This window comes from Aplidium turbinatum, chromosome 1 (assembly GCF_918807975.1).
Source record: "Aplidium turbinatum chromosome 1, kaAplTurb1.1, whole genome shotgun sequence".
Lineage (NCBI taxonomy): Eukaryota > Metazoa > Chordata > Ascidiacea > Aplousobranchia > Polyclinidae > Aplidium > Aplidium turbinatum.
The window spans coordinates 49034797-49106885 of record NC_137472.1 but is presented as its reverse complement, the minus strand read 5'-3'; the positions used below and the strand labels follow the sequence as shown (position 1 = coordinate 49106885).

General features: G+C 38.2%; 3 protein-coding genes across 3 annotated transcripts; 1 reads left to right on the top strand and 2 right to left on the bottom strand.

Annotated features, from left to right (window-relative positions):
• Positions 1–1380: 1380 nt before the first annotated feature.
• Positions 1381–15979, top strand: LOC145781963 (MOB kinase activator 3A-like). The gene is made up of 6 exons (XM_082593680.1): positions 1381–1558; positions 1855–1988; positions 8341–8503; positions 9540–9643; positions 11177–11275; positions 12873–15979. Exons 1-6 carry the CDS (start codon positions 1429–1431, stop codon positions 12900–12902), a joined length of 660 nt encoding a protein of 219 aa, XP_082449806.1. The 5' UTR covers positions 1381–1428; the 3' UTR covers positions 12903–15979.
• Positions 15980–20924: 4945 nt separating this feature from the next.
• LOC145770941 (phospholipid phosphatase 1-like) lies at positions 20925–36634 on the bottom strand. The gene is made up of 7 exons (XM_082582685.1): positions 36495–36634; positions 34991–35148; positions 32515–32611; positions 31182–31398; positions 28792–28849; positions 27276–27452; positions 20925–24849 (listed from the first exon to the last, which is right to left on the bottom strand). Exons 1-7 carry the CDS (start codon positions 36556–36558, stop codon positions 24688–24690), a joined length of 933 nt encoding a protein of 310 aa, XP_082438811.1. The 5' UTR covers positions 36559–36634; the 3' UTR covers positions 20925–24687.
• Positions 36635–45946: 9312 nt separating this feature from the next.
• LOC145770690 (guanine nucleotide-binding protein G(q) subunit alpha-like) lies at positions 45947–59991 on the bottom strand. Its single transcript, XM_082582389.1, has 7 exons — positions 59534–59991; positions 58814–58998; positions 58257–58417; positions 57462–57593; positions 52248–52377; positions 49243–49396; positions 45947–47740 (listed from the first exon to the last, which is right to left on the bottom strand). The coding sequence occupies exons 1-7, from the start codon at positions 59655–59657 to the stop codon at positions 47544–47546; spliced, it is 1083 nt and encodes a 360-aa protein (XP_082438515.1). The 5' UTR covers positions 59658–59991; the 3' UTR covers positions 45947–47543.
• Positions 59992–72089: the final 12098 nt, after the last annotated feature.

The following is a 72089-nucleotide window of genomic DNA, read 5'->3' as shown; positions in this document are numbered from 1 at the left end:
TCCTTCAGTCCGACTTTTTTAAATTCATCCTTCACTTGTTGTTTCCACGTTCTTCTTGGACGACCGCGTTTCCTCTTCCCATCCACCTTTAGATCTAGTGCCTTTCTAAGAAAACTTCCTTCCTCCCTCCTTATCACATGTCCATACCATCTTACTCCATTTGCCCTTGCCAGTTGGTCTATGGTCTCTCTCATCTCTAGCATATCCAACAATTCTTCAGTCCTTTTTTCCCTTCTCGTTTTCACCCCACACATTGCTCTCACCATTGACCTTTCCGTTCTTCTCAGGATTGCCAGTTCACTCTCTCTCAATATCCATGTCTCGCTACCATATAGCATTGCAGGCCGCACACAGCTCTGATATACTTTCCCTTTCATCCTTAGTGAGAATTTTCTGCCATACAACATTTCCCCACATTCCCTGAACTTTGCCCAGCCCAATCTTGCCCTTGTTGTCACCGCTGCTTCACATCCACCACTTCCATTTATCCGATCACCCAGATAACAGAAGTCTGTCACTGTTTCGATGCCATGGCAGAACTCATCATCATGGCCTTCCACTTCATTCCTTCCTTTATTGCATTTCCCACAAACAAAACACTTCGCCAATCTTGTTGCGGCTCTCTTGCATGAGTTTTTTGTCTGAATCCATTGCTAAGTTTTTGCATGCAACCACACAACCATTGTTGTTAGGAGACCAGTTGTGTAGATTACTATGCAAGTGAAGACTTGCTGACTGCATTGGAACCTCATAACTTCAGCTTTTCCTATTCAAATAATGCAAATAGTCAGACCTGAAAGGCAAAAACTTCCTAAAAATCTTCTTAACCCCACTCTACTAATTTCCGGGTTGACAATCACTGCTTGGAAGCATTTTATGGAAAGTTGTTTATATTGGTGCATAATGCCCCGGCAAGGTTCATAATACCCCAGGCCATTTTTTCATGAAAAACTGTAATAATTCAAATTTTAGAGAAGTTAGTGAATTGTGCTTGTGATATGTTATAGATAATGTTAAAGACTATGCAACCTGAAAATTTCATAATTCTACATCAATTAGGGGGCAAATGAGAGCATCCCGAATTTTTGTGGTTCATATTGCCCCGGTCTCCCCCCAGAGCTTAATTGACATCTAGTCTAAACATCATAATTTTGTAAAAACACATTTAGAGTTGACAAAAAGATAAAGATTAACAAATAAATGTCTGCTCACAATACTTTTCCAAGACAATGCTTATGTACATGGAAACTTTGAAAAAAAATCAACAGTTGTAAATTAGGCTCAACTTAATAGTAGAATTAATGACGTAAAACTCTTTCTTTCTGCTTTGTCAGTTGTTTTATTAATCATTTGTATTTGCAGTCATTGTAAAGAGTGGATTGTTATATTGCAACTAAGTTGTTATCTAAAGATATAGTATTTTCCAAGATGTCGAAAGGTCATCTAAACTTGAAGAGTGTTTTCAATAAGGAAAGAACTTTTCGTCCTAAAAAACATTTTGAACCTGGTACAACTAAATTCGATCTCCACAAGAAAGCACAGGCCAGTTTACGATCAGGTACTTTATCTATTTTATGCTTCATTTTGTTGGTCATGTTCATGTTTATGCAAAACTTATTTATGGAGAAATAATTAAGTAGGCCTACCGTATGTAGGCCTAAGCATCTGATTTAATAAATTTATGACCTCTCAGAACTACATGTATTCTGTAGCTTTAGGACTGTTTCTTTTTGCAGCCTAGTGCAGGTAGATTGCCAGGTAAATCACTTCTTGTACATGTTCTATATTGAGTAATGCACTGTAGTTTACCGGTTTGATGATAGCATAATTATATTTTTGTATGTGTTGTATAAGGTTTGGATTTGAAGGCAATTGTTGTACTTCCCCCTGGCGAGGATTTAAATGACTGGGTTGCTGTCCATGTTGTTGACTTCTTCAACAGAATTAATCTCATCTATGGAACAGTTTCAGACTTTTGTACCAAAGAGGTAAGTTTTTAACAAGAATGTAAGGTTCTTAAATTATAGATTTAGTTGGAGTTGTTTCAATTTTGACTCAAAACTCCAGGCATTGCCACAAATTTGACAATACTGATCGACTGCATTGGCCATAATCAACTTTGTGTACAACAATAACTGCCTCAGTCTAAAAAGTATATCTGGTCGGTTGCACGACCAAGTGGTCAGAATGTCTGCTGGATGCTCAAAAGGACGTCGGTTTAACATCACTCCAGAACTCCCGGCCATGTCTATACAAGACACTGTAGCGTGCCAAAATAATTGGAGCAGCTGACTAGATGACGATATGTCCTTTACTGCTTTCTGTTCTGTTGTATCTGAGATTGCAGTTTAATTTACAAAACGCACTATACCACCGTATGCTCAAAATAGCAATGAGGTTATTCCAAACTGAACCAACGTCTAAACTATGTGAAGACAAAGTGACAATGCCAAATTCGTGCTCCCCTAAAAACATAAATTATGGCAAGGTAATTAGCATAGGTTATCTCAAGGTGTTTGGAAACATTTAGCTGCTGGATTAGAGTTGGATAATAGTGTAATGTTTTGTTTTTGATGACGTGAGCACCACGGCTGGTTCACATCTTACCTTGAACTTTTTTTTTTGAATTTTATGATAAATTTTTTGCCCATATTTTTATGTTCACACTGTACCTTTTTGCAAACAATAAATGCCTCTTTTTTGACTTCTTGACTGGTTGAGACGTGGTGTAATGTAAAATGTTTAGTTATCTTAACTTTGAATATCTGAAGCTTCAACAGTACAATACTTTTGTTTTCACTGTTGGAATTTACACATTAGTGACGTCATACACTTCCGAGTTACTCATTGATCAGGTTTTGTCAATTTGTTTGTTTATTTGTTACATTGACAAGTTGAGTTAATAGGCGGTGTCATGCGGTCATTAATTTTCATTTGCAAATAGTTGAGCAATAGTTGAGCAAGCTATACAATCTTGTACTGTATTTAAAATATATTACTTTTTCCAGCTTGATGAGTCACAGCTTTGTAGATAGTAGTTTTTTTAACAAGCCCAATAGCCCATACCACAGCATGAACAATTGAACATAGGTGGTATCACATTTTAAGAGGAAGGAGTTAATGGACCAGGCTACATTCCAACTCCTGTAACTGTGGCCTCCACGAAATATACCATGGCGGCCGACCTAGCCAGCAAATTAATTCGTTTTTATATTGATTTAACATTGGCATATGCTGAATCAATGTATAAACGACTGATATGCTATTTTTTTTGTAGTTCAATTGTTTAAACCAAAATCTAGTTAGCGGGTATTTCCTTTGAATCAGGAAAACTACATAATATTACACGCTAATGCCTATTGTGTCTATAAATACTGTACTTGCGTGTGATGAAGCTATTCTTCTATCTTGTACTGTAAGATATTCTATTGACTTTCTTAACAGTAGAAATTCAATTGGCAACTTCGTCTAGTGGTCTTGGTCTTATTTAGACACTGGTGTAGTTTTATTAATATTGGTCAGTTGCGCCTTTTACCCAGACAGTAAAATCCAACGTTTTTGCATTGATTTAACATCTGCAGATGTTGAATCAATATAAAAATGACGGATTTTTGCTGTCTGGGTTGTTTGACAGACATATTTTTGAATTCTACTTACATGCCATCCCATCGTTGGTATAATGGTATAGCGCTGGAAGTTTGGATTCTTTCCGCTTCGGCTTTTGTTCTATGATTGTTGCGCTGTTATTTTATTAATGTTCATAAATTTCTGAATCACTAACTAATCAATGATAAAAGAACGCATGTAATCTGTCTCCCCCAAAATTGTGATGAATGTTTTTGTCGTAAGTCCCGGTTGTTCTTATTCTAAAATACGAAAAATACGCTCAGGGTTATTGCCGTTATGTTAAACTGTGCCAAAACATAGATTAAGTTATACGCTAATACGATTAAGTTATACGCTTATACGCTATACGTTAATTAAGTTATACTCACTCGGCAAAAAGTATATAAAAAGTACGCAAGAGGAAAACGCGATAAACAAGTACCATTTGTGAATGAATGCGAGAATTTTTTATGACGGAAATATTTTGATGTACCAATCCAGCAAGTAAATCGGCCCCTTACAGCAAATTCAGTCATTTTTACATTGATTCAACATCTGCAGACGTCGAGTCAGTGTAGAAATGACAGATTTTGCTGTCTGGGTTCGACATTCATTCAAGCATAATATCTCTGATTAAAAAAGTAGTAACAATTTGTTGACCAATGTAGTTAAGTAAATGGACTTAACAAAGCAAGAATTTAACTTTATTTTAGCTGTTATCGTTAGTTTTGTTTTAAAACGTCATTATCCCTATATTGTTGTCGGAATGGCCCGTTTCGGCGAGTCCGATTCGGCGAGTCCGATTCGACTAGTCCGATTCGGCGAGTTCCCTTTTCGGCGAGAGCCTTTTTCGGCGAGTGCCCTATTCGGCGAGTTTTTGAAATTTTTAAGAGGAAATTATCGGGTACCGTAGCCTAATTACAATTGCCGTTTTTACATCGTTTTAACGTCGCTAAACGTTGAAATTGTGCAGAAAGGAATAAAAATAAAATGTTTGAACTATTAAATTAAAATTCGTCATGTCAGTTCAGTTATTTATATTTTTGACCATCATATCAAAAACAATACACGTCAACATAGCAAAGGTAGTAAACATAGCAACATATTCAAGTTCATTTTCACAGCAACCGATTCACTGCCGCGACAATTCTCTGCAGAGGTTTCGACTTCCGAAAGCGACAGCGAGGCTGTTTGCAAGCGCATTAAGTTAAACGCACGCTGCGTCAACGTAGCAAATTATGTTGTTTTTGGGTGCATTCAACATCTGATGACATTGAATCGACGCAAAATGGTAGATTTTTGCTATGTCACAGGCAGCAAAATCAGTCATTTTTACATTGATTCAACGTCTGCAGACGTTAAATCAACGTAAAAATTACAGATTTTTTTGTCTGGGGTGGGATTGTAGCATCGCTACTCGTTCTAGTGATTATTTACTGCGAAGCTGTTGCGGTTTGCATTTAAAAATGTTTTCCTGCTGCCGATCGCTAGTTCATCTATTGTTTTATGTATCAATGCCGCATAAAAAGTTGCTCCCACGCGGAAATATGCGTGGGGGCCTGGTCCCCACGGCTTAGTCGCCTATGGTTAAAATGATTAGTTTGGATCAACAAATGTGTGACCTACACTCCTACAGCTTAGATTGAAAGGAAATTATCGGGTAGGCTACCGTAGCCTAGTTATCCCGACCAGCAAAAATTTGTTCCAAGAACCCAGTTAGCCTAACAGTTCATTTTTACATTGTAGTAACAGAATGAAAAGGCTAACCAAGTGTGTGGCCTATCGTTTTAACGTCGCTAAACGTTGAAATCGTGTAGACAAGGGTGCTTTTGCTGACTAGGATACGTTGAAACTGAGAAACATTCACAGAAGCCCTACAATACGTTGCATTTTTAAGATAATGTATTCAGACGTTGAATCAATGTACAAATGAAATGTTATGCTAAATGGGTTCTTGGAACAAAGCGTAGGGCTTCTGTGAATGTTTCTCAGTTTCAAAGTATCCTAGTCAGCAAAAGCTCCCTTTTCTACACGATTTCAACGTTTAGCGACGTTAACACGATAGGCCACACATTTGTTTAGCCTTTTCATTCTGTTACTACAATGTAAAAATGAACTGTGTTCTTGGAACAAATTTTTGCTGGTCGGGATAACTAGGCTACGGTACCCGATAACTTCCTTTCAAACCAAGCTGTAGGCCACACATTTGTTGGTCCAAACTAATCATTTTAACTATTCAAAAGTACTAACTTATAGACATAAACATGATCTTTTTTTTCTTTTTTTTTGTAACATTTTTTTGTTTTATTTTCCCTTCATATCTTAAATTTTTCTGAAAGTGTTGCGACCGTGCCAAATTTCTTTCAACTCAATAACTTACTTCGGTCACAAGCACGTTTTAACGTTCGCGTTTTGTCGCTTCTACCTTTTTCTCGACCTTTGCTATGTTGACGTGTATTGTTTTTCATATGATGGTCAGAAATAAAAACAACTAAACTGACATGAAGAATTTTAATTTAATAGTTCAAACATTTTATTTTTATTCCTTTCTGCACGATTTCAACGTTTAGCGACGTTAAAACGATGTAAAAACGGCAATTATAATTAGGCTACGGTACCCGATAATTTCCTTTCAAAAATTTCAAAAACTCGCCGAATAGGGCACTCGCCGAAAAGGGAACTCGCCGAATCGGACTAGTCGAATCGGACTCGCCGAATCGGACTCGCCGAATAGTAGCAGACCCTATTGTTGTAACTTAAAGTCCTGATAAAACTGCACTAGCCATAAGATCTGTTTACAAACTAACTAACAAGGCCTAAAAATATCTAATTTTGGATTGGTAAGTAAACAAATCAACTATTGATTGGTTACTTTCATCACAGACAAGATTGCAGAATGTTCTTATGAAAGATACTGTAGCACAAGATCTGTTTACAAACTAACTAACAAGGCCTAAAAATATCTAATTTTGGATTGGTAAGTAAACAAATCAACTATTGATTGGTTACTTTCATCACAGACAAGATTGCAGAATGTTCTTATGAAAGATACTGTAGCACAGTCGTTCCTAATCATTACGTTTCATGTTAGCACGTGCTTGATTCTGATAGATTTACCAACCGATCACATTTTGCACCTTTATCGCACTTGCAAGTGAATATTTTCAACCAGAATATTGGGCTAAAGCCAATTTAAAGCACCCCTGATGTCTTTCAACTTAAACGTCATGGCATGGATTCTCCCCAGCTTGAGGGCACAAGTCATTCACCTTTTTACATTGAATCAACGTCCAACAGTCACACCAATTGAATCAATGCAGAAAGGAATGATTTTAATTTGACCAACTGGATTGCAATTCACTTCTTCACCTGGCAACTGCCTCGGCTAGACGTTAAAGACGTCATCACTTCACAACAAACGTATACGTCATATTTGTAATTTGATTGAATAAGAACAGATTGAAACAGTAACGTAACATTGGATTACAACGTAGTTGTGTATTTGTTTCTTATGTGCCCTTTAACACTACAGTTCGTACCGTTCTTGTGGACTCGTTTCTTGTTGATCATTTTACCTCTCAAACTACTACAAACGCATAGTGGGAGAAAAGTTGGTCAGTACATACAAGTCCTTAAATGAAGAGTGTTGTTGTTTGACAAACATTTACGTCGGTTAAGTGTTGCGTCAGTTAACTTGCGAGCAAAAACATGTCAAATTCTATCCAAATTAAGTCATTGACTTGTGCAACTTGTTATTGAACAATAGCTGTTATTTTTTACTGTGATGCCAACTTATTGTGCTATACCAATTATAATAATTCATGTTTGCTGTCAATCACGTCTCAGTCTTTGTTTCATGAATTTTTAAACGTCTAGTCTCGTTTTAATAGATTAATGCTTGGATTTTGTGATGTTTAACTCGCCTCTGTATAATTGTCTTCCGTATTACGTCATGCCAAGCGATTATGAATCAGTGGATGTATATACAGGAAGTTGTGCGTTGCAAAACCAGTGCACAAGCGCGTGTCTTACTGTATCTGACGTTGCATGAAAGGTAGGAAAAAGTATACAGGGTTGAAATGGTATCGAAATGGCATCTCACTGCAATAGAGTCAACAACTTCTGATGACCATTTTGTGTCACGCCACGTTTTCAACATTTCAGTGTTACCCTTCGAATCGAAGACGGTTCAACACCCCTAAGTTGCGTTTCACGCTTTATTTCAGCAAACATAAGTTATCAACAACACTTAAGATGCAACTTAGCTGCGTTTGTTGATTCCACATAATGCGATGCCTAGAATCACACTACTTTGCAGAGTGCACAGGCCGCACTTCCTGATCCTGATGGAGCCACTGAAGCTTTTTCATTTAACATGCCAGTATTTTAAACACTTATAAAAAGTTAAAAATGCCAGATATAAAAGAGGTGATTCTTTTTCCACTTTTAGTTGTTTAAAAGAGTTTGTCTTTTGTCCCAACCTCAAGACCGTGGAATTTTTTCTCATATTATCATTTTTGCTTCTCTCTTTGTAGAAATATGTTAGAAACGTAGACGTGTAGCTTCCCACAACTTTGCGTTTTCATAAAAATTCTTAGAAACTAGATTAACCACCAAATGAATACTGGTGATTTCAATATCGATGTTTATGGGATAAACGCTGTGTTTGTTTTTTCAAATCTTAGCTCTTGAGTTTGACTACTTAATCACTGTGCAATATTTGTTCACTTTCAGACATGCCCCATTATGTCCGGTGGACCGAAATACGAATACCGCTGGCAAGACAATGACAAATACAAAAAGCCGACCATATTATCTGCTTCTGACTACATCAGCGAGTTAATGCAGTGGATTGAACAGTTGGTCAACGATGAATCGATTTTTCCGACCAAAGTTGGTATGTTCTGAGAAATATCTGTGGAGAGATAGAAAAATTTGAAATTATGCGAACATTCGTCTTCATGTCACTCATAGTAGATATTTTAGGCAGTTTGATGTATTTTTTGCATCATACAAATACGATCACTTGTATTTATAACTAAAAAGACAAGATGTCTTTCCTTGACGTAATTTCTAACTTTAGCTCTGAAAATTTAGATGTTTCAGTAGAACATGCAAGAAAGGTAGTTTTGTGACGTCAAAAGCACCGAAATTGTCAATTATAAACTATTTTTAATTTCGAAATTCTTTCATGTAGTGATTGACTGTTTTCTTAAACAACACTTCAACTTCTAATGGTAGTAAAAACAGAGAGAGACTGTTCACCAGGCATTTTATAATAAAAGTAATTTGCGTTCTTCTGGTGACTATTTACTAGGTTACCTCCTGATGTTAAAGATGATAACTAGCTTTTGTATTTCCGACGTTTCGTCAGTCAGCACGACTGACTTTATCAAGGTGGCTAAAACAGGTTAACACAACCTGTTCAGCAACGCAACTTCAACTTCCTTATTCTTTTACGGAATATTGGATAAGAATTGTTTTACAGTATGGTTGATACACAGGTGCCAGTCACTTGCAAATTACACAGGTGATTGGTGAAATCCTTCCCGTGATGCACTGAGCGTATTTGTGCCAACGTAACGATATGCGAAGCAACTTCCTCTAGTCACAGAGTTCCAGCGGCTTTTGTTGGTGTTTTGAATATTATTATTGAATTTATTAAAATCTTTCTCTGCTGCACAACGCATCACGTCATTGTTTTGCTTCCCGCCAATAATTAATCACCACGTTTCCACTTATTTTAATTATTTTTAATTGAAAAGTTCTGTCTAACTATGTAAATATGTTTTGGCGTCTCCAGCCCCTCACAATTTCATTTCTGCTTATTCAAAAAATTTTGTTAGTTGTAAGTTGGGTCATTATTTTCCTTGTAAATTTAAGGGCTATTAAAAACATCTAATAAGTCTTCAATTTGTTTGCAAATCTTCCAGGAACTCCATTTCCCAAATCCTTTCAGGCCAGTTGCAAGAAGATCCTCACTCGGCTTCACAGAGTCTTTGTCCACGTCTACATCCACCACTTCGACAGAGTTCACGTAAGAGCAAATTCAAAGAAATCATGAGTTTTTGTACATTTTTGATAATTGGTCCTAAGCCAACATCCATTCCTTGGTTGCAAGAAGTATAGTTGCGAACTACTAAGCTTTTATTTTTCTACATTTTGGTTTTGACGTTGTGTGGATATTCACTGACGGAGAACAAGTTTAAAAAATAAGAGTTGACACGTTTACTTTGTTGCAACCATGATCACCTGGAGTTTTACAACTTCATTCATCACAAATATGCTTTTCTTGAACGGACGAATACAAGTAATCTACTTGAATAAAGAAAGGCCAACTCGAAGATTTATCTTTAAGTGGTAAAATACTCGGAAAACGGCCTAGAGGAGCTCAAAGATTTCCCTTTCTACATAATTTTTAACCATACAACAAACACCTTATTAAGCTTTGGCAAGGCACACGAGATCGATTCAACTGAAACATCATTGTTCATCGAGAGCTGAATCAGCTATGATACCGACAGAGAGACTGAGAGAGGAGAATTGAATAAGCGTTATTTGGATAAATTGTGTTATCGTCGTGTGCAGCGCCCAGGAGCATTGTACTGTAGATGTGGCGCTATACAAGTGTTGTTATTACCATAAGCAGCTTGACCTTTGGTCCCTCACAATGTCTTTGTATGTAGGTTTTTACTCATTGTGCAGAAGAGTATGTAAGCTTTTCATAATGCTGAACATTCAATTCTTGAAATGATCGCGCTTTTGTCGCACTTGATGTTACGCGTATCTTTATTGTTTTACATTCTATCAGCTGCATTTACATGCAGCATATTGATAAGAGCACTTGATTTTTCTCTATTTTACTTCTGTCGACTTGACTGAGCCGACATGGCGACTGTCTGCAGCTGATGGAGTATTTTAATGGTAGACAGACACCTTAAAGACACGACAATTTTTTCTATAAACCAGCTGACTGCAGTCCTTGTGGCTCTTTTATCACTCAGAGCATTGCTTCTTGCTTTGAACTTTGTTTCGTAATTAAAGAGAGAAAAAAGTAATGGCAGCAGTGGGAATCGAACCCATGTCATCAAAATTCCAAAAGACCAAACCATTATGACAGTCTGCGTACACCGAATTGCTCGTTTAATTTACTTCAGATCAGAAAGTTTTGAGAAAGACCCTCACAGCATCACGTGGTTACTGTGGCGGCCTGCAGATTATAAATACGCCGACTTCTTAGTTGTTTTCTCCATAGCCAGCAAAACTGGCCTGCTTTACATCGGTTCAACGTTCAGCGATGTTGGAGGAATATCAAAACGGCAGCTTTTACTGGCGCTTGTATGTGTTGGGAATTAATGCCATATGCAATGCATTAGCGTGGTTGATCCCAGACAGCAAAGCAATCATTTTTTACTTTGATTCAACGTCTGCATCCGTGATACTAATGTAAAGAATGACTGATTTGCTGTCTGGTATAGGCCTACATTTAGATGACGGGTTTTGTGTTACATCTAAATTCTAATTAAGATAGCTGGCAGTTATGTCCGTAATGTTTCTCTTTTAAACACAGAGCATGGGAGCAGAAGCTCACATCAATGCCTGCTACAAGCATTTCTTCTACTTCGTCAAATCTTTCAACCTTGTTGATAAGAGAGAGCTCGAGCCACTGGTAGGTGTAAAGCTGTTTTATCCTTGCTGAGATTCGTCTCCACGTCAAGCGCTAAACAAGATATTTAGACTTCGAGGACTCTATTCAGTAGAATCCAGCGAGAAAAATCCCTGCTGTGAACTGCCGCTATTTTTAACACCACTTCAACCTATCCGAATTGGTGTAGCCGTGTGTGCTGCCAGAAATACGGTGACCCGCCAATGACGTCATCGATTCGAGGATGACTTCTTTCAGCAGTTTTCATCGCTGTTGTTTACGTTGGCTTGGTTGAACAGGGCTTATTAAATTGATGAAGTACTCTATCTGTTAACGAATAAATAATTTACATAAATTTTACTGAATGTTCAACGCCGGATATTGTGACATAGTAGTTGACATTATGAAAACTGTGCGTCATTATAGATAATTTCTATCGTGAACAAATGTGTTTTTTGCACAGTATTGCGATTTCATAACGTAAGATAGTTTTGTTTGGTAAGGGAAGTTGACATTGACAACTTGTCTCATTTAAGTTTTAATCACAAAAAATGCTACATCATTTTCTGTAGATTATTGATTGCTTTAGGCGACGTGTGTAATGATGTATCGTTTACACTTGATTACAATTAAAACTTCAGAAATTGGGCACTTTGGCAAATTTGCAACATATGTGGTTTGTGAGCTTTTCTAACCACACTTTCAGATTAGATGTTGAATTTTGTGTTTTGTTTATGGCCCAAATATCTTATCCCAGATCCTAACTCCCAAATTCAAGCATTTCCTATTTTGACAATGTTGTTTTTCGTTTCCTGCTCAGAACAAAATAAAAGTGTCTCGATTTCGAAACAAGTTCTTTTTTAAGAAACCAAAACCAAGAAAGTGGTTTCTTTTTTAAAATACCGTTGTAGGTTACCGGCTTATTTAAATTTGGTCCGCTTGTAATTGTTACATTCATTCGAGAAATACGAAAACCGGCTTTACCGAAATCCAAAGCTTATGCTCTAACGTATTTTCTCAAAATTAGGTGAAAAGCGTTGCATTGAAAGCTTTTTTGATGTACATTCGATGATATCACTTTGTCTTTTTTTTCTGGTGTAGTTGTTGATTAACTCTTTTGCTACAAACTGTTGGTGCGCACCGTATTTGAGCGCATGACAACTGGTGGTACTATGGGCTATTGATTTTATTCTTTTTTTAATCACTTTTCGAAATAGCAAAGAAACAACATGTAGTCGAGTATAAGAGAGTCACTCGATGTATTTAAATGGAACTGGATATTGTCTTATGATATACCAATAACTAAATCGAATAAAATTCTAACTATCGTTGCTTGCAACTGCTGTGCAGGAAAATTTTAACCAAAGTCATCAATGCGCACGGTAGCGGCAAAAGTCCTCTTTTTGATTTATAAGCCTATCCGCATAATCGAATGGCGTAATAGACGAGCGTAATAATAATAAGCTACGACTGCTGTGTCTTTGTGTTAAATGCCCTTTTCGTGTGTTTTCCTATTACCTACCTATTGTTTGCGAATTGCTTCACTATACCAATGACATCTTGCGCATGACTAGCTTCATTGTTGTATTCCGTTCACGAGAAATTCATCTTTTCCTTGCAGAAAGAGATGCAAGCCACCATATGTTCCTAGACCGAATCCACAGTACTGCGTATGCTTCTCGTTGGTAGATTACTTCAGCGCGCCCTTTGATTGAACATTCTCTGAGACATTTATGGAACTACTGCGGTCCAGCATCTGCTTCCAGATGGTCTTCATTGTGACATCAAACCAGAGCATCCAAAGGCATGGTGATTTGAGATATCAGCTCTGTGGTTTCGTTTTATTTTACGACGAAACTTGACGCGAGAATGGTTGAATTGTCATCATTACGTAATATTGAAAAAGCGTTCATGTGAAAATATGGCAACAAAGAACAACTGCGTTTTTGTGTCAATTATATTTTTGCACTAAAAATACACATAGTCATAACGATCCTGCACTGACGCGTCAACTGGCGCAGAAAGCATTCGGGTTTGTTGTTACTAAGAACAGCGCCAGTCGGCTAATCAGTCATTTTTGCATTGGTTTAACACCTGTCAATGTGGAACCAAAATAAAAAAAGGACTGATTTGCTAGCTGATGCTTGTAATCGTCGATTATGATACAAAGCACCTGATCCTGAACCACCTACAACTTCACGTGCTTAGGTCAGTCCGGTTGGCTCTTGCGTTTGTCGAATGGAGAATCAACATCATGTCAGGCCATTCAATTGTGCTCGAATGTCTCCTTCATTTTGTTTGTCGTGTCTGATCACAAATTTTTCGTCATTTATAATTATATGATATTATGGTGATAAGCTGAAGTAAGAATACTATAACTTTTGACTGGTGATTTTTGTTCGTTTAGTTTATTGTTCGTTATGCTTGTTTACGCTGGATCGACACGACTAGTTTCGTTTCGTAATCACCAGGCAATCACTGTACAACTCATGTTCATCTTCGGCTTTGTTGCTTTATTGTTATTTAGCTTGACTCGCTTACGCGAGGCATCACGACCTTATGCTACTCTCTGCTGCTGCAACACTGCTACAACACATTGCTGCAACACATTAGTTTTTAAGACTGTGGAGAAGCATTATTTAGACATTGAAACGATGTAAATATGGCGCCGGCTGGGTTGTGCAATGTCATGAGACGCATCAGTGCGGTCTACCACATCGTAGCCTCCATACGGTGACACTCCACCTGTAAATAGTTTTATTGTCGATTGTAACATTTTTGCCGTCTCCAAATGATCATGTTTATCCGTCAAACCGAAATGGCGAAGTAGACAAACTATATTTTTTTATGTCAAAAAATTGCTTCGTGGAAAGCGTACTGTGATTTGAAAACACGAATCGCTTTCACACCAGCCAATCTCAAAAGCAGCTGTTTGCAATCGATAAATTTGCGTTTTGTGAGAGCAACGCGACACACGATTGCTTCGCTCTTTTACTACGTCATTTTTAAACCTGTTCCCTGCGACTCGGTTCTTGCTTTGTATGATGACGTTATTGACGTCATGCACTCAGCTTAAGAAAGCGCCATCGTTTGCATATTTCTTGGTATTGCGGAATTTGAAGATTTTTTCGATATCCGAACGCTCAAATATTTCTTTGTACTAGTTTAAAAGAAAAACAATGTTTTTATGTTTTTTTTTTTTAATTTTTGGTGAATCTTGGACAACCTCACGGTAGGATAGGTGTTGTTCTACTGCCACTAGCAATGTTGTGATGCAAGCCATATTTGTTCCATCATGGCCACCTGGAGATGCGGCCTGATTTGTTACATTTGGCAGATTTTGATTACATCTACTGCTAGTGTTTGTCTGACATTTTTTGAAATGTTTTTACTTTTTGCGGTTTCCTAATGACATTAAACTTTTTTGTTGCTTTGGGGAAGCAGTAGCAAATGAGAAAAAGTAAGTTGAAAAACGCTAAATCAGACTGTTATTGAAAAATTAACAGTCTGACTAAAATCTTCGAAATCAAAATTTCTTTGTTTTTTAACATGTGAGAATGTTAAAACCTATTGTGTCATCTGGGGAAAAGAGTAAAGAAAGCGTAAAAATCTAATTTTTAGAAAAATTTATTTAAACGTTCGCCCAAAGTTAGAAAAACCTGGAAATTTCTGCAAAATGTGACAAATCAGGCCATATCTTTAGGAGGCCATGGTTCCATTAAGTGACACCGGAATGATATTTCGCTTAATTATTTCGATTTTTGCGTGCACGCTTTACTTAAGCAAGACAACCGATTTACTTTGTTACTCAATAGATTTGTTTAGTGTCAAAAAGATGCGTTTCGTTAAGTTTGTCGTGTTTCATGGTTTGAAATTTACCACGTTTGGGGTTCGCGGTTTTTCATCAAGATGCGTTGCAAACACAGTTGCTGTCATCATAATGTTCTGCCTAACTTTTATATCTTCCCAACTAGAAAATCAGCCTTTTTACATTGATTGAACCATGACTGATTCGCTCGCTCTTTTGGGCTCCCTTGTACTGTATTACATTTCATAAATTTTTTGTTGTTTCAATTTAATTACGAGACAACACACTCTATTTAATTTTATCACTTCACCTGCCCAATCATGTTTTTAAAATTAGTTCTTTTTCGTTTTATTTTGTCATACATGCTGCTGTGTTCTTGCTATGCGCTATGTTCTCACCTATTATGTCACTGGCTGACGATGATTGGTCAATACAATGTTCTTGCACTCCATGCTGAGCTTTATCTTATCAACAAGGTCAACACTGCAGCTACGTTATTTTGACGTAGCACAGTTTATCTAATCCAACAAAAATAATTCTAATTACATTGATTCGACGTATGAAGATGGTAGGTAAATCCTTACGTCTAGTGTGAAAAGAACTAACTTTGTTGACTGGGAAGTAGGCTACTAGCCTTGCATATTTTCATACATAAAGTAGGATTGCTTTTCAGTATGTGGTTTTAAATTGTTTGCATGTCGGCTTCAGTTCCACCTCAAGGCAATGGGATGAATAATTTTGGATTTGCATCAAAACTCCAAGACTTTCGTCATCTATACTCGTCGAAATAACTCCAGTACCAGGTGTAATCACATTTACAGCAGTCACTTTTTTATTGTCACTGGAAGTTTAATTTGAAGTGACCTGTTTTAGCTGCTTTAGAATTTCTTTTTCCATTAAATGTTTTCATATTCAGCGTGGATCGCTCTCCAACAAGTTAGGCAGCGCGTGCCAAGTTATTACATAAAAACAAGCAAGTCTAAGAAAACAATTCCAAAATACGCAAGTCAATAGAAGATGGTGGCTTTCCGCTGAATTACAAACGATCTCTAAAAAAGGTCCCCACCACTAACATGCGTGATATTTACCGATGTGAACTGTTGTAAAGGAATTCTCACAAATAAAGGAATTACTCACTGTCAGTGTAGGATTTCTCTTCGCCATACCTTGTCATTACAATTTTTCGTTTCAAAAAACCTTTAAATTTTTCCAAACCGTGCTGGCATATGCTTCTTTGAATGCAGCAGCACAACCGTGACGTTGTGACTTGGGACGGTACATTACGGGACGCGCAACTCCGTTGTTCCTTCAACATTAGAAGGGTCAATTGCTAATTTGACATTTTTTTTACGCTTTACTGCTGGCTTGCTTTCAACTAAAAACCTTAAATTACTTTAAAACCAACTTCACTCTTCTTATATAACCCATAAGAAGTAAAATGTTTTGTAAATTACAAAAAAACGTAACCCTTCTAGTGTTGCGGATAAGCCAAAAGCGGATGAAGTTTCGCATCGCTATGATTTACCATCCCCAGTTGTGACGTTTGGCTTCGATCACCGCAAGCCCGCGCGAGAAATTAACGAGAAAAAGTTGGGAAAAGACGCAACATTGACTCAGTCTAGAGCAAAACACTCTCAATTTCAGTCTCAAAATCAAGCGACCCGCAAAGATATAAAATAGGCAAGCTCAAAAGCATACAAGGACAAATTTTGAGGAAAATCGTAAGGCTGGCCACACTGAAGTTAGCTGTCCGTCCCGATAGCTCAGTTGGTTAACGCGTGACTTTGTGAACGAAGAGCTTCAAGATCAAGCCGCGCTGGTTCGACTCTCGGGGTGTGCGCTTGCGAATCCACTCTCCATTTAGTGGCACCTAATGGATGAAATAATTCCCCGGCAACAACACTTCAACAATCGGAAAAATTCACTCCGTCGATCTCGTCAACTGGCTCTGCGTCAAAAGCCTCTAGTCTACAAGTATGCCAAACTACCAGGAATAATCTATCAAGGCTTCGTCAGTTTAAGGATAAAGATTCAAAACCAACAATGTCGCTTATTAGGCAGTGTCAACGCTCCAGTGCGACTTGCGGATGTAGGTATCTATGCTCCCACGACACCGCCTCAGCATTATAACATTCCGGATAGCAAGAGTTTTATCGTTTCAACCTCTAGCGACATTAAATTATTGCAGATAGAGGCCTTTGTTCTTTAAACTTGGGCTTCAAACTGCTACAGAATTTAAAATCTAACCAAATATGATTAGCGACATGTATGTTTTGGTTAGCTTAAGTGTCGGCTTCCTAAGTCCATAGGCCTAGAGGTCACAAGGCGATATCACACTACAAGTTGGTTTGCGGTAGCCTACTGTATTTTTCAAATTATGAGCCCAAAATTATGGCAAAACACGTGTCGATTACTGGTGATTCTTGCTACAATCAGCTGCCGACAAATTCGTACAGTTGTTATTTCTAAACGTCAAATCCTTGACAACCTCTTTCTCACTCTTGTTCGACTGCGTAAAATTGTTTGTTCACTACAGAGCGACATATACAAAATTAATTACAAAAGTTTCTTGCCTTATTAGCCTACAATTAGGGCTGGATTCTAGTAAGTAATTACTTACCTGACCTTTACTTGTCACTTCCTTAAAGTAATTCTCAATTACTTGAAATTTTGAAGTGGGCCTACAATAAAATAAAAAGCTGCAAAATAAAAGCAAATATTTTTATGATGCCCTTTTCGTGTCTTGTCACTTTTTGCCTCAAATGAGGGTTTAAGGAAATTAAATAACTGAGCACACCTAGGAGAAGTAGACATGGATTTGAAGCGTTTAAATGAACAGGTCAAAGTTCCTCGTGACTGGAAAAAGGGCCTTGACATAATTGAAGTACGAGCAAAAGCCCTTTGGCAAAGAGATGTCACAATTTTGAAAAGTGAGAAGATGTTTGAATAGCCTACATCTTTAAATTCATGCAAGAAAATGGGTCCATATCAATAGAATTGCTCGCAAAATTAACAAAGAGGATTCAAGGAAGGTGAATTCTGTGGGATTACCATATACTTGAGCAGGGACGTTGAGAGGATATTTTGGAGCAGGTAGGCTGCTAATGAAATTTTTGAGCTCCAAATCAAGACACTTTTAAAGAAAGGCGCACCATATCCTATGAATACACAATGACTTCTTCTAGTTCCCGAGCCCTTAAAGTGCCTCTGACAGGAAAATAAATTCGCTAAATTTACCTAAGATACCAAAGAGATCACACTATCAAACTTCCCTGACCAGCAAATCGTAAAAAATATCAACAGGCTACTAAGTTACACGCTTGCAAACTTTCGTTCACATTTGGCGAATCTGGCACTCATTCAATTGCGAAAATAAAAACGGCAACACCGCTGTGACGTCACCATGGGTGGGAAGGATTTTTCTGTGGTGAATTGGTAAGGTATGGTACGACTACTGCAAAACGTCAATGTGTGAGGCTCTATTGGTCTAAAGCATGTGCAAAATGAGAATTACCGAAATGAAAAAGTCAACTTATTATTACTATCATTATCAGGTTTAGATCAAATAGGTTGAGTTTATTTTTATTAAACAGCATCTCAATTCAACTGAAATTGCAGTTTTTCTAAACTCTTGTAGGGCTACAATTTTGATAATTTTTTATTTGTCCTAATCTGGCTATAGCCATTTGCAGTGTAGGCCTAACAGCAGTATCTCACAAACAGTACCCTTAATTTATGGTTGAGGTATTGCCTGCAAATTGCTGTTTATGTGACAGTGTCAGTGACAAAGACGTGTGCTATCTTTTCATGCTTTCAAACAAAACAAGGTGCTGAGAAGAAAATAGTCAAAGTTTTCTTCAAGTGTTCGAAAGTGGGATGGACCATACAAAACTGGTCGTATATGTTCTCTTCATTTCACTGGAGATGATTTTGTTAACACCACCAACCCGATTTGGATCTAACCAGCAATGAGTGGCGTGCTGGGAACTCTAGGTGGTGCGTTTGCCATAGGTACAGTAGTTTGCCACTAGTGCGAGTCTGTGTCCAAGCCCAATGAATGTGTATGTTGCCATGAAGTGCCACAGACAAAAGAACTTTTGAAGAAAGACGCATCTAGCTGTGTTACTAATTTGAACGATTTTGAGGCACACTTACATCCTGCAGTTTTGAAGACTTTTTTTTATTAGGAGCAGGAAGAACTGGAGAAAAAGCAATAAACCAAAAGGAGAAAACGGAGACCTATCAAAAGAGTAAGGATGCTACATTAGGCTAAAATACCCCAAACGCTAAAGAATGCACACTAAAAGAAGTGATTTTATTTCCTTGCAGGCAGTAGGCTATCGGTAATTAGTCGCTTACAGGCATGTATTGGAGTGGATACTACAAGGTGATGCTCTCGAAAGCAACAATCGGATTGTGCTGCCGTCATGCATTGTTTGGCGAATCCGAAACAATTTTCAAGTCCAGATGGCCGTTAAATCGAATTTCAATGGCCAACTGAAGGCACATTATGAGAGAGAGAGAGAACTTTTATTTATTTATGAATAGTGATGAATAATTATGAATTAAATATGAATGATGATTCGTACGATTTCTTCATTTTTCACTTCAAGTATATTTTATGTTTTGTAGGAGCGTATTCAGTACAGTTTTATTAAACCGGAACTGCAAAAAACAATAAATCTTCGAAAAAAGCAACCGCTTGTACCAACTCCGACTAAACTGTGATCCACCAATTACATCTAGAAAGCATTTGTTTTATCCGTCGCTAACGACGCCCATCCAGGATGACGTAATACTACCTAAGTCGTCCCAGAGCAGTGAAACATGGAGTTTCGCCTGTGGTGGCGCTGCGGAGCAGTCGTTTTGTATATATTGTGCCCTAACCAGCCGAGCTTCGAGGTTAAGATTAAAAAGTTCGCTAAGCATAATTCTGCGCTAGGAAATGCTTAGAAAAGTTACTATACTTGGGTCCAACATGTCAGGGGCACTTTAAATTCATCTCCGGTCTAAAAGTAACCCCCGTCAACGCTACTGTACTTGGGAGTGCAGTCATTAAAAGATCTTTTTTGCACTCAATTCAGTTACAAAAGAAAAAAGAGTAGCTATTGGCAGAGGTGGGAATCGAATCAACGCCATCGAAATAACTATTCCCTTGCCCAAACCCATTAGGTCACGCTGTTGGTAGTGATACATTTATTATTCACTTAATTTACTTTATAAAAGAAATCTTTCAAGAACGCTCAGAAAATCACGTGCTGAGTCATATGACTGAAATCAGCTGATTCGTGGCCTATGTTAAAGTGTTTACCTGTAGATTACTTGGATCATAATGATCAGATGGTGGATTCTTCTTACTTGATTTGCCGTATTTAAAAAAAAAAGATCTGCATCAGACTTTTTCCTAAGAGGGGCATTGAAGCTGATGAAAGTGACCATGATGTCAACAAGGAACAGACAGAGAAAAATCCAAAGCAGAAATATTGGATGAACTTTTGTCTACAGGTTACAAATATCCTTGTCTTTCCGTCCAAGAAAACGTCTTGGCTGACATAAAAAAGGAGATCGCTTTTTACGAAGCCCCCGAAGAGTAACCCAAAGTCCTTAAAAATCTAAAATCTTGCCTTGCCTGACAGATTTAGTGGTGCGATACGGATGAGCCCAGCCTCATGGGCGAAACACGGTGTCTATCGCTGTCAATTCTTGCTACAATCGGCTGCCGAGAAACATATAGTTGATTGAATGGTCTAAATGGTTAGCGTGGAAGCTACACCGTTATGGTTAGCGAATCGCAACTACTTGCTGTACTTATGAGTACTTCAGCCTTGTGCTGATAGCCAGAAAGAACGCTTCCTTCTTCAGAATTTTGAATCTTTATTGCTTAAGTAAAAAAAATCCGTTACTTGAATCCAGCCCTTCTTACAACAATGCTTAGTGAGGTAGGCACTTTAACATCACCCACTCGTCGAAGAGTGCCTGCTTTTCAATGTGAAATTGCTTTGTGTTTTAGTCACAATTTTCCTTATAAACTCCATTGATTGCAGTCATTAAGATCCTTCTTGCACTCAGTTCAGTTGCAGAAGAAAAAATAGTATCAGTAGAGGGTGGGAATCGAACCCACGAAATCGAAATTACTACTCCTCTGCCCTAACCATTAGGCAACGCTGGTTGTAGCGAAGCATTCAGTTAAATTTCTTTGTATCAAAATTTTGCGATCAGAATATCACGTGTCGAGTCACATGACTGAAATCAGCTGAATCGCGAGTACGCTTTTCGAAGAGTGGGTAATGTTAAAGTGCCTACCGCTTAGTGATGGCACGATGCTTAACACATACACGCAGGATAGAAACTTTGATGCGTTTTTAACATTACAAGAGCATAAAAACTTCATAAGTTGCCACGAGAAGACACAATGCGTCCGAAAGTAAATAACTAAAACGGGGTTTCCTGGCTACGTAAGCAAAAGAAGGGGCTCCCCCGGTTTATCCCAAGGACAGTTGCACCGAAATCACTGAGAAAAAAACATCACAAGACATACACTCTTCATGCTGATTCATTCTATATTGGACATATAGATTTCATGACGCATGGACAATGAAAGATATGAACTGCGCTAACACGTGTTTATAAACCGACGACTGCCAGCTTGCAGGCAACGCAGTAGAACAGGTGTAAACACCAATATATTTCGCTTACATGCAAAACTCTACGTAAAAAACAAATTTAAGCATTAAAATTGTGCGAATTAGCATAACATGTGTAATGACAGTCTGTATACCACCACTTATCAAGAACAGTAAAAATTCGTAGCTATGGGATAAAACCATTTACGTTTAACTGCATAAAATGCTTATTTTTTGTACATGATATGGAGTAAAAACAAAACTTGTCTACACTAACGGATATTATGAACGTATTATTATAATGTATAGCCTATGTGCAATAGGGAATTGAAATATACTGTATAATAAAAACTGCTTTCATAAAGGCACCGGGTGTTAAGATGATACAAAGAAACTTCACAATGAGACCACACGTAGCAATAGTTTTCTATTTTACGATGCGGTTCAAAGCCTCCATGAGTGACTGGCCTAAACACTTTTGGTCGTTTTTCGAAGTTGTGTGACTGCCTTATTGGTTAATCTCTTTAGGGGATAATTTTTCAGTCCTTGTACGTTATGACAAAGATCGGATTCAAACCATTAGATGCAGTCACACATTCAGAAGTTGCTAATCAAGGTCTGATGGGGATTTAGCTCTAAATTGCTCTACTGGTTGGTACAACACATAATTGTACACATTCCAGAGATCAAATGCAGCAGTTGTAAATGAAGTAGCAAGCAGAGCCAAAACATTTACAACAAGCACTAACGAAAATTTCCAGCACAGAAGCTTTTCTGTGTTAGTTTTTGCTTTAAATATACATATGACTGTGCGAGCCGATAATAATAACTGGAAACTGATGTATAATAGTTTTAGTTATCAACTCAATGGTAAATGTAGTTTATATCTCTTTCAAAAGATAGTTAGGAGAAATCAAAGTGGAATCACAACAACTCAACCTACGAAAAATTCCTGGTTTCACTTTCACAAACGGTAAAACCATTCATTTGTTTGCACTTGCTGCGCAACTGTCAAAAAATATTTCAGTTCATGTAACAGCAGCACAAAGGCTGTATTAATCACCTGTTACTCAGACCAGTAACTTACACTAGCGACTCTGCTGTCAAGGGTAAGTAAGTTGTTTGTTGTAAGGTTGTCACGGTTGTAAGGTCAGCATCCAGATCAATTTGAACAATCGTACAATGTCATGACCTGCCATTAGATTTCGCCAAAGCGCTACTGTTGTTTTTAAACAAATTTTCTTTTGCTTCGACTTTTGTTACCTAAGTTGGGTAATTTTAAAAAACAAAGCACCGTGTATCAATCTGATCAGTTTAAAAATAATTGGGTTGGAAGAGTGACTTAACCAGTAGAATTCACCTAATTCGTCACCTCCAGGGGATAAAAAGGGAGTGTTGAATTAGGCGAATTGACGAATTATACAAACAGGTCAAACTATAACGACTCCCGCAGGGATCGACAAAAACGTGATAAATTCTACTGTAGTTTGTTTTACATTATTAAATTCGAATTGCTATTGCATCAGTAAGGCAATCGATCAAATGCATACAGATTTCAAAGTCATATAAAGCGTAAGTCAGTACCTGAAAAGTATATTAAGCATTGCAAATATCGAACAGGCACCGTGAGAATCAAATTAGTGACCTTGGCATTTTAGTGACTAGATAAACTACATACATTACAGGATCACTGCAGATTTTTCCGTGCCAGCACTTAAATATTTTATAGCCTACAAACAAACTAAACTAGCTAAACTACCTTCGTAATATATGGAAGGGTGGAAACAGTTTTGGGTGCTCGCATACATTGGAATATCTTGTAATAACACTCTGGAATGTGACAACACTTTTTCACCAACATTCCAATGTCAGAGCGAGTGCAAGGCGATTTCAACAAAGTAAACACAAAGGTATCCTAACATGTGATCACAAACGAAGAATTTACAAATTGATGAAAACGTGAAAACTTCAACTTCAAATTGAGCATAAAACACGAACAAGATCAGCAAAAAACAGTATAATAATGATGCAGTTGCTCCACGGTGTACGTTGCATTCAGGCATAGATTGCTTGAGATGGGCTCGTTGTGTCAACAGTAAAAATTTTAATCAAAGTGAAAAGCACGATAAAATATAAAGAAAAAAACAAAATGACAAATGTGGTTCACTTTCGTTGAAATTTGTAATCGAAAAGTTAGCAAATTAGATGTATCCCTATGTAATACAGGACCAATCAAATTTTATACGATAAAAGCACGGACTACATATGACCTACAAAATACTTTTTTGTTATTCACAATAAAAGTGTATTTCATAAAAGCAATAAAAGTTATGTTTTGTGTTATAAAACAATTTATCAAAAGTAGTTGCTTTGCTTTTGCTGGCCAACTGCGCTCCCTGCACGATACGACGCGTAGCCAAGCGTGGATCTGCTTGGTCGTATTTCAGTCACAGAGAACTGTTGAGGCAGAGTTTCGGGAAAAGCAAACGCGGATGAATACAGAAAACCCCTTTCAATCGGCACACAAAGATCGTGAGGAATTTTTCTAATATGAGAAGTTAATTACTGAAATAGCAAAAAATCAAACATTTTGCATAAGCGTACCTTAAATTGCTCATGAAAACATGACAAAATAGGTAAAAACTGCTGTTTTAGACATTTACCACTAGAAGAGGCCATGCAGCAGTATTAGCTATGACAAGCAAGCAAGTGTGAAACGAACAATGCCAATCCGAAAATATTCCCTGCATGGCAGCTAGCACAGATGCAAGCATTGTCCAAATACGCGACAACAATTCCATGACACTGGCATTAACGGCACGTTATAATGCAGTTTAGCAACGTAAGCGACTGGAGTCAGTAACACACAGTCACACAGACACAGCGCAACATATCCTTGGCATTGACCGAAAACATGTTGACACATTTAACGTTGCCAAACAGCGGCCAATAATCATATATTTTTCTTACATGTAACCTTGAAATATCTGTATCTTACGCAGCAGCTAGGCAGCGGTGACGTTGCTGAGCTGACTGAAAGAGACGTCGATTGCGCCATTGCTGTGGCCAGTGAAGTTTTCTGGACGATTGCGTTCCGGGGATTGTGAATTGGACTCAATGTCAGCGAGTTTGGGCGGACTACGACGTGATCGCATGTATGCGTAAGACTGCAAACAAAATCACATCAACTTGTTAACTCATGGTATAATAATGAATTTGAATCAAGGGCACTATTTGTGGGATCGCCGCTGGGATATCAATACCCTTACAATTTCGTAAAGCATGGTTTATTGTTGTACCAGCATACAAGAGTTCAGATACACTGCATTGTATGAAGAACATCTTACAGAAGATTAATTTGGCAAAAGTTGAAGACGAAACAACCATAAAATTGATTTTTTTGCTATGAAAAACTAAAAATAGTTTCGCCTAGTACTCAACGAGCTACGAGCACAAAGCAAAGGACATTGTTTTGGCTCAGCGCAACATCGAATAGCGGGTTTAAAGTCTGTACAGGTGTGCAAGCCACAACAGGCTTCGGCCAGTAACGGTTGAACTACATTTCTGAACTCAGTTTCTTAAGGTTCATGCAAATTCTACATATAAGAATTACTGAATTAGTGAAGCGTTTAAACCTTTTTTTTTTTAAAAAAAGTCACCGCTGCGTGGAACTAAGATGGCACCGACAAAGGGTCATTGATTACCGAACTCGTTACATTTACTACCGACAACGTGGTATGCAACATCCAACACATAGCTAAAGACAGGATGGGAGTTTGGGTGGGTGTCAACATTACAGGAGCGTAACTTCATGAGATGCAAATGAGGGAACACAAACTTCCTAAACCTTCTGCCTGAAGGTAAATAACCACAAGGGTCTGCTGGTCTACATTTTCATAAAAAAAATACTGAGTCTGGCAGAAAAACTTAACCCATATATGAAATTCAATGGTATATAATCGAATAAAACTACAACCGAAATGCTCATCAAAAGAAATTACTATCGAATTATACTCATTGAATGAAACTCCTGTGCGACCATTCGAAATTGTTACCGTAGCAAAGCTATTACAGTTAGACAGGTGGCTGAAAAACTTTGCAGTTCATGATGAATGATGATTTGCCATTTTGGTTTTAGTTTTTATGAATAACCCGTAAGTAACTTTTAGTGTAAGTTCAGCGTAGTGACGTAAGATGTGAACTCTACCAACAAATTTTATTTAGATTTAATAGTTGATAAGAACCTTTGTATTGTTCGAATGCAGAGATAGATGTTTCTCGAAAAGTATTGATTTAATAAACATTCATTATGACAATTTGTGTGAAGGATTCAGTGCTTTCTTTGAGTTTCTACAACAAACTTCCTATCTATTTGTAAAGGTGTGTGCGTGCCTCGAAGCATGGCCACTCACATGAGATAGCATACAGTAATTTAACCATCCATCACTTATATCGATCAAGATGACCTATAGTAACCTTGCTGTCATCGTCTATGAATCACGTGTTATGTGATTCGCCTCACCTACCACAGCCAATGTAAGATATTTTATAAGTCGATTTGAGGGTACCTTGACGCACGATATCAAGTGAAATAAGGGAATTATTTACGGGCTGTTGAAGTCTTGACAACTTATGGGCTACTGGAGTTTTGACAACTTTCGCGACGATTCAACGTCTTGAGATAGCAGAACGGTTTGCACTGAAATCATCCGACGATACTTAAGTCTATTGTTAACTTGAAATGGAAATCGCAGAACAAGAGGACATTGAACGGAAAATTAGTGAAGGGTAGTCAGACGTTGATTTAATGTAAAAAATGACTGACTAGCTGAGTTGTTCATTGTAGCGTGACTGAACACATAATACCGTTTGGCACAAATAGACAAACACAAAGTTTGTAGTATGGCATATGAGCCGGAGTTAGGCTTCAGCATCTTTCAAACAGGTAAATTAAACAAAGTGGTTCACTGGTCAATTTGGCTAAGGATGCAGAGCTTTGAACGCCCGGATATAGAAAAAATGTCAATTTGTTTTGGTCCTCCAAGGCACAATTTAGCCAAAAAATTGTTCATTTTACATTAATTCGGACATCTAAGTACGTTGAATCAATGTAAAAACAACAAATAAAAAAAATGCAAAACCTTCTCGGATATGATACCTATGTATCAACCATATACACTAGTTTCAACACTCAACAGTATAAATCGTCTTTAAAGTGTATACAAATGTTTAAACGACGAATAAAGCCGCTTGTAATTGTTTGACCCTCTACAAACATCATGTGACGGTCAACCGCACAAACTGGTTTTAGCGTAGCTTAGTAGCTACACCATTGTGGACTAAGTGTACAGTAGTTGTAAAAGATCAAACAAAGCCTACGATGCACATTGCACAACAACCATTTTTAGACTTCCTGAAAAACTTCAGCCACAGCGGCGACATTAAGAGAGAAAAGAGAAAACACATTTCGAGTTTGCACTGATTTCAGATCATATCATTCACTCAAGTATATCAAATGCAAAACAAGTTAGCAATCGGACTAGAAACGTGCAAAAAGTAATCATTAAACAAGTTCAGTGAAACCACAACTTACAATAAAAACAGCTACCGATGATCCCAGCACAATACCAGCAGCCACATCCGAGTATCTGTGCTTGAAGTCGTGTAGTCTGGTACCGCAAATCCAAAGTGCACACACCATCAAACCTGTTTGCACGATGTGTCTGAACAACCTCGTATGTCTTGATCTCATCAGATACTCAATATATATCTGTGAAGGCATCAGAACGGTATTAGACATAAATTATTAGATGATTGAAGGAGGAGACTGAAAGGTCGAAACGGTGTGCACTGTCTGCAGTTATATTGTATATATTACAAATGGCGTGACGAACTAGGATCGCATGATTGGAAATTAACAACCTTGTCCGCTGGTCCATTCCATTGCTTATTTCGAGTAGAGTTAAAATTCCACTCTTACAGTGGTATGGACATGTGATAAGGAGGGAGGAAGGAAGTTTTCTTAGAAAGGCACTAGATCTAAAGGTGGATGGGAAGAGGAAACGCGGTCGTCCAAGAAGAACGTGGAAACAACAAGTGAAGGATGAATTTAAAAAAGTCGGACTGAAGGAGGAAGATGCAAGGGACAGAGTGAAATGGAGAAAAGGGATTAAAACAATTGCTGCGAGGAAACAATCGGCCACCCCTACTAGTGGGGAACAAACCGACGATGGATTATGATGATGATGACAGTAAACTGTGAAGTAAACGGTCAAAATTTTAATATCATGTGCTCGCGTTTTGTCTCACAACGGAAGAGATAAAGAGCGGTGGCTGGTGGGTTGTGTTACAAGGTGTCCGTAAAACACTACCAGTTCAAAGTCTTGTCGGATGTTAAAGTGACATATAATCAGAAATTCAAAAAAAGGATAAAAAGCAAAACTTGAACAGAACTTTCACGCTTTTTACCCGAAAAATTTAACATGCACTTTCATTTAATGGACGTACCATACGGATTATAGCTGGTAAAGCCCATATGAGACTCAGAGGGAACAATTATTATAGACAGCTTTAACAGCTTGAAATAATTACCAACTGACACAAAGACAGCTGTCATTAAAATGAAACCTGAGATTGAAAAAATGTGAAACCTGCCTTCTGGCTGTATTTCTGCAATTCGTCAAGTGTTTTGCTACATTCTATGTTAAAAGTTGATTTGTTTTTAATTATATCGCATTAACGTCTGACTGCAAATAAAGGGCTACAAATGAAAAAACAAGATTCTTATCGCATTCCAATCGTGCAAAACTTTGATAAAGTTTAACACGCCTCTTCGTGGGTGATGTATCGATTTGCATGAAACTGACCACAGTCCTAGACAGCAAATCAGTCGTTTTTTACATTAAGTCAACGTCTACAAACGTTTTATCAAAGTAAAAAGCGACTGATTTGCTGTCTTAACGTCATATGAACAAAATAATACAAGCGATTATTTATAAATTTTACTATCCCACAGTGTTAATTAAGGCCAGCACCACAAACTATTGGTGACGTGTGGGACCGTGTGTGTATGCAGATGAAGTTGCATTTTCATCAATTTGCCAACTTACAACAAGAAATAGAGAAGTGTAGATGGAATACGATGCATGTCCGGATGGGAAGGACCGCCTGAAAAACAATATAAAGTTAACAAAACAGTAGGAAATATGCCGGAATGGCCGTTTCGGTGAGTCCGATTACTATTCGGTGATTTTTTTAATTTTTTTTTTAAATTATCGGGTACCGTAGCCTAATTATCATTGCCGTTTTAGGGTTAGGGGTTAGAGGTTAGGAACTCACCGAATAGTAGCAGACCCGAAATATGCAGTAAATCGAAATATAGCGGTCTACGACTAAGCAATTATCTCGTATAAGTTACGACGTCAAATAAAAACTTCTGCACGATTACTGTGCTTGAAAATTGTTAGTTGTAGCTTGAAAAATGACCAGTTATTGACCAAAAATGTTGTTTATTGCTACCGCTGTTTTGCAGTGGTTTCAAATATTGAATAGTTTGACTAGAGTCTTTGTAACGCTGTTTATTTGCTAAATGAAATTTTGTACCGTTATTCTTGTTTATATTATATTACAGAAAAGAATCTATTTACAGCGAAAATATTTCATAGCTTTGCTATAAAATGTTGTTGAACCACAATAAAAGTGGAAACATTGCTTTACTTGAAGGTCAATGAACTGTTTTATGATCTATTATGCATGGGCTCTATCCAAGGGGGGGGGGGGGGGGGGGGTGATCACCCCCCCACTAATTGGAGTGAGGGGGGGTGATCAATGCAAAATCACCCCCCACTCATTTGGCTCTGAAAAGGTTTTGTGATATTTTATTGATCAAATTTTGAAAAATATATTTTCGCTGTTGACACATTTTGAATTTTTTATCAATATGAATATATATTTCATTTCAATATGATGTTTTGGTTTGGCAACCCTGAACTACAAGCCAGGCGTTTACACTGTGTTTCAACTTAGCTTGCTTGGTAGCCACTTTAATCAGAAAAAATTCTGCCACTGCAAATGACTAGAATGACACCGCCAACCAATCAGAACATGTTATAAGAGGCTACCGTCCAATTGTGACTTTCTCGCACTTAGCCAGAGAGATAATCTTTGCTTTGAACTTTATTTGGTAATTACAGAAGAAAAAAGAGCAATAGCAGTCGAACCCACGTCAATGAAATGACTACTTTCTAACCCTAACCCCTAAAATGCCAACCAGCTGCCAACTTAGTCGGCAGCAGTGGCCGAGTGGTTAGCGCGTTGGGCTCGCAGTCGAGAGCCTGCATGTTCGACTCCACCCCCCCGCACTTGCTGTTGTTTCTCTGGGGAAGAAACTTCACTATGAGTATAATTGCCTCTACTCAGTGATCGATTTCGAGTAATGGGTACTGGGTAGTACCAAATTTAAGTCATAAGTAGAGTAGACAACCGGAAACAGACATTGCCGTCGGCTACAGCGTGGGTCAGGTGTACGTCAGAAGGCGTACACCGATGCATAGCGCTCAAGTCCGCTTTCTCGCAATGCAGGGTAAAAATATGAAAAACAAATAAACAAACAAACAAACAGCTGATAGAAAATCCAGCACTTGATTTGCTTTGTATCATCTTCTTTTCGCCCTTTTTCACGTCACGAAAAACGTAGTTTATGATTGGTTCGAGTTTTCATTTGCAGTGCCAGAAATATTTCTTGTTAAGTGACTACCAGTTTGCTTACCCAAAAATGCCCTTTCCGAAACATACTTTGTGAAACGACTTGGAAACCCTATGCTTCGATCAGAAAGAAGCTGATGCTGCAATGGGGGATCTGGGGGGCGCAGCCCCCCAGAAGTTGAAATGACTATGACGATTTTAGCCCACTGTCCAAAAATCACCCCCCCCCCCCGAATTCTAAAAGTGGATAGAGCCCCTGCTATTATGCATATATACAACCGCGCAACTACAAAGCCTAGCTTTTACAAATTTGAGAAAAATGTATGAATAAATAACCCTTGCATTGTAAACGTAAAAACGAAAATTCAATAGTCATAATATAGCTGCCTGGTGTCAAGTGTACACAACCTTGCAAACAAAATTTCAAATTTAAACGAGAGGTTTTGCAGGTTGTCTTTCACTACATGTGTTTTTTATATTCAAGCTGGAACAAAGAAGTGACTGCAAAATTGAACAGTGAACGCTTACGCAGGCTGGTCGTGGTGGCCTTTCCTCTTTTAGATAGGTAAATGCTCAAACCATTATTCTTGTAATGTTGGGTCTTAGTGTCCTGGTGTTCTTAAACTCATAAACTGTCTATAGGTAGATCATGACTGAAATTGTATTTTGAAGTTTAGGCGAACTTAGTGCTAAGTTAATCTCAGTATTTGCAGGCGGTTGTAAATTTCGATTATTGCATAGAAAATATCGCATTAACTCAATAATGTTTCGGTTTTGCTGCCACAAAAACCTTCACCTTGCTTTGCTCACTCTCGTAGGAATGTCTTCTGCAGGTATCACAGGATGAGACGTCCGAGTACACACGTAATTCTCTATGTAGATATGCTGGTTTGCAAGTGTACACGTCACATTCGGCTGACAGACATCCAAGAAGTGAGGTCTCAGGGTGCCGACGGAAAATTTTAAAGCATCCGTTATAAACTGGTTGATTGCCAACCCCACTACGTAATAACCTTTAAAAATAAACAGGATTTCGTTTCAATGCAAGCATACAATATCTTCAGAGAACTATTTTGCAGTCACAGTCAATCCTACTTATTAACCACACAAATTGATAGTCTTATCGGCCTACAACAGTGTTTTTCAACCTTTTTTGCACCGCGAACCCCTCAGAGCAATCAACGTAGCCTGGTGAATCCCCATCATAAAAATATTTAAAACAAAATATAACTAAATTTGATTCACGATGACATTAAGCTATGTCTCGTTTCGCTGTGCTAATGCAAACTTTTCAAACCAAAAACGTTTTTTCGCGATGTTATTAGCCTATATTTCTGTCGATTATTTCCATTTCCCAACAAGCTTGGCTTGATTACAATTTACAAGTAAAAAAATATTGAGTACAAGGTACATTTTTACTGGTTGAATTTATTGTAATCTTTATGGAATTAGTAAAATCAGTTTGAGTAAGATGGTTGGTGATGCATCTTTTTAACAAGCTTGTCAATGCGTGGAACTGTTGCTGAAAGAACTTTCAAACAAAATACCCTACACACTGAAATTGTTCAACGTTGTTGGAAACGATACTGACAAATCCATATTTGACATAGGATTTCGCATAATCGCGCTTTTTTTTCATAGCAGGGTTACTGGGGTCATTACTGGGGATAGGAGTCGCGATCTCCAGATTGAAAACCACTGGCCTAAAAGAATAAAACTGCACAGAAACATATAGATTTGGAAGTTTGGGACCGACGAAACAAGTAGTTGGATCAAGTAGGATCGGATGTCGTTTAAATGAAATGTTCTGTGTGGCACCCAGTAAGTTAAAATTGACAATTTGCATTACTGTGAAGCTGTAGTTGTGTTTGAAAAAAAGGAAAAAAATAAGATTCCATACATTATACCCACAGTCCTACAATAAAAAAAATATACAGTATAATCAGTGATACAACCATGAGTATAAGTGCCAAGATCAATCAGTATTATTTCATTGATACCTACTACTGCCAACGTAACTCCAAAGTCCAAATATTACACGTAACTCCAAATCTTTAAAGTACAAACTGATGAAGTTCATACATAGACGAGTAACAACATATTGAAGTAACCTGCATTTCATATCTTACCAAACACTCTGTAGAATTCAACCAGCAGAGGATGAAAGGAGCTCTTGCGAATAGATGAAGGGTATTTCTTGAACAACCATATTTCGACGGGTAAAACCTGAAAAAAAATAAACAAAATATATACTCCAGCAATCATGACAAAAATAATCATGACATTTGTAAATGGACGTGTCTGTTGAGGCGGTATTTTCTTTGATTAAGACTTCAAAGGATGATTAATCTGATTCAAAAATGCGATACAAAAATGAAATGGTTTTGAACTCAAGGTATAGAATATCACGTAATATTCGTGTTGTATAGCAATTTAATTGCAAGGTAATTCTGGGCTCTTTAAGAAACGATTCTCAGTTAATACATATCCGGGGGATGAGACTGTTCTAATTCGTTGTGAGAATATGGGAAGAAAACAAAAACAAGCGCTTGCTTGTCAATGCTAGTTGATGCAGTTCTTTAAACTGAGTGAAACATTGCACTGATGGAGTGATGGGTCCACCATTTATGGTATTGCCACGCTATTGGTGCAGCACCATGAATAGAATGCTTGCAAGCTTTCCCAAACTGTTATTTTAGTTAGAGAGATCTAAGTTAAGTTACCCTCTCGAGTACAAAAGGTCAGACATATGGAATTAGGCAATCTCTATGTTTTGACTAAAAAAATTCACTTTAATGTAACAGTGCAATTTGGGGCGACAGCACCTTCTAAGGCCACAATTTGACTTTCAATTATGGTACAATTCTGAGTATAAGCCTCATATTCTGCAGAAGACCGTTTTCCAGTGGTGTCAAAATACCAACTTCACACTTGGCACATTTTCATTTAAGGACAAATAAATTTAAATTATATTTCGGAGTACAACCTTCAAATATGTCAAAAAATATATACATACTTTATGCACTACAGATGAAATCGGTAAATCGTATCACCTGTTTGTCAGACGTTTTGATACGAATATCCAATTGATATACATAACCAATTTGCTCTAAAAAAGGTTTATTGTAACTTGCTGGGAATATGATGTGGTATTGCTGGGAATGTTCTTACTATATGCTGCAGTGTACATTACAATTGCTGCAATCCCACCAACTGTTTGCAATGCTGGTTAAACTTAAGAGTTCATTAGTTCTGTGTTACACAACACAATATTGCCAGCGATCGTTCCAGAGCATGTACAATCAAAGTATTTTTTCTGCAAAAGGAGGCAATCAGACTTCTTTTTATCTTATCAATCTCTGTGACATCACAAACAACGCGAACTTTGATCGCTGGCGTTTTTTTTCAAGCATGCTATTTTTAGCTCCTCAGCTGTTGTGTAGTTAACGTGGCCTGCAAAAATCGAGGGGTGTAAGAAAAGAGCCGCTTACGTGTTTGTTTTGAAATCGTTAAGGTTTTCTTTTTCAAGTTATTTGAGCTGTCTCGTAAAATAACTAATTTGCAATGTTCTTTAACCGAACGAAACTGCACAAATGAAATCACACACTACATGTCACAACAGTAACTTTATTCAGTAATTTTTTAAAAATTGCCAAAAGTTTTCTGGTTTTAACTTTTGGACATTGTGTTCAACACTTCCCTCTCAAGCCAAAAAAACTTCTCCATGTCCGTTCCTTGTCCATGTCTTTAGTCTAGGTCCGTTCCTTGGAATCGCCGACAGATGACATCAAACGTGCTCATTGAAAATTAAAACGTCTTTATTGTTCGGAGGAGGTAGTTTTCATCGACCTACTTCACACTTTATTGTATTTACTAGTAAGTGTGATGATTCTTTTTGTCTGCTCTTTTGCTTTAATGAAACCCAGCTGTGCGAAAATTGTATGTTTGTACTGCCATGTCTTATTGTCTTACACATCAAATTACGACATAGAATTAGAGTATTAGACTATAGTACAGACACCAGTCTCTATTTTGATCGCACCTGTCTGTCTCACCTTTGCATCATTTCGCCTTTGAGTGTTGCAAACAATCTTGCGAAATAAAACACTAAAACAGACCGGAATGGCCCGTTTCTGTGAGTCCGATCCCTATTTAGTGATTTTGTCATTTTTTTTTTAAATTATCGGGTACCGTAGCCTAATTATCATTGCCGTTTTAAGGTTAGGGGTTACAGGTTAGGAACTCACCGAATCGACTCACCGAATAGTAGCAGACCCACCAGACATTCTCTTTTTGCCTTTCGGTAGAATTATATGATTATATAAATGAAGTAGGTATGCAAATGAGAAGCAAATCCTGATACTATTATCCGACTTATTCTTTGAAGCGAGATACGCTTAACCTAACCAAGTTAACATTAGATAGGATTTGGTTTGGAACTTTAGATTTTGATCCAAATAAACGATTGATATCTTTAAGCGGTAGGGTATGTGATTAACCGATTTCGTCTGTGGTGTCAAAACACATCTAAAATAAGAAATATTTTAGATCGTTTTTATTTAACAACACAGAGGTACAACAAATAAAGTACGTCTATGATCTTACCACCAATAAAACTAGGGAAAAACCAATTATGAAACTTGCAGCAGAAGAAATTGTGCTGTCATGATAAGGATATCGAATTGAGTCATCGTCACAGAAAAATCCATTACGAGTAATTGGAACAATGTCCAGCAGATTGTAGACCCACAATGGAATGGTAACTGAAAAAGAAAAAACTTGGCACTACAGGTCACAAGTTGAGATGTAACTGATATATTCTGCAAAGCCCAAGAGTTTTTTTAAAACAAATTTTAAACTTTTTGTTGGCCAGGTAACATTCTAAACAATTATTTCTTTGTTGTTCAAAGTGAATCCCACAACTAATAAATAATATGTCAATTATATGTCTGTCCATTATTAATTATATAGATAAACATAAATTTGCTCAGGAGTAAGTCAGTTTTTTGACTTGCAGACGTGGGATCCTGACTCTTGGTTAGCTACCATTGCTGCACTACAGTGGATATCACTAAAAGTGGGGTGCAACCTATTCTGTCCCCTGAACACTTCGTCTCCCCATTTCGTTCCCTGAAAAGGTCAAGAAAAAAATACAACAAAGCCGAAGTCGCTGATTGAAGTTGCCGCAACCATTTCAAAATTTTTCCTTTGAAAAGATCGACAAAAAAAACAGAGCCGAAGTCGCTGATCGGAGTTGCCATAAACATTTCAAAATTTTTCCTTTGAAAAGATCGAGAGAAAGAATACAAAAGCGCCGAAGTCGCTGATTGGAGTTTCCATTGCTGGAGTTGCTGAAACAGTTGACCAGTGACCACGCTAAGTATCTTGAAATAATAGTTGATGAAATGAACCTCACTTTCGGGTTAGGGTTATCGAATTAAGATTAGGGTTAGAGTTAGTCACACTTGTTTTTTTGTGGTGGCCCAGAAAAATTTAATGATTAATTCAAGGGGAAAATTTTAAAATGTTTACAGAAACTCTGATCAGCAACATCGTTTTTTTTTTCTCGATTTTTTCAGGGGACGGAAAAAGTTGCATCCCTAAAAGTGTGTTCTGGAGTTTGTTTAATTCCCAACACTGTTAAATAGTGATGCATCGGGATAACATCTTAACCGAAGCCGAATGTTCTGGATAGAGAATTGCAACTTCGGCCAGAGCTTCCGCCTTACATTATATTTATTTCATTATACGTGAAAAACGTTTTCCGCACATATTTTTAATATGTAAAAATGCTATGTTCATTCAGTTTCAATAAACTATTAGGCTATACAAAGATAAGGATATTCATTTATGATAATTAAGATAGAAATTTGAACATCAAGCAACACTGCTTTTGTAAACAACATGTCTGAGGAAAGCGTTGGCTGTACCCTCGTAAAAAATAATTTCTTGAAGAAATTACTGTTTTGCTACTTTCATGTATTTTTTGTGACACCGCAACAAAGCTTTTACCTTTCCTAAAGAGAACCACAATACAAAAATTTTAAAACCACTGTGCTCTGAACATAAACTATATTATATAAGCAAGGATTATGATATTTCCACTTACAAATGAATATACATAAAACATCTAATCCAACTTTGAATAGTGCTTCTAAATATTCAGACCTCATGTTTGCTGAGCACGTCAATGTAAGCTGGTAACTGCAGTAGACTTAGGAGTTTAATTTAAAATCTACACAGCCTACTAAACATAAATGAAGGTAACAATTAGGCAGAGGCTACAGTTACAAAACCATATAAATTTATATACATACAAGATTATCGGTGTTGGTGTACAAGTCTCCGCCCTGGTCAAAAATATTATTACGTGAATGTACGGTATATACATCAAAGATTAGAATCGGCCAAGGCATATACCGTAGGGTGAAGTGTCTGAACAGTATTCAACAAAGCGAAAGCTGTTTCTGCTTTTACTACTTTTCCTTTACTTCGCTATTTTCTTAACCTACCGTACTAACCTTCAGGGTCAGGTTAAAATATACATACGGTAGTAAAGCAAAGGTAAAGTAAGCCTAGTTAAGACACAAAACAGCTACGTACTTCAATCTATATTTTCGGTCTATTCCAATCAATGGTATCTGGTATTTTTGACTAGGGCGAAGACTATGTACACCAGCTCTAGAATGGAGCTGGTATACAAGTCCCCCTCCCCCCTTGGTAACTCATGACAAAGACAGGACTCCACCAAACATATAGGGTGAAACTACTTTACCTTTGCTTTACTGTTCACACTTCAATCCACATGTTTTGGTCAATTCCTTTTTGTCATGAGTTACCAGGGGGGGGGGGGGGACTTGTATACCAGCTCCTCGCATTTTTTGTACATGTCATAAATAACAATCTACACACAAAAGTTCACCCACAAACCATATATTGCTGGAAAAAGGAGGAAACAAGCTATCCAAAAATATTTACCCTGTTAGGCTGGGGCAATCCATTAAGGGTTTATACCATTTTGAATTTGTATTATACATAAAATCAACCGATTGTCTCCATTGCAGCCCTAAAAACTCGAAAATGGCTAGAGGAAGGGCTTCAAACTGCATGGTGATCTAGTAGGGTATCCTAGCCATAAATTGATAGAGGAGATTTCTTTGAACTCTTTTATTTTTTTAAATATAAAAAATTTCATAATTTGACTTCAGGATTTGGTAACAAAATATTTAGGTGCTAGTTTAGCATCGTTTGCCTTGGTCAGTGACGTCATGAAAATGTGTGACGTCATGCAAAAAAACGCAACTACTTTTAGGAAGGGTGCAAAAACGCGGAATAGAAGTAAAATTATTATTATTATTTATTTGCAATCAGACTCAAAGTCCATAGAATTCAAATTTTTAACAGTCATCACACAAAATATCAGACTAACACAACATCAAGCAGGCTACATCAAACAACGTACAAAATACTGTTGTAGTGAATATAAAATGTAGAATTAAAGTAGTAATCAGAAGACATAACATTGCGCAAAAGTGGATTAATTGATCTTTTGCAACGTTCTACAAATGCATAGCAATTTTTTCTAATAGAGCATCAAATGCATCAAATAGATAGAGCATCAAATGTTAACACGTCGTTCTGTACCTGATACACTCTAGCACTGTCGCATCTCGACAACTTGTGGATAATTCTGTACGAGTCGTTGTAAGCAACTCGTATGCGATTTAAAGTAGAAGTTTTATAATTACACCATAGCTGCGAGCCTGCGAACCATACATTGGCATACAATATGATTTGTACATTACATTTTTAACCTCGGTAGAGCAATTTCCAAACTTGGACCTAAGCTGATTGGCAGCGACATAAAGAGATCGCACTTGCCTTTTAATATCTGCGTCATCACTGATGGTATCATCAATCAGTATACCTAAATATTTCACTTGTCCAACAAATTTAATTTGTGTATTGTACAGCCATTGTATTAAAAGCGGAATGGCCATTGATTTTTAAATATTTGTAGTGAATAGTGCCTCCAGCTTTCTCATTTCTGCTTAGATCGTTGGAAAGCACAATGCTTCATCTACCCGAATGAATTAATTGCCAAGGCGATTTGATCATTCTAGCGCTAATTTAAACTTTACTATTTTGTACCAATTCTCAGCAATTCAATTTTTACAATAGAAATACCAAACCAACACAAATTAAAAGAGTATGTCTTGCTTTATTAACCTAACAACTTTCACGTTTATATGTTATCTAAAAAACGAGAAATCGTTGTTCAAACGTAACCGCTCAACGAAGCTTTTTTCCAATGCATTTTTCAAGGCGATTCGATCGTGGTTCAGTATAAGCCGCCCACAGTTTGCTGTGATCGGTGAATAGTGCCTCCACCAAATATGCTGTAGCTTTCTCATTTCTGCTCGGATTCTAACAATTTTACTATCGTTGGATGGCATTATGCTTCATCTACCCCAGCGTTTCTTAACCTTTTCTGACTCTAGCACCCCTGTAAACAGGCCTGAACAGTCTAGCACCCCATAACTATTGTTGACATACGGCTACTACAGTGCCAATACAAAAGTTTAGTAGAGGCGGAAATTTTGACATGCCTTCAGATCGCTGGCGATATATTTCGTAATGAAGTCTCTTGTTGTTTAACAAACTGTGCAGTGGTTTTAACGAAGCTGATTCAAGATTTGGTATTAGACTTTCATTCACCAACAGAAATTCAATTATAACCATATGTAAGTGAATCAACTCTCTTAAAACAACAGCACAGTTTGTTAGGCGACAAAAAATACAATAAAAAAGCATGTCAAAATTTCGGCGCCGCCATAAAACTTTGGCCTGCACTATTGAAAGAAAAGCAATGTACAAATTGATCATTTTGTTTATTCTTCAAAACTACTGTCGTCATTGGCTCATTGGCGATAAAAGAAATAGGAAAACCCGAAAATAGTGAAAGAACATGGAAAAACTTAAGCATATACTTAAGTTACCCAGCTGGGTAACTAGTTACACATGTATTTATCAATGTGATTTCTGTTGTTGCTTATATGTCTGACCAATTTCTCTATTCGAGGCATGTTGGTCAAAGCCACTCTCATATCGTGGAGCAACCCATGTTGAAGGCGGTTCCGGACAATGGTTTTGATTTGGAGCATATAGCGGAGAACGCCTTTTCACCCAGGTAGGTAGTCGGAAATGTAACGATCAGTTCCAATGCTGCTCGTGCCAATGCAGGATATGCTGTCAACTGATCACACCAGAAATCAGCAAGCGGAAGTTGACGAAATTTTGTCCGACAACTCTGATTCACTTGCATGTCAATCAGCTCCTCTTTTAGTCTATTATCATCACTTATGTCTGCCAAAAAGGGCTGCTGTATCCACTCTGGATATGAGTGATTTGTGGAAACGTATTTTGCCATGGTGGTTTCTAGAAGCGAGAGGTGTGCAACAATATTATAACAAAGCACCCACCAGGTAAGTTCGCACAATCTACTCAGGATCAATTTGCGTACTTGACTGGGAGATGACTACAATAACAGCAAATCATGTAGGCTACTTCGAAATAGCAATCCTTGATATGACAACTGCTGATACTGTCAGAAAAACGAAAAAAAAAATGCAGAAAAGTAAAATGGCATTTTTTGATATCATACTGCATGCATTTAGCACCCCTACAGTCTATTCCAGCACCCCAGGGGGTGCTAGCACCCCCGGTTAAGAAACGCTGCTTTAAAGGGATACTAAAGGAAAAACCTGACTTGGCGATTTTCCATGTTCTTTGTGTTTAACATGCTACCATAAAACAATTTTCAATAAAATTTTGCCCCATTGCGGTCTGACCACCATTGCGCGCGTGCTTTTGTCAGAGCTTTCAAAACGGGAATTTGCGTAAGCAGCGAAGCGTGCGACTGTACAGCCTACGTCATAAAGGACAAGCAACAGCTCATCGAGCAATATTTCTTACTGCGGGCGATTTAACTGTAGCCTATGTATTTTCTTATTAACCAGAGTTTCTATGATTACAATCGGTAGTTTTTATACTTGGAGAATGAAATCATGTTTTGTCTAGTTCAAATACTGCATTCAAAAAAATGGCATACACATGATTTTACACAACCAACCAACTCTACATATGCCACTGTGTAAATTCACGCCCGTCTGATCACATAGGCTACATTTCTTGGACCAACAAAATGAGCGATTTTATGCAGATTTAACAGGACATTGAATTGCTTTTCATAGTTTAGTGCATTTTTCACTCGGTACAGACTTAGGCTACATATTACTAAGGCTATTTTAATTTAACCTAAAAAAATTCTTGTTTACTTTATTTTTACTGAACGGAATTGATAACTTGGAAACAAATAAGGCAATAGCAAGTCAAGTCAATTTATTTTGTTTCAACAGCGACATTAACAAACAAGCAGAGTAAATGTAATCATGCATGTCCAATTGTCCATCTAGCACAGCGTTTCTTAACCGGGGGTGCTAGCACCCCTTGGGGGTGCTAACTGCATGCTGTATAATATCAAAAAATTCCATTTTACTTTTCTGCATTTTTCGTCTTACTGCCAGTATCAGCAGTTGTCATATCAATGACTGCTGTTTCAAAGTAGCCTAGGCCCTACATGATTTGCTGTTTTTGTAGTCATCTTCCAGTCAAGTTCGCAAATTGATCCTGAGTAGTTTGTGCGAACTTACCTGGTGGGTGATTGTTGCTCACCTCACACTTCCAGAAAGCACCATGGCAAAATACGTTCCCACAAATCACTCATATCCACAGTGGATACAGCAGCCCTTCTTGGCAGACATGAGTGATGATAATATTAATAAACTAAAGAAGGAGCTGATTGACATGCAGATGAATCAGAGTTGTCGGACAAAATTTCGTCAACTTCCGCTTGCTGATTTCTGGTGTGATCAGTTGACAGCATATCCTGCATTGGCACGAGCAGCATTAGAATTTATCGTTCCATTTCCGACTACCTACCTGTGTGAAAAGGCGTTCTCCGCCATATGCTCCAAATCAAAACACTTGGCCGGAACCGCCTTCAACGTGGGTTGGTCCACGGTATGAGAGTGGCTTTGACCAACACGAAGCCTCGAATAAAGAAATTGGTCACACATAAGCAACAACAGAAATTGCATTGATACATGTGTAACTATAGTTACCCAGCTGGGTAACTTAAGTATGCTTAAGTTTTTCCATGTTCTTTCACTATTTTCGGGTTTTCCTATTTCTTTTATCGCCAATGAGTCAATGACGACAGTAGTTTTGAAGAATAAACAAAATGGTCAAATTTGTAGGCCTACATCGCTTTCCTTTCAATAGTGCAGGCCAAAGTTTAATGGCGGTGCCAAAATTTTAGCATGCTTTTTGATCACTGGCGGTATATTTTCTATTTTTTTGTCGCCTAACAAACTGCGCTGTTGTTGAAAGTTGATTCGCTTACATATGGTTATAATTGAATTTCTGTTGGTGAATGAAAGTCAAAGACCAAATCCTAAACCAACTTCATTAAAACAACTGCACAGTTTGTTAAACAACAAGAGACTTCATTACGAAATATATCGCCAGCAATCTGAAGGCATGTCAAAATTCAGCCTCTACTAAACTTTTGATCGGTACTGTAGTAGTCGTATGTCAACGATAGTTATGGGGTGCTAGACTGTTCAGGCCTGTCTACAGGGGTGCTATAGTCAGAAAAGGTTAAGAAACGCTGCTTTAAAGCATGAAGTTTAACGCTTTTTATCTGGTCAGTATGGAAAGTTTTGCAATGTATAATGCATATTTCAAACATGTACCATGCGGTTCAGCGAACATGTTTATCAATATATAATTGTATATTTAAGTCTTCAATAATAAACTCTCAAACTCGAACTCCAGACCCAAACTTTAGTAAACTATTAGCGTAAACTAAAATTAGCGTAAACTAATTTTGTTTGCTAGGTGCCAAACATTCACACGGTATAAACCACTCGAAACAAACAAGTTTTATTTTGAATTTCTACGAAGAAACACAAGCATCTGAAAGTGTTCATCTGACATTTTGCTGTGATTTGGTTCCAATATGTCTTTGCCCATTGAAAACATTCTTTCAACTGCAGCGCTGGAAGGTAGGCTATTGGTGTGTTGTAGTGAATAAAATACATTAGAAAGTATGCGTTGACGCTATACGCTAAAAAACCGCGAAAACTTTACGGCGTAGCCTCAAGCGCAAACTATCCAAAAAAAAATGTGGCCGCAAGCGTGAGCGTAAACAAAAAGTCTACGTCGCAAGCATGCGGCGTAGAATTTGCCGTGTATAGCCTACGTACATCTCTGCAAAAAAGTAATACGATCTTTGCATAATGGGCACTTCTCCAATAAATCTCGAATAAAACTCTAATCCACAACACGTGCCATTTAAACTCTACATGCATCGGATTTAGTATTAAATTAGCCTACCTATCCAGGGATGTGCATCAATAGGCCTAATTGGGCATTAGAAAGAAACTCCCAGCAGAACGGTTCAAAAAGGGAAGATATATTTACGACAAACATTAAAATAATACGATTTTGCATAATTGACACTTCTTCATAAAATTTCGAACAAAACTATATTCTGTATGATGTGCAAGGTTTTCCTACCACGCCATTGAGTCAACCTCATGCGGTCGCTAGGTCTTTTGTTGATGCAGGACCTATCGCCAGTAGCCATACTCTACCTGCCTGGAGTGAAGCTTATTGACAGAACAATAACTACAACCATAGATAGCCGACGTGACAATTAATTAAATTAGGACTTACATTAAACGATGTTGGCGAGGTGGTATCCAGTTAAGTGTAGTTTCTATCAAACATCCCACATCGCTCTCATTTGCAGTCTTCACCACTTATGGCAGGGGTGTTTTCCCGCGAAACGTTTTTCTATGAACCGCGCCTGTTCTTTAACATTGTGTTATTTGTGACCCTCAAACCCACATAAATTATACCAATTCAATTTGCATTAGGCTATTATAAAATAAATTAAGAGTAAGACAACGTTTTTGACATGTTATTGCTTTAAGTTGCATTGTAATTTACGTTGTTGCTGATTGCTTTGTTACGTTGCCTTAAGTTCCTTTGTCGTTTTTACTGGTGTTTATTTTCAGTCTCAATTCAGTTTGCAGTTTATGTCGTCAGAACAACCTAGTTGCATTTTAGCGTAATAAACTTCTTAATAGAGGAATTGTAGATGATTTCACTACATTTTATTAGGCTAATAAAGTATGGATCTAAAAGGCTTGCGCCCTAGACTCTTAGCTGCGGACCCGCAAAGTAAAGACGCTAAACGACAATGGGTGCATTGGTACAAGTCTTTTACAATTTATGTAGAAAAGCTCGGAGAAGTTTCAGCTGAAGACAAGTTGAATTTGCTTATACATCATATAGAGTCTATATGATGTATAAGCAAATTCAACGTCTACATTATAGACGCTTCAATATATGAACTGGTGTGTGAGACAACAAATTATGATGAAGCTATCGAACAACTGAAGCGCCTTTTTGAAAAGGTTTCTAACCCCATGTTTTCTCGATTTGTTTTAAAAACTAGGAAGCAGAAGCTAGATGAATCACTAGACGAGTAGGCTACATGCAGACCTTAAAGCGATTGAGCCTCTCCTGTGACTTTCGGGCCGTATCGGCAGTTACGCATAAAGAGGAAGCTATACGTGACTCGTTTATCGCTGGGATTTCGTCAAATCACATTAAACAACGCTTGCTAGAGGACAAAAATGCTTCGCTACAACAAACTTTTGATAAAGCTCGATCCTTAGATGATGCCCAAACGTTTTGCAATCGTGTCGAAATGACTGCGAGCCAGACTCCGTCTTCACTTGATTGTGGCGCAACAAGTTAATTACTTTCATCAGGCCAAATTAATTACTTTCATCCAGCTGATGGGAAAATTTTGAACAATAGAATATGAAATATTTCAGAGGATGTGCTGAGAAATGCCTTATATTTCTCAGTTTATAACCTTTATTCGCTCAAAATTTCAGCTCAATAGAGGTGAATAAAAGTTAGGAAAAGTCAAGAAATCGCGTAGTCGCAGCCTTAGTGGTTTTAGAGATACAACTGTTGATACAAAAAAGTTGAATTGACAGCCCCCCCCCCAACCTTCAAAGGGTTAACATAGACGACCAATCAGCTGAATCCATCTTATAGCGGCCAAATGGTTTCGCCTTGGCGTTGGTATTTCTAAGATCTATCCCAGGTGAGGTCAAACCGAAGACTATAAGACGAAGTTGATGACCTCTCCGACAGCTCAGTTGGTTAGCGCGTTCTTCGTGAACGAAGAAGCTTAAAGATCAAGCGGCGCTGGTTCAACTCTCGGGGTGTGCGCTTGAGCAACGCATTTTAAAGACTGCTCTCGAGTTAGCGGCACCTAATGGATGAAATAATTTTCCAACAACAACACTTCACCAATCGGAAATTTCACTCTGTCAATCTCGGTAACCAGCCCTGCGTCAAGAGCCTCTACAAGTAGCCTAGGTATGCGAAACTACCAGGAATAACCAATCAAGGTTTTGTCAGTCCGAGGATAAAGATTCAAAACCAAGCAAACCAACCATGTTTTTGATAGTTGTTGCAGGGAAGTTATTCCATTCACTAGGTGCCGCTGTACGGATAGCAATATTGAAATGAGTTGCTCAAACGCACACTTCGAGAGCAGAAACAGCACCGCTCGATCTTGAGTCTGAAGCTTAACCACCGAGCTAACTGGACGGACTTTCAATCAATCAATCAATCAATCAATCACCGGTACTCAAAAATTCCAAATTTGGGCACAACATAAGCTGCATAGCCTACTTATAATGCAAGGAAATGTTATGGCAGAATGGTAAGCTAGGCCTGCTACTTTTTGCCTTGACGATATAGTCAGGTTCGTTATGTTTTTTTCCTTCAAAGCAAAGTTCGATGTATAGGTTTTCTAATCTCCTAAAATTTTGAACGAAACTCTTTATGTTGACATAGTGAAACTGACTAACAGGAAATAAAGAATAAAACTGAAACGGTTTGAAAAACGGACGAAGCTACAAAGGACCTTAATTGGTGAGCAACTGTCCCACTACCAAAAATTAGAGGTGGGCCCCGCTAATTTGAAAGTAGCGCGCTATCTCTACCGCTACAATACCGGTGTAGCCTACTACAAAACCTTTATGACTTATTTAACTGTTGCCCGCAACCAAAACCGTTGACAAAATAATTGGGTCCGTACCAATGAGACTCTTAGACCCTAAATTCAAACTCTTCTGAGAAAAATGCACCATATCCTACGAATACTGTGTGTTTTTTTCTTGAAATGGTGATGGGCCCCTAAAATTAATTCGGGCCCCGATCTAAAATTACCCTCTGGGCCCCCACTGTCAACACTACTAACCACTTTATTGTAGTCTGTTTGTACTGTAGTAGTGAATCAAAGAAAGTTTTCATATTTGTGAAATGCAAAAACATCTAGCTACAAAAATGTGAATGACACATTAGATCATCAGAAAACATCTTCTTATTCTTCTTTTTTCGTATGAGCAGTTGTTTTTACACTACATTTTACCGGGGTCAGATTACCGGTATCTCTCGAGCAGCCACTTGCTAGTAGAGTCCTCCACCGCTGACTGACCAACTGCCTTTGATGGAGTGAAGGTCGGGCAGTGGTAGAAAATAGAGTAGGTCTATGCGGTCTGTTCCTTTGCATCACAATTCATGCGGCAGATGCTGATACACCAAACCTGTGAGCATCAAGAATCGAAAACTCTCAACACTCGTGTGGAAGCGATTAAGCAGTAGGCTACCCAGGCAGGTCGGCTGAGCTCCTTTCCTGATGGCGTCAGAATGGTTGATAGCGACTGGTGGGAAAAAAATCTTCATATTTGACGTCACATACAGGATACAGTAGTTGCGCAGATAAGCAAGAAGGCAATGTCCAATAAACTTTTCAACCACCCCTGAATTAAAACTGCAATTGCTATAGTGATTACTAAATGATAATGCATACTTCATTTGATCTCCAAATAGTCGAGGTGTTGTTGGTGTTTATGAGGTTTTGTTACAGGCTTTGCTGTCCAAAAATGGAAATAAAATGTAGCTAAATCTAAAGTAAACAAAATACCAGTAATTTTAAACAATGGAAGCCTATAAAATGACTACCGGTACTGAACATACAATGCAGTGACAAAAATATATTGGTTGGTCCGCAAAAAGTAGGCCTGTGGGCCTATTGGGAAAATATTTGGCGATGATAAAATTTGTAAATAAATGCAGTTTAAAGGTGTGTTATAGCATTATAAAAGACACTTAGACTGATTGGCAAAACCCAACTCTACAAGATTAGTTTCCAAATAACACAGACGAACATCCAACATCATCTGCTGAAGTTAAATTAGCTTAAATAGAAATTTGCTGGCTACATTGGTCCAATCAGGCCTCACTCCAATCGATTTCAAAGCAGTTGAGTAACCGCTCGAAAGCGGGGCAATGGTGTTGCAAAAGGTTTATGATGTGCTGAAGGGAAAAGTAATAAAACCATCGCCTAAAATTGACCCGGTAGCCGCACGTACGATACAACTGATGTGTTTTTGAGGCAAGATATAGGCTAACAAAAGAGGTTGAAGGCCTAGAATCATCTTGATAGTGCGGACTTCTTCCATATCATTAATCCATGAGCACATGATTAAATTGAGAGTTATTAGGTAACAACATAAAATAAGGGTGGCTATTATTCCTTTTTCTTTCGGCTTTGCAAAATCAGGTCTTGTAGGCTATAGGCTAAGCTAGTTTTAAAGACATATAGCTCTTGAAGCAAAATAGAATAACCTACAAAGCCAACACATTGATAAATACTTCATGCAAAGTTGCCAAACGAGGAAAAATACAACAAATATGAAAAATCCTGAATGAAATAAGTTTGTTCATTGCTCAATTATGTAAGATAAGCACACGAATTGCATCAATCAACGATGAAATCTTGTAGAATTGATGACGAAAATCTTGAGAAAACTTTAGCCGTAGCCTACACTGCTAGGAAGAAGGATTCCTGTTGTGTGTAGATTTCCACAGCTTTTATTGAGCTATTCGCATTTCTTCCGTGGTTTGTCAATCACCACTACATGTTGCTGAATTTTTTTTAACCTTCCACTAAGTTATACTCTTCTAAATTAAGCTGAAGAATTGTGTCTCGGACAGCATCAAACACAAAGCGAATGTTCTCTGTGTCAGTGGCGCATGTGAAGTGGTGGTATATAGTTTTCTTAGAATCAGGGTTGGAATCAATGAACATCTTTAGTATGAATTCACGAGCCGGTATCGCTTCTTGTGCTGGTCCTGTACCGTAAAACAACCAATAAAGCGTGTGTCAAGTCAACTTTTTAAAAATCAATTGTAATTTTTGCATTGTAACGGTTGGTGTAGCCTAGTTGAAATCTGCAAGTCGCTGCAGCAGATGAGGTTTATTAACCAATCAAAAGGCAGAATTTAATCAGCTGATTTCATCCATGTGACTCATCATGCGAGTAATGTTGTAAGCGTTCTTCTCGAAACATTTCTGATAGAAAGTAAACTAAATAAATGTTTTACCGTCGTCAGCGTGGCCTAGCGGTTTGAGGGTTAGAGAAGTAGTAATTTCGATGATGTGGGTTCGATTCCTACCCCTGCCATGAGTATTTTTTCTTCAGTAATTACCAAACGATGTTCAATCAAGAATCAACTCTCTGTCTGAGTGTCAGAAGGGTCACAATGACTGCAGTCAGCTGATTCATAGGGTTGTCTTTAGTTAAAGTGTTTGCCGATCAGAACACCCCGTCTGCTGCAGCAACCTACAGATTACAACTACACTGACGGAAGGCGTATTTGTAGTTTGCAGGTCGCTGCAGCAAATAAAGTTGATCAACCATTCGAATAGCAAAATTTAAATCAGCTGATTGCAGTCATGGCACTCGTGCACGTTAGAAAGTAAATTAAATGAACGTTTAGCCGTCGCCCGGGTGACCTGTATGTGTAGTAAGTTATATATAAGCTTTGGCGTGATACCGTGGTTGGGTCAATCTTAGTCTGGCAGCTCATTTGTAGTCAAATCAAGTATGAGAACTCTATGACCTTGCTTGTCTGACAGATACCTCGGAGCTCGCAAGCCTACACACGACAACCTGTCAACCCACGTCGTGAAGGGCCAACCCAAGAGGGTTAGGGCTATGGAATAATCATTTTGATTGTGGGTTCGATTCCTCACCTTACCATAAGTATTTTTTCTTCTGTATTTGCCAAACAAAGTTCAAAGCAAAAATCAACTTTAGCTGAGTGCTAGTAGGCTTACAACATTGCAGTCAGCTGGTTCATAGAGAATATTGTCCTGTTAAAGTGTCTATAGGTCAAAATACCCCATCTGCTGCAGCGACCTACAAATACGCTGACAGTACAGTATCAGGACTTAAGACTTAATGCAGTGACGTAGCTAGAAAGAAAATTTTTATGAGGGTAAAAACAGCTGTTTAGACTTTGGAGGCAATATTTTAACATTTGAAATAAAGAGTTTGTTAATAAATGTAGCTACTAAATGCCGCCAAACATTTACAAAACTTCATTCAACAAGTAATACAGTACAATGTTATTAATTAACGTTTGTTTTGTAGCTTGCTATTGTATTGAATGTGTCGATTTGGGCTGCCATGTTTATGAGCAAACACTTGTTTCAACGTTTCTTGAAGCACTATCAATTCTAACATGAAGTACTATGAGTATGGAACCATTTATCAGAGTGTATGAAGCACTATCAATTCCATTAATACGTTAGAAATGTTTCGCTTGCGCTATTGAGCAAGGTAAAATACCTTCATACTCGGGAAAGTAATCAGCAAGATGAGAGTATGCTATCTTTTCTGCCAGGAGATCGATTTTGTTGAGAAAGAGAATAATCGAACTTTTGTCAAACCACTCATATGAGGTGATGGTTTGAAACAATGCTTTGCTTTCTTCAATTCGATTCTGTTAGAAATATATGCAGTCAAATATAAATGCTTATTATGATCATTATTATTGTTAGTAGTACTACAGTAGAACTTGGATAACTCGTCTTCGGAAAACTCGTCAGTTTGCCCAAGTCGTCAATGATTGCCAGGTCCCGGCAGAAAGCCTATCTTTTGTACACAATCAAGTTCGGTCAAGTGGTCATCGCATAATTCGTCAATTCGATTATGTCGTCACTTTTTTTCTTCTCCTGGGACGTAAAATTCGTCTAAGTTGTCATCCACCCAAATGATGACGTGGCAATCGTGGCATTTACAGACTCTTTCGAGAAGAAATTACTGCGCTAAGACGTGTGCACGCACACTCTCTATCGGCCAGACGCACATGCGTGGAGTATGTTGGTGTGGTCGATTGCGGGTGTGCGCGCACGTGCTCTGTTGTCGATAAGAGAAGCGCTGTTCAGCACGTGTGTGGCTCAAGAGGAAGAAGAGCCTGTGCCACCTCCATCTACAAAAGAAGCTTTGCAGATGGTTGGAAAGCTTCAACACTGCAGTATATGTTATGCCAAGAAGACAGACAGTGGTGAATTCGCAAGCTCACTATCAAATATGCATGAATACTTGGTTGACAAGACACTTGCAAGCAAAACGCAGTCAAACATATCTACCGTAATTAAATTTTTTTTTTCGCTTTCCTCTTCGTCTCACTTTACCACTATCGCATTTAATTAGGTGGCGGAGCACCATGAAATTAATGCGACGCGAAACAATGGCAAAATTTAGCTGTTTGCATTGGTCGTCAGTTCGCGTAAGTCGTCACTTTTTCTGTTCCCCCTGGGGTGACGAGTTATCCAAGTTCTACTGTAATAATATTTGGCTTTATGTTGAGGTACATGAAAAGTTTTGACAGAGTAGCCTATATTAGAAAAAATTATCTGAACAAGTAATTCTTATGTTATATCAACACAAACAAGGTTGAATTATATGTTGGGGGATAAGTGTAGTTGTCAAATCAGAATTTCACCACAGATCATAGCAGGCCTGATTCATAGCTTTGGGTTTTTCAATCAAAAAGTGGAAACAAGCTTGGCGCGAAAGAGCTAAGTGCAAAATTATTTCATAAATATTCTATAAAAAGGCATTCGACTAACAACGATCCTATCGGATCAGGGGCGCTGGTAGCGGAGGGGGGGGGGGGGAGGGGGGCAATGGGCAATGTGCAAAGTGATTCTTTCTGTGGATGGAGACAGGGGGCAATGGTGCCCTATTAAGGTCATGTAAGCTACTGCACATTTTGTAATATAGCATTTTTTGCTATTCGCTTTTAGTCTAATTATACTGTAATCTTTCATTTTTGCCTCAAAATAATTAATATTCCCGACACAAACTTCTGTATCACAATAGGTTACATCATTATAACATAGCATGATGCCCTTCCGTGCCATTGTTCTTTGTATACAGGACACTTGTATTGTATCATTACTCGATATTGAGCTGACAGATGAGCATTGTCGCTATATCTTATCTTAAAACTTTAAAAATAAATGGCCTTTCAGCAACAAAAGTCCCTTTTTTTTCATAATCTTGCCCCCCCCCCCAGTAAAAATCGTTCCCGCGCCCCTGTATCGTCATCAAAATCATCAAAATCTTGGTGCAACAACTGCTTTAGCTTACAGTATACCTAGGCTACCTCAACTTCATTATCAATCATGTTTAGCGGTGACATCAAATCGTCAACGTCACTCATCATGTGACTTATTTTGCATACAGTCCATTATGGAAATCAAGATGCGCGATACTAACTTTGGTATTCTATATTACATTCAACGTTTCGGTCTATTTGCATTTCTTTTCAGTTAGCAAATCAGCCTCCTTTTTTGCGTTGATTAAAAAAGAAGTTGAAAAAATACACCAAAAAGTCAAAAGACTTTAAACACAGTCTGCACACGTCAAATCAACGCAAACAAGGACTAAATTGCTGGCTGTGCTCTTGTCCATTCAAAGTATGTCAAAATTATAAATGGAGCATTCTTTTTATAACTTTTTGCAATTATTGTAAATTTAGTGTGGAAACAACCATAAAGGACTTTGCAAATTGAACAGATCTCAATCGTAATTACGCAAACTGAATGTAATAGTTTAATAGTTCAATCCAGAAGCGGAAGTACATGTTTGTGCCAGTGACAAGCTGACACGCAGCTAAAAAGGTTCCAATGACGACATTGTGAAAACAAACGTAGCCTAATATTTTTTGACATAAAGTTAGTACAAGGAAATATGACCAAGATTTTTCCTTTTTTTGGAGGCGGTTCACGTTATAAGATAAGACCCGGTTAAAATAACTAGCAGTTCCATCCAAAAAAGAAGTTGGTCTCTCAAAATAGTTAGAATTTTGAAGCTTCATGAGAACTCAAACTACTGCACAGTCTGATTGTCATCTCCATCGGTAACTTGCCATGACACTGCAGGCAAATAGCTTTTTACCAAGATAGCGAATAAGTCGTTTGTTTACATTGATTCTGCAGACGTTGAGCCAATGCAAAAAGCGACTGAAAAATTACATGGTTTTTCCAATTTTGAGGAGGAGGTCACGTGACCATATGTTTCACCATAGATTTACTACTGTACTGGCTAGTGATAATTAAGTTTTTTGATGAAATAAGTAATAGAGGTCACATTGTACCTTACGTTATCATTACGTCGTCCCTACCGAAGGTGTTGATACTTTTAGCCCGAGCAAATGCTTTGGGTAGATATCTCCACAGCAGCCTATAGCATCAGTTGAAAAGTTTCAAATAAAGTTAGGGTCTCAAATGCTTGTCACGTTAAAGCAGTTAGGCTACATACAGGAAATGAAGTTGCCAGCGTACCACATTAGGATCTTCTACCAACACTTGATCATATTCACTTAAAGCGACAAGAAACATAATTGACGTCACGTTCTCAAAACAATGGATCCATTTTCTCCGTTCAGACTTCTGACCTCCAACGTCCACCATACTGAAAAAGAAAGTAAACGCTACAGGTTGGATCACAGAAAAGCAGTCGTTGCTTTAAAGTTAATACAATACGATGTGAGCATCATTTAGTCATTTTAGTGTACTAATATCGAAAAAGTATCAAGTCGAAAAGCAACTAGGACTGCTATAGTAGGCTACAGGATTCTATAAAAAGTATTTTGTTTTATTTGGGGCAAAATCTTTTGTCCCAATCACGTTTTGAAGAAAAGCGATTTCGTTTCGCAGTGAATTCGAAACGAAATGATTTATCGATTCTTCAGGCGGCTTATAAGTATTCAGTACAAAAAATTTTCGAAATCAGCTGTTTTGTTTTGACTGAAAGATCTCTTTAGACAGCCCTTAAGCAACACAGCAGTAGGCTACTTGAGCAAAACGCGTAGCCTACTACAAAGCCTTTTAAGCAGTGGTTCCCAAACTGTGGTACCCGTACCACTAATGGTACGCGAAGGTCTTCCAAATGGTACTCGAGAAATTCGCTTCATCAGTTGCCACGTGGACGTTCACGGTTGACAGTAGTTAAAATAAAATAATAGGCTACAATTTGCGCAAACTTTCTGATTATTCTGTGTGCATTATTGTGTCTTAATTAATTCTATTTGTAGGAGATTTAAGCGTCTATGAGGCAACATCTAGGTCTGTGGTTTTGAAACTTTTTTCGTTGCGACGTTTTTGAAAAGTTTTGTTGAACTTGCGACGCACTCAGCGATAAGAATTTAGGTCATTTTTATTTATTTGTGTCTCTAGCCCAGGGGTTCTTAACCAGGGGTGCACGCACCACTGAGGGGTGAGAGACCTGTACCTAGGCGGTGCGGGGATGCTGAATTATCAAGGTTTGTTATAATACGACGTAAGAAGCAAAGCTGTTTTCCAAGGTTTCAACAAACGTTTTGAACTGCAGGCAACTATGACTTTTCAGCCAATCCTAGGAGGGGGTGCGAGAACTGGTTGGTTATTTCAAGGTGGTGCCGACAAGGCAAAAGGTTAAGAACCACTGCTCTAGCCTTTATTTGTCTGGCAAAGAAATGAATTTCGATCGTTAAACCATAAACAATTGCTACAATTTCGCAATAATGAGCCCATGCATATGTCAGGATATACCGTAACAATATCAGTGCTGTATTATGCAATTGAGTTGAGATACGAAGCGGAATCATTGTGTGACGCCTTTGAAAAATTGAAACTACCCACCAAGGGCGTGGAGACGCACAGTTTGAGAACCTCTAACCGAGGTTGTTTAACAGAAAAGCCAAAACTTTCCAGTTTTCAATGTTGCTACTGATAGTAGCAGTAGTAGTGCACCCTACAGGTATTTATTAATCTTCTGCTAGTCCGACAGGTCAACAGCTTACTGTAATTATATTTAGTCTGATATTAAAATCTTTTTGTTTTGAAGTGCTGTGCTAAAATTCGTTAAACTTTCTTGCCGTTTATTGTATATTTTTGAGATTTTCTGATTGTAGCGTAGGTAGTAGGCTACTCGAACACGACATGAAGCTGCTAAATGGTGCGCGAATAGAAAACAGTCTGGGAATCACTGCTATAAAGCCTACAAAGCCTATGTGATAAAAGTATAAGCTACAAGTAAACAAAGGTCAAATAAAACAATTCTAAAAAACTATTTTGTGCAGAGGTTCCGAAAACATTTTTTACAAAAATTATGATATGCTTTTGAAAGTAGCCTATTGGATTTAAATGCTTTGATTTTTGTGCGTTTGTTTTATCTGCTTTATTTCCTGTTTTGCCGGATGCAGCTCTATAGTAGGCTATAGCTGAGAAGACAATTTTTGCTGTGATTGATAACCGACATGAGTGGATGCCAGTACAACAGACAGAAGTTTGCCTTTCTACGTTTCTTCAACGTTCACTGAATTTGAAAGGATGTAAAGAAAGCAACTCGATTGAGCTAGAAGCAACAGTCATCAAATGGTTCAATTTTAAACTTTTAGGTCTGTTTTGTATTGATTTAAAAAAAATTAGCGGTTTTTTTCTTTGTGTATAGCGCAAGCCCTTGGAAACATTCTTGTTCGTTCCCCAACGTCCACAAATGAAGCAGTATTGTTGCAAAGGGGTGGATGCATGCATACTATTGTTTGACTATAGCATGATTTGAAATAGGTAGGCTACAGTTAATAAAGTGTATTTCAAATTATAAACCGAAGTTCAACAATGCGCCATGGAAGCAATGGATTTGAGCCTCAAATGTTTTGAGCTTCGAGGAGAATAAAACTTTCCCTTCCATGATTTCAGCAAAAACAAAACTCTTTCTCATTCCCTTAGAAAGAACATATTTTTTGCTTGACAAAGTTTGTGAAGTCTGAACGAAAACGTCTAACTTTGAGAGCCGAATCTTTCAAGAACCGATGCCGACTCTGCTCCGTGGTATGACAAAGAACTATAAGGTTTGTTTCTCGGCAGCCGATTGTAGCAAGAATTGACAGCGATACACACCGTGTTTCGCCCATTAGACTGGGCTTGTCAGTATCGCTTCACTAATTCATTCATCAGCTCACGGTGAAGCAGACTGAGACGCCTGACAAACGGCGTCCCACAGGGATCGGTCCTGGCTCCACTTCTTTTCAACATCTACACCCACGACCTGCCAACTACGGTCTCCGCAAAATACGCTTATGCGGACGACCTGGCAATTCTCCACTCCACAAAGTCGTGGGAAAATCCAGAAGACACCTTGAGCCAGGACATGAAAACTTTTTCAGCCTATCTCCAGAACTGGCGACTGAAACTCAGCGAAACCAAAACTGTGGCCAGGCCCGGATTTAGGGGGGGGCAGAGGGGGCAGTTGCCCCGGGCCCCCCGATTTTTGAAGGGCCCCCTATGTGCAAAAAATGTGATTTTGTGTTATTTTTTCCTTTTGGCCTTTAAAGTTTCTGAAAAATGCTGTGCAGTACTGGACTGATGCTACTGTAGACGTAGAGATGGGTTTTCGCGCCGTAGGCGCAAAAAAATTTTTTGCACGGGGGCCCCCCGATCTAAAAGTGCCCCGGGCCCCCCATCAGCTAAATCCGGCCCTGACTGTGGCAGCAGCTTTCCACCTCCACAATCGGGAAGCTGATCGTGAGCTACACGTCCAGAACAACGGAAAATCTCTGTCCTTCTGCCCCGAACCAAGATATCTTGGGGAACACTGGACAGATCGCTCACATACCGCCACCATTTGGTGTCACTGCGCAAGAAACTCACATCCGCGCTGCGCTGCTCAAGCGCCTGGAAGGTTCTAGCTGGGGGGCGAGGGCTGACACTTTGACGCACAGTGACCGGATGCCTGCGTCCCACATTATTGGACAGTCTCCCCATTCTCGCTGGCATCCAACCCGCTGAGCTTCGTCGCGAAGAAGCCACTCTGTTCCTCGGTCGACGGGCACTGGAGCCTAACCACCTTCTCCACCACAAGATCTCTGCTCTCCCAAACGAGCACCCCCGTCCACTGAAATCAAGACACCCATTCGTGCCAGCCGCTCAACTTCTTATCAACGAAGCTGATGTACAAGACATCTCTGCGACTACTTGGGCGGACCATAAATGGAGTTCTGAATGGAAGTCAAGCGCCACCAGACTCTATTCGTTCATCCCCGACGCCGACACTCGCCCCATCAGCCTAACACTACCAAGACAGGCATGGGTGCGCCTCAACCGTCTCCGTACGGGCGTCGGGCTTTTCCGCTCTACCATGCACCAATGGGAAATGGCCCCTTCCTCCTCCTGTAAATGTGGTGCCGAGGAACAGACCGCAGACCATATCATCAATGGCTGTTCCATCTTCAAGCCACCTAAGGGAGTGGAAGGTCTGCGTGTCATGGATGATGAAACCAAAGACTGGATGCTCTCTAGTAGCCTTCCAGTGTAGTCCGGGAACATCGTGAATATGGGGTGGTAAAAGGATAGACCCTCGGCCCCAGAGGCTCACACGACGACGACGACTAATTCATACCACCAAGGCATTCGACCGCTGCTTTTATCAGTCAGTTTAACCCTTATGGCATAAATTGGTGGTGCAATAGCGACGAGTCCAGCCTCATGGGCGAAACACGGTCTGTATCGCTGTCAATTCTTGCTACAATCGGCTGCCGAGAAACATATAGTTGATTGGATGGTCTAAATGGCTAGCGTGAAAGCTACACCGTTATGGTTAGCAAATCGCAACTGCTCGCTGTATTAGTGAGTGCTCAGCTTTGTGCTGATAGGCAGGAAGAACGCTTCCTTCTTCACAATTATAACGTTCAATTAAACAATCTAGTTTTTTACTCCTCGACACGCCAAAATCCTTCCGACTCTACAGACATGCTTCACCACCATACGTATAGAACGAAACGTTAAACGCGAACGATTTTTATTATTGAGTTTCCAGCACCATGTTTTGAATGACGACGCTCCATGCAACCTGTCATTTTTTTTGCCAAACCTTGACCTGTGCCAGATAATATTTTTTTCAATTGTGAAAAAAATTGGACAGAGGAAATATATACTGTACATGTCAGATTTTCTTCATTGGATTCAAATCGATTCTGGATCAAGTTCAAAACACGTGCGTTAGAATTTACATTTCTGACGAATGAAGATTTGCAGAAAAATAGGCTACTTTACAAGTTGGTTGGTTTGGTTGATTTTGAATTTTGATCCTCAGACTGCCAATGCCTTGATAGATTATTCCTCGTAGTTTTGCATACTTGTAGGCCTAGATGCTCTTGACACAGGGCCGGTTACCGAGATTGGCAGAGTGAAGTTTTCCGATTGTTGTTGCTGGTGAAGAATTATTCCATCCAATAGGTGACGCTGAATGGAGAGCAGTCCTAAAATGCGTTGATCAAACACATACTCCGAGAACCACACCAGTGCCGCATGATCTTGAGTCAAGCGCGTAACCACTGAGCTAACGGGGCGGACTGAGCTAAAGCCACCAACAACTGAAGCATTCCAAAAAGAACTCCCAAAAAACTCCTGAATGGGTCACGAAAACAATTCGGCAACAAATATAATTTTGGACTTCGACAAAACTAAACAAAAAGCAACAGTTTTGCAATTAGCAGAAAACCCAAACCTTAGGCCTACCTGAAAACAATTTGATTCTTCAATTCGAATGGATACTCAATGATTCCAGTGGTTGGTATACGAACACGAAGAATATCTTGTTGTGTTGGCAGGTAGTTTTCTTGTTTTATTCTGTCGAGGTCGTATAAGTAACTGAAAAAGAAAGGTGGCAATTTTGAAGTTGCGAAAATACTCTTTCATTGTATATTTTCTGCTCCAGCACTGACCAAGTAGCTTAATGCACACTTTGATCAATGTAGCAAGATTTGAGAAGGAAATGATAGACCTGTAATTTATTATTGCCTATACGGTGAGTATTTCGTGCGACGATGAAAAATCCAAAATATCTTGAACATCAATAAAAAATTTCACACAGATTTTATTGGCTTCACAAGAGCGGGTGGTATAAATGCAAAATGAATGTTAAAATACACTGTTTGATTTGGAATGAAAAGAACCTTTTTTAACAATCGAAATTAAACGACACAATTTCAAGGCAAAGAAACTTTGCATTTAAAAAAATGTTTTACCAAGGTTTCAATTTAAACACTTACAATATTCTTTGATCCGTAAAAGAGCAGAACAGAATAAATGTAGGCTACTTTAATGAAGTTTTTGGTGTAAACGATTTGAAGAGCTTTTTGCTCAAAACATGTTTACATCTTCTAGAACTGCTGAAAATTTGAAACAGTTTTGTTGACTGTTTAAGCTTTCAAGATAGTCTAGATGTAATTCCAGCAGAAAAAATCCAAAGTTTGCGAATGTTGAATCAATGCAAAAAGGACCGATTTAGTTCAGTTAAAATAGCTAACTTACTAATGGGTTGAATCCGAGAGCTGGTATTCTCTCCTTCTCGTGTAACATTTCTGTATGCCCTCGTCACTCCACAGTTGCTCGATAACGGGAACAAAATTACGGAAGTCACTGTATCCAGATATTCTTTCAACAACGACTTCTTTGATGATTTCGGCATTTTCCTAATTACGCAGCAGATAATCAGCTCACATAGGCCTACTGTAGAATTATCGGAACTAACTTTTAGTATGTTGGAGCTAAACTATCAAGTAAAACATAGATTAGGTTAGCTAGAGCTAGATTGAAGGTGTGAATTTAGTAAAAAAGAAAATACAAACCACAAATACACAAACCATGAGCTAAAAAAGCTGATTGAAGGTACTCTTATGCAGTGCAAAGCAAGGGATAAATGAAAGCATATAGGAAGAACTTCTGACTTTAATTTTCACAAAAAGTTGTCGCGAAGGGGAAGTGATTGGCAGTTGTGAAAATATTGTTAGCATAAGCCTATGCATTACACGCTTCAAATAGAAATCAAAATGTTATAAATTTGATTTATATAGACAGACTATACTTACATTATTTTCTTTAATTTCATATCGAATTTGCAGTGTATTCATTGCAGCAGTCATATTTTGCATAGAAGTGAAAATATTTTGATAGACCAATTTTATAAAGTTTCGTTTGTCGTTTTCATTGTAGCCAGCTCCATGAATAATTCTCATTTGCTTAATAAAGGTGCTTTTTCCGCTTTCTCCAGTACCTAAATGTATTTTTCACAATCCTGCTTCTTGCTTACCGTACGTTATATAAGTCATATAATGAAAAGCTATCATATTCTATTATACATTCACACTCCAATGTTTTTGTCTCGTTTTGTATTTTTCCTTATGTGTGTATACAAATTATGCGCCCGGCAGGCAATCAGCTCAATGATGCAGCGTTATCACTTATGCGATTGGTATAAGTCAACTCCAGGTCTGGTCATGTCAAAAACATTAAAAATAGTTCTTTCCTGCTTAGTGCGAAAAGACTATCAAGCTGTTGGATTATATTGTCAGTGGTAACAGAGTAGATTATAACAGGCTATAGGTTTATAAGAAATTAATATGCCTTGTTGATCTTAATCGCTCTTTGGCTTAAAGGGGGACTCAGTAGCCCACCTAATATTTAGCCTATTTTGATCTAGTCAAAGTCGAGTTTTGTTTCTAAAGTTTAACTCCTTTTTAAATTTTTCAAGCTACAAAGTCTTTGTAACATTACTTCTAAACGCTATGGCTACAAAACTATTTACGAACCCAAGAGAAGTAGTTTCATCTCCCGTCGAGCTTTTCTTGCAACTTTCCTGATGTTTCTTTCGATTTCTCGGTTTATTCTTCTTTGAATTTTTTCTTCATTTGATATGCAGCAATCTAGTTCCATGTTGAATTTAATTTAAACCCAATATAGAATAAATATTAAGTAGTTGTCATACAAAGACTTTTGAAGTAGCTTGCTTTTGACTGTATCAAAAGTTTCTCGCAGTATGATGTGCTTGACTTTTGTTTCGCAATTTCTTACAGTTGCTATGATTTTATCATGATCCGCTGGTCCAGTGAATAAAAAGTAACACCAAAATTGTTCTCTTCGCTTGATCACGGGCTGTAAGTTGCCGTGGTATAACGTGACAGGCAATTTGAGCTCCAAAATAATGTGTTGGATGCGTTGTCGTGACAGCGACACTATAATCTGTTTGACAAACAATATAGAGTCTACAAATTCTATAAAAGAAAAACAAAGATCAGCCTACGCATCACAAATGATCCATAACCACACTCTTACATTTTTATTGCACAAGCCTTCGTTCTATACATTGCAAGCCGAATTTCTTTGGTGAGTGGATTTACGGATATGACTATCTATTGGCGGAATATAGTAGGCTTTTTGTTATTTTATAATAATCTAAGTGGAATGTTTCTCAACCGGGTGATCGCAGGTGACTGTTATTTAGGTCCAAAGGTTGATAATAATAGAAGATGAGATGTCCAAATAGTAACTACGTCCCAAAGAAAGGGTGCATGAACCAAATGTTGATATACAAGTTTCGAAAAACTCCTCCTGTATCTTGCAATAGAAACACCCACTGAGAGTTGTAGCTTCAAAAATAAATGCGATAATGAGAGACACACAAACAACGTTTTGCTGATCACTGCAGCAAAACCACGGGAAAAAGACATAATTATATGCTTGGTTTGGTCTGCGAAAAAGAGGAAGAGGGTAGTCCAAAAATTCCAGATGAAATAACGCATGACGCATGACGCATAACGCATGACGCATAACGCATGACGCAGGGTGAACATGGCTATAGGCTGAAGAAAATTGCGAGGGATTGGGGGTTATAAAGAAGAACATGTCACAGAGTAACTGAGAATCTGAACCGATTAAGGGATGAAAAGAGCAGCACATGTATTGTTTTCCTAAGAATATAACCGTTATAAAGCGTTCAATACAACCCTTATGCACGACCTTGGTTTTGCTGTGATCAATTCTTGGCTCATATTCACCGCATTGCCTCCGCTTCGCAATAGTACACTGAAATTAAAAAAGTCGAATGTTCTATTAAACTAGTTCTTTCCAGAGACTGATTACATCACTTCATTAAATCGTTTAGCATGTTTGCTTCGTTTTAAAAGCAACAAAAATGCTATAAAAGCAATAAAAAAACGCCTTTCTCTTTTATCTCTTCTGCAGCTGATTAAAGATGCTTAATATTTTTTCAAGAAGGTAAATTAGCTTAACTTGTTGTGGACAGTTGGAGAAAGACATCCTGCGTGGTCAATCGTCCTTTACTTTGTAGAAAAAAACACCAGAAAAATGACCTTTGATGATTAGCAGTGGCTCGGGAAGTAGGGGTGCTCAAGGGGCTGCAGCCCCCCTAAAGCTAATTCAGCCCCCCCCTAGAATTTTCGAAAATTGTTTCTCACCCCCCCTCTAAAAAATTCTGACAATTTAAGGTACGGAACATATTTTTAGAAAATTATTCAAACAATAATTGCTACGATGAATCGAGTTCTTGTTATGTGTGGTCGCGCTCATCATTCGCAGTAAAGAGCCGTCGATAACAGGGAGCCATAGGCTACCTCGCAGTAGCGGTCCTAGCCACCCTTCCTACTAACACCGCGATGCGGTCCATCGTTTATTGGACACCATTCTGCAATATCCACATTTCACGCTGTACTTCTGAACATTACAATATAATACATGATATTGCTTTTTGGTCTCGTTTTGTTTGTTAGTGCAATGAGAGGAGAGGCATGTGCAAAGATATTCGGCTTGGTAAGACAAGCACGCACGATGCAGCTTTATTTAGCGATTACCTACAGCGGTGAAGTTTTTCAGCCTGCAGAAGCCGTCGCAAGACAGCTCCAAAACAAGAAGATCTCTGCTTCTTCAGCTTTGGAATCCATCACTATTCTCCGCAAACGGATCAAAAACTCAGAAAACACGAATCCGTTTCCAAGCTTATGGAAGAAGCGAACGTTTTTGCGTCTGCCAATAACCAAAAAATGCCAAAGGATTCCCGATTGAGCAAAACTCCAGCAAGATTTCGAAACAGAGAGGAATCGGATGCTTTGTCGTCTGCGGGAGAAGGAGCGTGGAAACAACAATACACCGAAGCCCTTGAAGTGGTTCAAGCTGAGCTTGATCAAAGATTCAACCAGGCAAATCTGCTTACAGCAGCCAACAGAGAGTTGGCGCATCTGAGTTGTGCAAACGGTAAGAAAAGATCTGATACTGAGATCAGCTTACCCGATGCCATCAGAAAAGATCGCCTAAAAACGGAACGTACCTTGCTCAGCGATGTTGTAAGTGGAAAAACCGCAAACTCCGTGCAAAGGTTGCTGAAATATTATCGCAACTTTAAACCCTCAAACACTAGATCTTTTCAAAGAAACGAGAAAATGTGTGGAGCTCTGCCTTTGCCTCCCGGTTTTAGCTACATCATCAAAACGTTCTTTTTCTGCTCTAAGACGCTTGAAAACGTGGTTGAGAAGCTCATTAAGACAGAAAAAGACTTACTCATTTTGCGTTGATGCATGTCCAGTTGTCCACCAAAACATTTTAGACACTGCTGTCGATGTCAAAAAACTCATGACACAATTCATAGAGAAAACTCCTGAGCAAAAATCTATCTTCGGAAGCGTGTGAGAACTCATTTCCCCAAACTGTCGTTTTCATATTTCGTTTTAATTTTAATTTTGTGAACAGCTGCTTGGTTGTTGCTATTCTTCATTTGTTACAATGTGTGTTGTTTTGGCGTCGTTTTTTTTACTCAGGAGGTGTGACAGAATGCTTACTACCAGTTTGAAATGCTCTCCCGGATAAGGGGGGTCTGAAGGGCAAAGTCCCCAGAAGCTGACAACACTACAACAGCTTCAGCCCCTCCCCCCCTAGAAAAAAAAATAGTTCCCGCGCCACTGACTAGATAATATTTGGTAGGCTAATAAGTTTTAAAGCTATTGAAGAAAAAATTTGGATTTTAAAATTACTGTGACTTTTTACCATGGCAACAAAAAGAAACGTTTCTAGAGCTTCATGTTGACTTTATTCATATATCAACAATTTCTCTCGATTATTTTTATCTGCATTCCGCTTCTCTTCTCAACACGAAGACAAACTGTCCGCTCAATTCATTAAGCAAAGTTATCACTGCGATGTTCTTGAATTCTCGAGAAACTTACTTTTGCTTATGTTTCATTTTACATAGGCTATGACGCTACAGAGTATGATCACTCGCACAGCACAACAAAACTGAATAAAAGTAAACATATCACCTGAAGGTGTTAAAGTTAAAACAATGCCTGATGTAAACGACTCCGCCTTTGGGTCCTGATTTGAACTTTTCAACTCTTACAAAAACAGTCCCACTAGCCTAGGCTACATTTTGCTATCCTAACGAGAAAGCGGCCTTAAACCCGTCCACGATATCCGATGGGTAGCTATTTCACTGTCTGGATCTTATTAAGACTGATATACTTCACACACAACAAACAAATTAAACTACATCTGAGAGATCAGAATTTTATATTTGGATGATGCGGTGAAGTTAAAAACATTCGTGTTCTAAGCGATATTGTTAGGCAACATTTTAATAAACTAGAAAGCGTTTTGCCATTGCTGTTTGGCTGCCTACTCCTGTGCTAGCAGTTGTTAATTACGTAAGGCTGAGAATTTTCACTGAGCTAGCAAGTAAAATGTAAGGCACGATTTTTTGAGTAACCATTTAAGCTACGTTTCACTTCCGTTTTCTATCAATTCAGTTTTACAAGCTATGCTTAGTTTTCCAGCGGCGCTATTTGCTATAATAATATTGGCTATAATATAAATAAATAATAATATTCTAGCAGCTATGCTTGCCAAATGGTCTGAAATGCAGCTTCCTGTGTATAGGTTCAATGGCGAAATTTTTGCGGCGGCCTATCAAATTAAACGAAAAACGTTACATTTAACAATTAAATCACTGTTTCTTTTTATGCATGTCAACTTTGGTGTAACTTCTCCCGTGCCTCCATCAATCATTTACGTGTTGCTTACAATCTTGCCTATCGTATGTTGCAGGGCTTATACCTCGTAACGCTAGTGCCCGCACAGTTCAAATTAAACAAACTGTCTTGATCTTTGATGCAGTACTTCACAAGCCTTTTTACAATTTTTTATGTAGATGTCAATTTTCAAAAAGTTGTTACATGCTCTCTGCAAATTTAACGCTTTCGTCAAATTGTCGTATTTCTATGCTGTCATTCGCAGTTTACTCGTTGGCAATTCTCTGCAGTAGCATTATCTGTAACTGGGTTATTGTGATTATTGCTTGCATTGTTTCTTTGTGTTTTTCGGATGTTTGGTAGTACATATGCACCTATTGGTCTGATGCAAATAAATAAAATAATTAATCAGTAAAATTGAACAAATTAGTTCTCTTGAAGACTAAACTCTTCTGTGATAGGTGAATTATTTTTTTCAAAGGACGTAGTTGTGATCCCAAATAATACATGAAGTAATGAAAGTCATGTTACGTATCTCTTATATTTGGGGAATTTATTGAAGAATAAACGCTTAAAAAATGTGTTGTGTAGCTTACGATTAAAAGTCAACGACTTCCTGTAATAGTCTAGTCATAAAATTGTCTCAAACAAGTAGGTCAGTGGTTGACAATGAGAAATAATGGTGCCTATAGTCAGCCGGCGTGCTGTGAGGTTACTGCATCCGCCAGAGCATTGGCAAGCGCACGTTCTACTTTACAGGAATATTTATTATTGCAGTATTTTAATCTTGTAATGCTGTTTAAGGCCATTCATTCATCAAGGCCGTTCACAACCAATCAGGGCCTTTTGTTCAAACCCGACGCCGACACCCGTCCAATCTGCTCGACCCTACCGAGGAAGGCGTGGGTGAGCCAGTCTTCGTACGGCATTTGGATTTTCCCTTCAACCATGCATCAATGGAATCAAGGGAATGGCATCTTCTTCAACAATTTAAAACCAACTTTCTGGAACATGAACAAAATGGTTGTTTTAGGGTAAATTTGAGTCGTTGAGTTCGAAAATTTACACTCTATGTTTAATTTGTTTATCATCTTGGACAGCTTTACTGTTATTTATTTATTTTTATTTATTTGTCTCAATTAGCTAATTATAATTATCATTGATGAGCTTAGGGGTGTCTGCTTGACTTGAAGACCTTGAATGGTCACTTCGCAGCCCCCCGTTGCTGTGGTGCTATTATCATTTTCTTTTTTTAATTGTAGGCTAACCTTTTCAACAGTTTTACTGTACGGTACTAAAAACCGAGAGAGACTTTTCACCAGTTTTACTGTACATTATGTTTTGATTTACAGTAGGCTACATCTTTTTCGCAGCAGCCAATAAATATCTGTCTATCTATCAATATCGCCGAGATGAACGAAATGTGATTGAGCGAGCAAAGGAAGCGAAGAAACTTTACAATTTTTTTTTAAACAGTCAAAAAACATAAGACAGACTAAAATGAGTGGGCTTCTAATTAGCTGTTAGCCCACTCGCCAGAGATGCGGAGGGTGGTTAACACTGCCCTGACTTTAGGCTACGTACAGGCTTCTACTGTAGCCAATATAAAAATTACGAAATTTTTTTCGTTGACAAGCAGTTTCAATAGTCAACACCGAACGGATTTAACCGCAATTTTAACTGTGACTTTTGTGGTAAAAAAGACTTGTAACAAGACTTGTGTGTGACGTTTGTGGTAATTTATTCTTTTTTGTTGGTGTCAAGTTCGTGTGTTTACTTTGCCGTTCTCTACATGTTTGCGCCAGCAGCAAACAATAAAATTGAATTGAAATGAAGTTTTATTTTTACTTAAAGCAAAATATTTCCACCTCGTGTCGCTTACAAGCCGTAGGCTATCTTATTAATTTGAAAATATATAGAGCAGGCCGTGTATAGAGGCTTTCCCATCGTTAAAGTTGAAATATAAAGGCTTGTGATACCGATGACGCCAAGTTTACCAAATTTGGGAAGATAGAATTATCTAATCATTGGAAAACGCCAACTTCAGATGAGAAAAGCAGCTCCGACAACCAGATGGATTTATTGTCTCTCCCACTGGTGCAGAAAGCACAGAGAATCAATCCACAAGCTTTGGAATATTCTTTTGTGGTTTCTTAAAAAATCATCTTCATTTTTATGTGAGCTAAGACGTTTTCTTGAACTGGATGCAGTAGTATTTCGCAAAGAAAAAAAAAGGATGCAGTAAGAATTTGTAGTATGTTAGGCAGTGCCACCTTCACAAGTCACAAGAATATACTAACCCTTCCTGGAGATAAGAATTATACAACAGTGACAAGACAAAAAATAGGTGCAAGGGGCAACCTATAAATCTTTAGTTTTATCTTCTAGCTTATTTAAATTACTGCAGCCTACTTCAAAATTTCAAGTAATTGAGATTTACTGAAGTAAGTAACAAGTAGGCTAAAGGTTTTCAAGTAAGTAATCAAGTAATTAGCCTACTTACTTGAATCCATTCCTAGTCATAACAACACTTGTACTGAACTGACGCTCTATGCTAGCATTGCTATCAGTGGCGTGTACAAAAATATTTATGAGGAGTTTAAAAAAAACAATCCGGGAGGCTGTGTTAAACAGTATCTAACTAACTATCCTCATTAACTCCGCGATAAAACCGAAAGTAGGTCTATGATAAGTCGCAAAAGTAAGCCTGTAATTGTACTAATAAACAGGCTACAATTAAGACTGTTGAGTAAACTTCATCGACAATCCGTTTTTGATAAAAATATTGTCAAGACAATTTGCTTGTTTGTGATGGTCAATGATGATAAAATTTCCACAAGTTTTGTAAATATTTGTATACTTTTTAATACAGCACCTGGACCATATACATCATACCAGAAGTTACTTTTATAATTTATATAGCCTATAGGTTACTAACCAGCATCATCAAACAATTTTGAATGGTAAGGATTTTAGCGTTGTTATTTTGATCTACAAATAGCCAGCAGGGACAATAGAGTTGCATTGATCTGCAGTTTTACCATAGACCTACTTTATAGAAAAAATGTGCGGTGGTTTTTGCTGAAACGTGATCAATAAACTAACAGTGTTAAAAAAATCTGGCAAAGAAATTTTTCACTTAGTTAGCTCAAAAAAGAAAGAACAAAAAGGGATTGAGGAACAAAACAAATCTTGAAACACACTCTAAGCGAAACTAGTTCAATAGTAGGCTACATATAGCTCTATCAAACACTTCATACGCAAGCCCGTGCACACCAGTAGCATTGACAAGGGTTCATGGGGTATGTTTGGACTAGGACCCGGGGTGATTTTAAGGGCCCGTTCCATTTTCAAACGGCCTAGAGCCCTGGAAGCTTGAAGATATCACCTTGTATACTTCGGATATGCTACGTTTGTAGAAGATGTGTCTTGATTTGAGGCTCCAGGATCTCGGTAGTACGAGCCCAAATTATCGTCTCAACGTCACTGCCCGTGCATCTTACACTTTATGACACTTTTTGCGTTTTAAGATTCGCATGGATTTTATATTGTTAAGCCAGTAGCGCACCCAGAAAAAATTTTAGGGGGGGGCTAATTCAGAAATGCAGGCCGAGTGATTTGCGACAATAGTGACAGTGACAATAGGTCAATACCTATCCCTTTGATTAATACTGTATTTAAAAGCACTTACAATCCACAGGTTGCCGATACATCAGGATGCGTTCTGTCAATCAGAATAGAAGTTGGCCTAGTGAACCCCATGCTCAGGCGCGGATCTAGGAGTTTTTTTCGTGGGGGGAGGGGGGGCAGAAAATTTAAAAATCAATCAAAAAGAAAGAAAAAGATAAAACAGATATGAACAATGATACTACGACACAGCTAGTTTCATCAATTGAGAATGTTTAAAAAATAAATTCTGCTTGAATAAAAATTGCTAAGCATGCAAAGTAGGCTAAACTTGAAATCTGGTTTAAAGCCCTGTATACAGTGTCAATGATCAATTGGATATTTGTATGTTTGCAAGCTTACTTGGTATTTGATTGAAATTATAATGAAGACTAAAAACTATAAAACAGCTCTTCAAGGTTTCAGATTGTTTCAACTGTCATTTGGTTCAACGTTGGTAGCTGAGTCAGCTTCAACAAATGTTGCCATTAAAATGTATTTGAAGTTGTATGAAACAAAATAACGGAGTCTGATAGATGGATAATTTCAACCATAATAATAACAAAAAATTATCTCCCCTCTCCCCGGGATAAATTAAGTCTGCCGTGGGACTAAGATTAGCTGTTTAGAAGCATCTCAAACCACTTGATGCGGAAACATACAATTTTAACAATTCCTCACAAAATTTCGGGGGGGGGGCTTGGGCCCCCTCTATAAATCCGCGCCTGCCCAGGCTACTAGCACCATCAGCAACCTCATCCCTACGTCCATTCTCGCAATCTTCTATAGACCTCAACTTTTTTGTCATGTATGACAAAATAGAATTATATAGCTTTCCGTTTGCCAACACAAATAGGCTAAGTGCTAAAACAACAACTAGCACGAAAACAGTTTGAAACAAAACACAAATTTTGTAAACAGTAGGCTTTTTTACAGGTCCGTGTGATTCGGCATTGACGTAGCCTACGGTACATCGGAATGTCCACCAGACATTTGACCACGAGAGTACGGGAGCATCTGAACTTTAGAGAGTTAAAGAAAAGTTCCATTAAACACCATATCATGGAGTGTTCTTTTTGCACTGATCGAAAATTCTCTGCTGACTCATTTAAAATTTTACGCGAAAGCAAATCCCAATTTGACACCAAAATTCACTGTTATGATAGCAAGCACTGTTAATCAAACGCTACAACCCAAATTTAAACAAACAATTATTTGCTGGAGGCGCGTCCATTCTCTTCAGAGTCTTCAACATTTATTTGATGTATCACGTTCCCTGTGGTGCAATTTTTTTTGTAGTTATTTAAGTAGTTGCCATTTCCTAATGTAATTTTACCTTCAAGAAATTGAAATTTATTGCATTTTCATAAATATTTTCTGATTTCTGATGAGGGCTTAAGTTAAACCGAAAACGTTCGACTGTTAAAACTATTTGTAAAAATGTAAATATATTGCTATAATGCTCAGCCCTGTTGTATTGTTGTGTCCTATTCATATCTAACCTGTAAGCAAAAGGTATAAATGGGGAACATACAAAAAATTCATTTTTGGTGGTGGGTTTGGGGGGGGGCTTGAGCCCCCTTAGCCCCATGCTGGGTGCGCTACAGTGTTAAGCCATAAAAAGTCAAAATTCATTGTTAGGTTAAAAGTTTTGTTTTAGAGCTGGTTTATCTTTTTCGATATTTTATTACAATTTCAACAAATTTTGATTTGTTGTTGCAATTGCAATGTAAGTTAACAACCCATTTGTTCAGCAAACCTAGAGCGTACTGTACTGAACTTAACTAATATTAGGGCTAGGTCTACTATAAAAATAAGCAAAGAATTTTTTCTCCACCGACGTGAAAATTCTCTCTTACTTTGTATAAACTGCTGAAGAGGAAATGCAATTTTATTGCAAATGTCAGCTAATGTGTTATAAAAAGTTATTGGAACCAACTAATAGAATTACTGTATTTCTCAAAGCCTATCAAGACACAACTCATTAGAACAGGAGTCACCAAACTACGGCCGCCACGTGCTGCGGAAATAACAGCTCCACTACAACTGTTAAGAAAAAAAGTTACCAAACTTTTTGTAAAGGACTGACGTTGCTGTTGAGCTACTCGCAACCTGCTAATGATTTTTCTGGGGACCGCTTAGGTCAAATTTGGAAAGATGTAATGTTTTTTCAAGAGCACGATGCCCAGTAGTGTATTACAGCAGGGGATAACTTTTCCAGCAAGCTTTCAATTTTCATCACAACTTTGCTATTTCACCGCTGACTTTGTTATTTATTGTGCTCAATTCAAGTCAATGGAGATTCTAAATAGTTGTAACTTACATCTTTTCGCAATTTGCATCCGGCCCGCAGCTGTTAATCTCGCAGCAATCCGGCCCTCAGAGAAAAAAGTTTGGTGACCCCTGCTTTAGAATCATCACTCATCGAATAACGATTTAATTCGATAACAAGCTACTGATAGTACTGCATAGCACTATCGAATAGAATTTTTTTCAGTGTCCAACTTTCAGTTTACATAAAAAGCACCTACGTTGTTCTCTTTGATGTAGATAAACTGATGTTGCATTGCTATCTATAAGGTTGCTTAAGTCTTCTTTATTGCAACTTTCGATCAAAAGCCTCAACTACATAGCCCATAGCCTATCAAGCTCTTATTTTCACATTTAATTTTTCTTTTATATTGAACTATAGTTTTTTAAGTCTACGTTCAAGAGGTTAACTTCGACAATGTATTTGCCAAAACATATGTAGGCCTAATGTTCGTAACCCCGTGCTTTCAGCAACAATATCAGATCTTTCTCGTTATGGGCTACTGATTCGCAGGTTTGACAATTTTTAGTTGGAAATGTAGCGGATTAATGTAAACTCTGCAATATAATTTTTGTAGCAAATAGATTAGCAAGCTAAACGCTGTGGCATGCTATTGCTACTGCGGAAGAGTAGCCTACTACAGGGCGTAGGCTACGGTCTATTTATGGCACTCGCAAACTCGATGACCATTGACCATACAAAAGCTTCTTTCAAACTCTGATAAATCTTGCTGCCATGAACTTGTTTTAAACAGCTAAGCTACACTGAGTAGGCAATGCTTTATCAGGTGTCGTAGGTTACTGAATATAATAGGTTCAATGAGGACAACTTTGAAAGTTTAAAACCCCTGAGTCTGCCAATAAGTTTTTCAAAGTAGGCTACCGTAGCTTAACTTATCGAAATGAGACGAGAACAATTACGTTTCGCTAGCGTTTGAATATCAAAATTAAAACTCGTCTCATTTTGCATTTTGATCAAAACAAAACCGTCACCAAAACAATTGTTCAATCTGAAGAACGAAAACTTAATGCCAAATCAATCCAAAAAATGAATAGCTTAAGTTGGTTTTATTTCACTAAACTGTTACACAAACACAAGGCACGATTTTTACGCTATCTTTATGCGCTTTTGCCTTTCATTTCCGTTTGTATGTAGGCTATATTCATCGAGTTTTGCTGGAGCTCATTGAGCTAAAGTGATGCATCTAGTTTCGAGTAGGCTACAAGTTATTGTTGAAATCAGCGATGTTTTAATTTTATAAATCGTAGCTTATTTCAACAAGAAGACGGCGAATGAAAACTTTGATCTTATTTCAATTGCATTTTTCTTTCGATATTTTCGAATCCTTTACCATGAAATTTACTTCAAAACGAATTGATCGCAGGAATCTTTATCTTAAGATTGAGAAATAGATTATTTGATGGCTTAATTCTGGAAGTTTCGCATACCGGTAGCCAGGGCCCGATTAACCATGAGGCACACGAGGCACAGGCCTCAGGCCCCCTGGTTTTGGGGCCCCCATTTTTTTTACATTAGGGAAAGAAGTTTCAAATCATTGATCGTTGGCACAGTTGTCACAATAGTAAAAATGAGCATTTGATATATCAGCACAACTTTCATGGGCCAATTTCTTGCACTGACAACACTGAATTCAATCCTCATCAGTGGACTCGTCACACACAAGACAAGTGCATGTAGAAGCAGCATTGCTTGGAATACCTTTCTTTTTTGAAAACTTATAGGTTAGGCCTTTTCTTACTTGTTTTGCTGGTTTAGCTTTTTCTGTGAACCTGATTTTATGTTTGTGTGGCGTACCTGTCAGCACAGTAGCCTTTATAGTTTTTCTACGTTTTCTTCCCTTCGTAACTTGTTTTGGAAGTGGACTCATGTCCTCGACAGATACCCTGCATGAAATGCTAACTGAACAAGGTTGTAAGTTCTTAACACTCAATGACGATGGTCTTGGTGCTTGTGAGATTGCTTCATACGGTGCATCAGCTAAAGTTCCAGCATTTAATTCTGTTGACATGATAGATTTTTTGCCACTTTCTCAATGTTTACCACATCTTGTGACAAAGGTGAAATGTTTCGAAAAATTGCATCTTGAGTAGACATATCTTGATCATCAACTATCAGCGGTGATACATTGTTTGGAGAGGTGTCTACTTCATGAGGCTTGTCAGTAACTTCAGCTGAGTGAAAATCACTTTCATCAAATACAAGAGGATTAATGGGGTAAATTCCTGCTTTTTTAAATCCATTTACTGCATTTAAATCCATTTTAAATCCAATTTCTATGCTTAGACATGTCATCAGAATTTAATCAAATTGTTTATAATATCAAAGTGATTATGC

What these genes read in the sequence shown, in the direction of transcription:
- LOC145781963 (XM_082593680.1), top strand. Translation starts at nt 1,429, where the DNA reads ATGTCGAAAGGTCATCTAAACTTGAAGAGTGTTTTCAATAAGGAAAGA. An exon ending in CAGACTTTTGTACCAAAGAG is followed by an intron (nt 1,989 to 8,340) that starts GTAAGTTTTTAA and finishes GTTCACTTTCAG; the next exon opens with ACATGCCCCATTATGTCCGG. An exon ending in GATTTTTCCGACCAAAGTTG is followed by an intron (nt 8,504 to 9,539) that starts GTATGTTCTGAG and finishes CAAATCTTCCAG; the next exon opens with GAACTCCATTTCCCAAATCC.
- LOC145770941 (XM_082582685.1), bottom strand. Translation starts at nt 36,558, where the DNA reads ATGAGGTCTGAATATTTAGAAGCACTATTCAAAGTTGGATTAGATGTT. An exon ending in TTTCCCTAGTTTTATTGGTG is followed by an intron (nt 32,612 to 34,990) that starts GTAAGATCATAG and finishes ATTTTTTTTCAG; the next exon opens with GTTTTACCCGTCGAAATATG. An exon ending in CATCGGTAGCTGTTTTTATT is followed by an intron (nt 24,850 to 27,275) that starts GTAAGTTGTGGT and finishes TTTTGTTTGCAG; the next exon opens with TCTTACGCATACATGCGATC.
- LOC145770690 (XM_082582389.1), bottom strand. Translation starts at nt 59,657, where the DNA reads ATGGAACTAGATTGCTGCATATCAAATGAAGAAAAAATTCAAAGAAGA. An exon ending in CTCTCGGATTCAACCCATTA is followed by an intron (nt 57,594 to 58,256) that starts GTAAGTTAGCTA and finishes TTTCTTTTTCAG; the next exon opens with TTACTTATACGACCTCGACA. An exon ending in TTACTTTCCCGAGTATGAAG is followed by an intron (nt 47,741 to 49,242) that starts GTATTTTACCTT and finishes TTTACGGTACAG; the next exon opens with GACCAGCACAAGAAGCGATA.